General features: G+C 39.5%; 2 protein-coding genes across 2 annotated transcripts in view; both read left to right on the forward strand.

The window, feature by feature from the left end:
* Window positions 1-21,339: 21,339 nt before the first annotated feature.
* LOC127969179 (guanylate-binding protein 1-like) lies at window positions 21,340-44,220 on the forward strand. Its single transcript, XM_052570961.1, has 10 exons — window positions 21,340-21,456; window positions 24,097-24,288; window positions 25,271-25,398; window positions 32,627-32,736; window positions 33,939-34,123; window positions 35,039-35,281; window positions 35,746-36,026; window positions 38,972-39,184; window positions 41,590-41,692; window positions 43,597-44,220. Exons 2-10 carry the CDS (start codon window positions 24,114-24,116, stop codon window positions 44,118-44,120), a joined length of 1,962 nt encoding a protein of 653 aa, XP_052426921.1. The 5' UTR covers window positions 21,340-21,456; window positions 24,097-24,113; the 3' UTR covers window positions 44,121-44,220.
* Window positions 44,221-69,830: 25,610 nt separating this feature from the next.
* LOC127969208 (uncharacterized) overlaps window positions 69,831-71,827 on the forward strand; it is a 2,367-nt gene continuing 370 nt past the window's right edge. The window contains exon 1 of the mRNA XM_052571018.1: window positions 69,831-71,710. Within this exon, the coding sequence (XP_052426978.1) occupies window positions 69,834-71,462 (1,629 nt within the window). The 5' untranslated portion in view covers window positions 69,831-69,833 and the 3' untranslated portion in view covers window positions 71,463-71,710. The remainder of the gene's footprint in view (window positions 71,711-71,827) is intronic.

A 71,827-nucleotide genomic window follows, 5' to 3' on the forward strand; every position in this document is an offset into this window, starting at 1 on the left:
TCCGCTGTGGACTTGGGGGCCATGTACTACTCTGCAGCCCTCCACAATTTTGGCTACGTCCGCTTAGGGAGGACCCCTCAGGCTCCACCTCCTTCCCTGGTTTCTCCAACTCATCCTCTGGCCTCCAGATCCTAACCTAAATCTTTGGCGACTGTTGCTGCAGCTGTCTGGATCCTTTGCATCGCTCCGCCTCCTCTGCTTCCTGTCTGCACCATGGGCTCCACCTCCATCACTGTTGTCACCTCCAGTCATCCCCATGGCAGTGTGTTTTCTGATCACGCCTTGGCCCCTCCCTCCAGCAACACCACCATGGAGCACAGTCCTGGCTGTTGCCTGGGTTTTCATCTGCCCTGTCCTGCTCAAGGTCATCTCCTCCACCTGCACCTCCCTGATTTTTGTTTGTCGTCCTATTCCCGGTTATCTGGTCTCATCCAGAATCACCTCCTGTATATCTCTGCCTGTTTGCATACCTTTGCCAGCCCCTTTCAACATCAATTCACCCTCTCCACATCCTCCTCACCACCTCATACTTCACTCTATGACGTGAGTTTGTGCCTTCAGGGAAGGTGCGTACTGTCACAATTTCTGTAAGTTTGGACTCTGTTTTCATTGATCCTGCCCTGGTTCATTTGTTTTCATGGTTATTCATTTGATTTTGTTTAGGCATGTCTTATCAGGTGTAAACTAGTTTGTGTTTCCTTTGTCCAGTCTTGTTAACGTTGCCCCGTGTGTTGGATTAAATCATTTTTAAACCTTCATCTTCATCTTTGTGCGTTTATTGACAGCATAGCATGACAAATATTAGTTGTATTTACAGTTTATTTTTATGTCTCAAGATGATTTCAAATCTGTAATAAAAACCCTTAATGTGCCACAATCCGTTTACTGGCTTTACATTCTTATAAGTTGTTATTAGTACAGGAAGTGTTGTTATTTTTATACATTTTGTAATTGACTTTTATCTCTTTACCATCAAATTCTAAAATGTCTTTACATTTTTGTATGCCTGCACTCACTTGCATTGTGACTTGCATTTTAGTTTGCTATGGTTTACACGTTGGGACGTGCAGAGAATGTTGCTTTTCAGAGGCAGAGAAAATTATGTTTGTCAGAGAAAATACGGGAAGAATTAACATTTCCTGAAATGCTATATTTATAGTTATTAAAATACTTTATGTTTACCTCTACAACAACACGTATTTCTGAAAATACGTTTTTATTTGTCCTGTCACCAAATTTAATTGTTGGCTTTTTTGGTTTTGTAGTGACTTTGGTATTGGGTCAGGGCTGAGCACAGACATTTGAAGGGGCAATGGCCGAAACCAAGAAAAAAGGCACCAAACAACCCCCATACAGTTCCATCTTTGTTTGACCAATCAGAAGGATGTTTTATTCACTTATTTACGTAACAAACACGTAGTCTACACATCAAATGTGCACATAATTTACCTGTACATACAAAACTGTGTATTGGAATATACCTGCATATACAAATGTAAATTTAATATATTGTTATTCCTTATTTACTTGTCCTTTCTCTCTCTCTCTCTCTTTCTCTCTTGGTTTTCTCAAACAGCATTACTTATCATATTAGCAGAAACTATTAGCAAACTGCTTCAGAGTGTCTGCAGACAGTTTCCATGTAATAATGCCCCCTATTGACAATTTGTGTCAAAAACTCTATAACAGAGTCATTCAAAGAAATAAGCAGCATTTCTAATCTATTTCATTAACACACTAGTTCACTGTAAGTGTTGAACATCAGAACTGGGAAACAGTGGCAACTCGCAGGTTTTAAAACAGAGGAGGCACAGTAGTTGTATTGGTCTGGGAATCCCTGCCGATTATTATTATCATTATTAATATAATTTTTTTTGCTTAACCACTTTAAAATGACTCTTTGGTTGCTTTTAGACAAAAAAAAAAACATAAAGAAAACGGCAAGATGATATAATTTTCCTTACCTGGCCTATCACTTATTGCAAACATCCATCTCTTCTTAAAAGTCTGTGTTAAAAGAGCTGCCTGCTGTAACATTAGCCTATATCCAGCTTAGCCGTGTTCTTTCTTTTATTTTTCATTTGTAGAAATACTGTTTGAATGACAGCTTTGTAAATATGTTGTCGATAAAATATTTATTATCGGCGCAGTGCAGCATTTTTCAACTTCAGTAACATGTTATGGTATTATAGCTGTGAAATTACATACAATAAAATAAACACACAAGTACTAGCAAAACAATACATTTAGAGTTTGTAAAATACACATGTTTGTGAAAGCAACAATAACAGTCCATTCAAAATTTAATTTGTCTATGAGTCATACATATCAGATACACAGTGCAAGTAATTATATAATTCACTCTGATCGTAATATCAGATTGTGCATGACATGGTATGCAAGTTTGTGAATATTTTAAATAAAAGAGGTCTTGTGGCTGTGGTGTGTTACGTGACAAGCATGACGTGTTGACATTGAAACAGTAAGGGGAAACGATCTAAAATAACAGTCACCTTAAAAATAAAATCACTCTTGGGGACACTGCACAAGATGGCCACCAACCCCGAGCCACTGCACAAGATGGCAGCCAGAGTCAACCTTTGAGAAACGAGTCAGGTCCACATTGACTTTCCAGAGTCGAGTCATGTCCCCGTGGACTTTCCAGAGTCAAGTCAGGTCCCCGTGGACCTTCCAGAGATGAATCAGGTCCCCGTGGACTCTCCAGAGTCGAGTCAGATCACCGTTGACCGTTCAGAATCAGGTCAAGTCACCACTGACTGTCCAGAGTCAAGTCACCATTTACCGTCCAGAGTCAGGTCAAGTCACCATTAACACCCATGAGTCAAGTAAAACCACAGTTAAGCCTCATGAGTCAGGTCACCGTTGATCTCCGTGGACAGGGTCAAGTCACGTTTGGTCTTCATGAGCCGAGTCAGATCACTATCGTTCTTCCAGAACTTCATAACGCCTCAGTAGATCTTCCAGAGTTCTGTCATATCACTACAGATCATCCAGAGCCTGGCGGCAGGTCCTTATGAACTCATTGCCTGTCCTGTAATGGCCATGGAGGCCATCTATGAACTCACTGCCTGTCCTGTCATGGCAATGGAGGCCATCAACCATCTCATCATGGCCACGGAGGCCACCATTAACCTGTTCATGTTCTCTGTTTCAGTCCTACCAGACAAGACTTGCTCTCCTGTGCCATCGACTCCACTGTGGTGGTCCTCTGCTCCGTCCTTGTGGGTTTCTTTCTCATCTGCTCGGCTGTGGTGGTCCTCTGCTCCGCCCTGGTGGGCTTCTGTCTCATCTGCTCGGCTGTGGTGGTCCTCTGCTCCGCCCTTGTGGACTTCTGTCTCATCTGCTCAGCTCTGGTGGTCCTCTGCTCCACCCTCGTGGGCTTTGGTCCCATCTGCTCGGCTGTGGTGGGCTCCAGTTCCGCCTGTGCGGCCCCAGTGGGCTCCAGTTCCACCTGTTCCTCCATGGATTCCTGCTGTCAGTACTGCCCTGGGCCCCTGAACTTTCTGATCCGCCCTGGCCTTCTGAACTGTCTGGCTACCTGCTAAGACATCACTTCCTGTCCCTGTTACCCTCTATGGACCTGTCTCTCAGTCCCTCCGCCTGATCCTCCACCATTCCACCTCCCTCCTGGTCTTTTTGTTTTGTTTTTGTTGTTTTTTGGCTGTCCCTGTTCCCAACCATAGACCTGGCCCCCCATCCCTCCCCCTAATCCTCCACCATTCCACCTCCCTCCTGGTCTCTTTGGTTTGTTTTTTTGTGTTTTCAGAGGAACTGCTGGAAGCTGCTCCTTAGAGGTGAGGTAATGTCACAGTGTCTGGTCTGTGTATCCCTGGGTGTCCACTAGAGGTCTCACTTCCCCATATCGTCACCCCACTTCAGTACTGCATTTCTATACTGTTACTTTGTGACATACGGTCACCACTTCTGTTAGTTTGAACAGTGTGTTTATTTCATCATTCCTGCCCCTAGTGTATGGTTTGTTATGGTTATTAGTTTAATTATGTTCAGGTTTGTTGTTCTCATATGTATATTAGTTTAGTTCTGTTTGTTTTATAGACTTTATAAACCTTCATCTTTAAGTGTGAGAGAAGATAAAACCTTAAAGTAAACATAAGGCAGTGTTTATTTTATTTTTGTTTTATGCAGTGTGTTCTTTTGCTAGCTTTTTCCTGCCATGGACCTCTCTGCCATACTCCTCTGTCTTAAGCTGGGAGATCACTCCCTCATGGAGCACATGTATTAATTCCTGCCCCTCAGACCATCTTCATGGATGACTGCCTTTGCTCGTTCCTGCATGCTTGCCTAAAGAAAGTTGTTTGGGGAGGGTCCTGGAGGGAGCTTCGTCGCTTTTGTGGAGTGGGTGCTGAGCTCCTGAAGATATGCCTTCAACATTGGCCTCATGGATGAAGATGCAAAATCCCCTCCCAATACAGTGCCAAGCCAGTCACCACCCAGCTGCGAGGAGAGACAGCCTGAGCCCACCATAGACGTAGAGAGTGCATCAGCCTCAACATCATGTCCATTTCCAGGAGGAGCGACCAGGCCTGACACCATCAGCGAGCCAGAGGGGACAGCATCTGAACAGTTGTATGTGCCGACTGTCTCATCCATTGCCAAGGGAATACTCATTGAATTTGTGGATATGAATGCCCATCCACCCTCCTCCCTCTGAGAGTGAGCGCGTGCTGGCATGAACATTGTTATTATGGTGGAGAGTTAAAGACTGCCAGCCTGATTCCTCCTCGACCCACTGTTCCCACCCAGCCTCTCTCTCCCACATTCTCTCCAAATTGTTTTGCCTCCTAAGCACTGTCCAGTTACCTTCATCCCCCGTCAGTCCCTGTTTCACCTTCTCTCTGTAGTGGGGCTGCATCTCGGGCTTGCTGGGAGTCTTTATCTGGTGTACCTGAGGAGCCCCCTTCAAAGACACTGTGCTCCTCCCACCCTTGATTGTAGCGTGGACCATTGACCATTGACCATCATTCAGCTCCGCCTAGGTGGGACTTTGCACGCCTCCGCTGTGGACTTGGGGGCCATTTACTACTCTCCAGCCTTCCACAATTTTGGTTAAGTCCGCTTAGGGTGGACCCCTCAGGCTCCACCTCCTTCCCTGGTTTCTCCAACTCATCCTCTGGCCTTCGGATCCTAACCTTAATCTCGGGTGATGGTCGCAGTAGCTGTCTGGATCCTTGGCTCTGCCTCCTCTGCTTCCTGTCTGCACCATGGGCTCCATCTCCATCGCTGTTGTCACCTCCAGTTATCCCCATAGCAGTGTGTTTTCTGATCCCGGCTTGGCCCCTCCCTCCAGTAACACCACCATGGAGCGCGCAGTCCTGGCTGTTGCCTGGGTTTTCATCTGCCCTCCCCTGCTCAAGGTCATCTCCTCCACCTGCATCTCCCTGGATTTTGTTTGTCGTCCTATTCCCAGTTATCTGGTCTCCTCTAGAACCACCTCCTGCATATCTTTGCCTGTTTGCCATCCTTTTGCCAGCCCCTTTCACATCCTTTCACCCTCTCCTCATCCTCCTCGCCACCTCATCCTTCACTCTATGACGCAAGGTCGTGCCTTCCAGGAAGGTCACAGTTTCTGTTAGTTTGCACTCTGTTTGGGTTTTCATCGTTCCTGCCCTATGCTATTGGTTGTCATGGTTATGATCATGCATGTCTTATCAGGTGTAAATTAGTTTGTGTTTCCTTTGTCCAGTCTGTTAAAGACTTTATAAACCTTCATCTTCATCTTTGTGCATTTATTGACAGCGTAGCATGACAAGTATTAGTTGTATTTACAATTTATTTATGTAACCGAGTGTTAAAAAGTATAGTAGTTTATTTCTCCCTTTGCATTGTTAAACTTATTTTATTTTTATTTACTGTTTTCTGTAAATTACCAAGTCAGAAGAAACAGTGAATACCTGCATTTTTCCTTGAGTCATCATCAGGTGGTGCTGTGTGCATTATGCATGGGAAATGCGCATGTGCTGTTTTCAGACCTTTTTGGGTTATGTGCAGGGAGCAACGTTGGGGAGATGTGCACTCTCTGTAATTAGTGACATATTTAAGACCATCCAAGGTACAGCATTTTGTTGAGGATTTCAGGCCTCATAAAGTGAATGTGAATTGTAAAATAGGAGCTCATCATTTTTATTCCCACTGCCGTATTGTGCCGTGTAATACTGCATGTGATTTTAGTGTGGTAGTTTCTCTGTAGCGTCTCACAACATTTTGTTGTTGTGGTATTTCTTTTGTATTTCATTATTTACCTTTTGTATTTTTGTGTGGCGGCTGTATTTTTGTTGGGCCGTGTTTGCGATGGTTAAGAGTTAGTTTTTGCTTACAGCAGCTGGACTGTGAAACAAAAGCTGTAGAACATCAGGAATATAATTATACACTGAGAAATATAGAGCTGTGAGATTTAAATTGCATTCCCAACTCTTTTTATCCTTCTCTGTTTTGTTTTGTTCTGTCTATTTTCAAAAATAGATATTTAACTTTTTTTTCTTTGTTTCCGGTCTATTTTGTGAGCCGGAACTGTTTCTTGTACACTCTTGTTAAACATTTCAGAACATATCATTCTTTTGAAAATACTAAATTAATAAACTACAAAGTAAGTGAACCTGCTAAAAGTGTTTCTGGTGGTCAATAAAACTCCCCGGTCACATTTAATTGTCTCAAGATGATTTCACATCTGTAATAAAACCCTTTGCATGCCACAATCTGTTTACTGGCTTTACATTCTCACAAGTTTTTATTAGTACATGAAGTTTTGTTATTTTAATACATTTTTTAATTGCCTTTTACTCTTTACCATCACCTTCTAAAATGTCGTTTACATTTTTTGTATGCCTGCACTCACTTGCATTGTGACTTGCTTTTTAATTTACTATGGTTTACACCAAGGATCCTCAAATCTGGCCCACAAGATCCACTTTCCTGCAGAGTTTAGCTCTAACCCTAATCAAACAAAAAATCTAAACTCTGCAGCGCATTGACCCTCCAGGTCAAGATTTGAAGAACCCTGGTTTACACGTTGGGACGTGCAGAGAATGTTGCTTTTCAGAGGCAGAGAAAATTATCGTTGTCAGAGAAAATACAGGAAGAATGAACAATTCAAGAAATGCTATATTTATAGTTATTAAAACACTTTATTCTTACCTATACCACAACACCTGTTTCTGAAAATACCTTTTTATTTGTCCTGTCACCACATGTAATTGTTGGCTTTTTTGGTTTTGCAGTGACTTTGGTGTTGGTTCTGGGCTGAGAACAGACATTTGAAGGGGCAATGGCCGAAACCAAGAAGAAAAGCACTAAACAATCCCCCACAGTTTCATCTTCACTTGACCAATCAGCAGGATGTTTTATTTAGTTATTTAGGTAACAAATACTTAGTCTACACTTCAAATTTGCACATCATTTACCTGTACATACAAAACGTGTATTGGAATATACCTGCACATACGATTGTAAATTTGTATATTGTTATTCCTTATTCTCTCTCTCTCTGTGTGTGTTTTCTCAAACAGCATTTCTTATCATATTAGCAGAAACTATTAGCGAACAGCTTCAGATTGTCTCCAGACAGTTTCCATGTAATAATGCCCCCTAGTGACAATGTGTGTCGAAAACTCTATAACAGAGTCATTCAAAGAAATAAGCAGCATTTCTAATCTATTTCATTAACACACTAGTTCACTGTAAGAGTTGAACATCAGAACTGAGAAACAGTGGCGACTCGCAGGTTTTAAAATAGAGGAGGCACACTAATTGTATTGGTCTGGGGATCCCTGCCGATTACTATTATCATTATCATTATTATCATTATTATTATTATTATTTGCTTAACCACGTTAAAATGACTCTCTGGTTGCTTTTAGACAAACTGTAAAGAAAACGACAAGATAATATAACTTCCCTTACCTTGCCTATCACCTAAAGCAAACATCCATCCCTTCTTTAAAGTCTGTGTTAAAAGATCTGGCTGCTGTAATGTTAGCCTATATCCAGCTTAGCCGTGTTCTACCTTTATTTTTTATTTGTACATATACTGTTTGAATGACAGCTTGTAAATCTGTTGACGATCAAATATTCAATGTCGCTACTCATAAGTACTTCGTACATTATCAGCACAGCGGGGTATGTTCAAACTAATATCACATAATTATATCTCTATGATAATTGGTTGATATACCAGAAGGGAGGTTAGCCTCCCTTACGAGGTTTCTCCTCAACACTCCTCAGTGCTTAAATTATTTACATGAAATCATCCTCCTCCCATTTTCTCAGAATTTTGAGGAAGCTGTGCCTCCCCTGGTTAGTCTCCACTGGAAACAGTTGTTCTGTGCTAGCTCACGACACATAAGTGTTGTTGTGCTCCTGCAGGTTTGAGTCTGACCTGCATCATGTCCCAGTCCCACCTCTGACTCTCTGTTCACTCTCCTGTCAGTTAAACAGAGCTGGGTCAAGTAACCTCTCCAGTACTTAAAGGTCCCCTTCTTTATGATCCCATGTTTTAAACATTAGTGTATAATGTGGTTGTTAGAGTATAAATAATATCTGTAAAATTCTAAAGCTCAAAGTTCAATGCCAAGCAAGATATTTTATTTAACAGAATTTGCCTACAAAAAACGACCCGTTTGGACTACAGCCCTCTAGTTCCTGTAGTAACGACGTCACTAAAACAGTTTTTTGACTAACCTCTGCCCAAATGAATTCACAAAAAGGGGAGTGTGTTCTTGTTGTGCTCCAACGGAGAAGAGGAAGAGCTGCCTTTGTGTCCGACATGTCGTTGAAACGCTGTTATTTTCATCTCGGAGTCCAATCATCTTTGTTTGGGCTTCCGAGGGATGCTGTACTTGGAGATTAATGGTTACAATTTATGTTTAACTTGGTTCCCGAAAATTATAATCCACATGTAAAACTATGTGCAGCACATTTTGCTGAGGACAGCTTGCTGAGGACAACTTCCTCAATCTCAATCAGTTTAAAGCCGGATTTGCAGAAAGATTATTTCTGAAAGATGGAGCAGTTCCCTCTTTGTCTGGAGAAGGTGTTCTCTATGGACCACAACCGGTAAGTGTATTTTATTATTTAACCGTTTCTGTAACTTACTACACAAAGGGCAACACTGTTTAGCTTTGTTAACTAAATGTTAGGGCTGTGTAAAAAAAAAAAAGAATGCTATTTTCATGCGCATCTTGTTAGTAAAAACGCTCCTGTGATTATAAGTACATCTCCAGCACATGCTCGTGCCCACTTGCTCCTCAAAACTAGTCCAATCGCGTTACCAGGAGGGTAGCGCGCGCTAAGCTGGTGTCAAATCACAACACAGGAACCGCTGACCCAATCAGAACTCGTTATGTGTTTCTGAAGGAGGGACTTTATAAAACAAGGAAGTCATCAGCCCGTTTTTGTGACATTGAAAACAGCGGTATACAGATAGGTGAATTGTGTGAAAAATACTGTTTTTTTACACGCGAAACATGAACACATGTTATATTGCACACTGTAAACACAATCAAAGCTCCAAAAAACGCGAAAAACAGGACCTTTAAACTGCTTTTATTTCTCATTTATATAACTGAAAATAATAACCAGATTGTTTTCTTTTTGCATAATGTAGAAATTATAAATAAAACCCAAATTACACTTAGATTAATATTTTGAAATGTCTATCGTTGAAATCATCCTTCATGATGTGAAAATGGCTGGCCTTGAGCAAAAGCGCTTCAAGTGCGCCCCCTGTAACCCTGTAGTCAAGGCTTCAAAAAGACAATCAAAATGATTTATATTATCAGGCTAGAATTAGGCAATCCAATTTAATATTACGTATTATTTGTTTAATAATATTTCTTTTTACACATTTTTATAGTGTTGCATCTTATAACCATTAACCAGTGTTAGGTAAATTACTTTCAAAAGTGATAATTACCTTTACTAATTACATCATCAATATTTTATTTAAATAATTTATTAATTATTCTGTCTGAAAAGGAACTCAAGTAACTTTATTATTCAAATAGCTAATTTGGCTACATCTTAAAATCCCTTTAAACCTTCAAAAAAAAATGTAACTCTTTATTCTTTCAATTTAAGTCAAAAATAGAATAGTTTAGTCTTTTACAGTAGTTTACGACTTTAATACTTAAACATTTTTTAAAAAAATGTAATCTTTTTTGGTTAAACAATAGAAATACTCTGAATAACAACAAAAAGGTTTAAGAAAAGTTAAAGAAAACATTTAAAATTGGCAAGAAAATCACAACTAGTAAAATCTGTACAGGTTTATGTAAAATAACACTTTAACTAATGCAGGTGAGAATAAATTACATAAATGCCCATTGCATTCCTAAGGCCTGGTTCACACGGGACGATTTTAAAATTGTCGGCAGATTTTCCAAACCTGAGAGACCCCACACACGGCGATAAAAAATCACGGGTCTAACAGTTTTGGTCGCTCCGTGTGTGGTGTGCAGCCACACGGCAATATCAACACATCACACACGAACCGATTTGACTCCCGAGCATTCCCAGGTCAGACGGGAAATCTCACAAAATCCCTCGAGATCAAACGTGACTTTAGAGTAAACAATCATGGCGGACAAAGAGGATGCAGTGGCCATAGTTTGTGCTTTGTTTTTAACGGGGAAAAAAACATAAGAAAAATAAGAAAAGGCGATGGTCAAAGAGGTGGAGACGACGCGAGCATGGACTATACTTGCTATATCATGATATGGAGATAAGTTGTTGTTTTATCTCATAGAAATGTTGTTACGTACTACACAGATTAATAACCGTTGAAATAAACCTTCATATATTAGTTTCCATGTACTCTGGTGGACTGCAGTTGTGGATGTAGTTATGCCCATCGACTTTATTTGTATTTGTTATATTATATACGCCGGCTGTTTTGATTTTGTTTCCCGGTACTATCACTGCCTCGTCACCTCGCTTTCTGATTGGCTACACGCCACAGTCCACAGGCTGCGTGATTGTTTGTCCTCGGGGGACACCACACACGAGAAGAAATCGGGCAAAATAAATCCAACATGTTGGATATCCCCGATTTGAGATCGGAGCGGTCCCGACATTCTTCCGAGCAGAGGAGATTAGTCTTAACACACCACACACGGCAGGAATATTTGATCAGATTATTTTACGATAATCGGAGCATCCTAAGATTGTCGGAAGGGCTGAATCGGGGCTAAAATCGGCCCAATTATCCTGCCGTGTGAACCAGCCTTAAGATCGACAGAATCGTGTGTGATTTCTTATAAGGCAGCAACGCTGTACAAACACGTCTATCTCTGGCTCTGAAGAGTACGGGGAGTACGGGGAGGCCGGTATAGGCACTGAATGATCTTAAAATGTATTTGTTTAATCAACACTATGTAACGCAATGCCAGCAGAGAGAGCCCTCACCCGAGTACTGACTGTTCACTGCGCCCTCTGCTTCTTCATTAATTTCCTGTTTGGGACTATATAACACAAGTCAGCGTGTTCATGCTTTGCAAAGTATTGTATTTACTGCGTAATTGGACTGATGTTAGTTTTTGACCTACTCGCCTGCCTTATCGTCTCTGCCTTTTGGATTGCCCCTTTGCATGTTGAAAGATCGGATTGCCCTTACGGTGCTGAATATCTTCCTGGTTTTCCTACACTGTCTAAACTGTCTTTCCCTTATAAACTTCTGCAAATAGATTCTAATATTGCTTCAGCCTCCTCGTTTCAGACTATCACTAATTTACATTGTTAATTTGTCCGTTTTGTTTTCTACAGTAGGTAGACATCCAAAACACCCCTTTTACCACCACACGTACCACCACCGCAGCATCTGTAAAGTGCATTTGCAGCTTTTGACCGCTGAGTGGCAAGTTATCAAACAAGCCCATCAAAGCACATTTTCGCTAATAGACGTCAGTTGTGCCTCTCTATTGTGTTACATTTGACGGCTGCAGTCAGAGAAAATGAAATAAAAACACTATAGTTAAAATATGTAAAATATTTAATGTATTTAATATATAATATTCACAGATGAATGTTTGGTACTTATGAAGTTATGTGCATTTCTTAGAACGAATTCAAGCAGGATAAATATCAATCCTGTGCCTGTGCTTATATTTTCTCTAAGCTACATGGTATTAAACCATATTTTAGATTTGATACATTTAAAAAGTGTGCAGTATTATTTATATGATTTATGTGTTATATTATTCAAAAGAAATTGTGGTTTACTTTGCATCAGAGCATTAAAAGTGGTAGCCTAGGGGGGTAGGGTACATGGATTAATATGCAAAATGTCAACATTTTCATTTATTATGCCTATATTTTAATTTATATTTTACAATTCCTTTAATAAAACATTCATTACCTGTCCTTTATTTTGACAGATAACTTCTTGGGAAAAAGACATTTGTCTGTAAACTGATTAAGAAATTGTTGCATGTTTAAACGTGAAGCACTGTATAATTTTTTCCCCATTATTTAGGCCTAGTTAGCCTAAAACAAGAAACAAATAAATTAAACCTGCACAATTTGGCTAAATCTTTGAAACTCTAAACAATGGACGGATTAATAAAACGTCCTCGCTATTAAACTCAAGTTCTCTCATTATACTCAACAAATGCACACAACGTAAAAAAAGAATATGAATATGCAGTTATATTATAGGCTGTTTGCATTAATTGTACTTGTGATGGAGGCTCTTCGAGTGAGTGAAAACCACGATGCTCAGACTCTTAATATCCTCTCCTCGCTCCAGTCAGAATCACTCGCTCATCCTCTGCTCGGCAGCATGTTTCTGTGTCAGACTCGCGGGGAGGGTTGAGCCCTGAGTGGAGCGTCGGTGGATGTTAAAAAGAAACATTTCTCTCGTCGGAAAGAGCCAGCAGTGTGAATTTCATCTTGCAGCCGACAATAAAACATTGATAACTAATAATTATTTTATGAAATGCATTGTTATTTATGATTTTGGGTGTTTGGGGAAGACTTTAAGACCAAGCGGAATCCTTTGCAGCTGCTTCCCTCACAGCATGCGGGACTCCACTCACTGACGCTGCTTCATCGTGAGCGGTTTGACTTTACTAAATCAGATTGAGGCGAGTACAACTTATTGATCATGAGCCCAACATTTAGCAAGGCAGGAAAACATTCAGTCTGAGAGAGAGAAAGAGAGAGAGAACCTAGTCGGGCTATTCTTAAACTTGGAGCTCATTATATTGAAGTACAAATCCGAAATGTTATGCATTTTATGAATAATGAAATGTTATGAAAAGTATGCATTTTATTTATTCACATGCTGTATGGTTGAAATAATATTTTTGTTCACAACTTTAAGTTCCATTGTTTAAAAAAAAAAATGCTTTATTGGCTAACGTTTCATAAACCTTCAGTTGTTATGCTCTAAAATCCAATGGCATTTGTAATTTTACAGTATTTTTCACCTCCTAAATCACTAACCTTTAAATTCACAATTCTATAATGGTTAAATTTAATTTGATTGGAGACCAACAGCCAATCACAGTTGACCTTTATTTTTCCGATTGGTTGATTTTGTGGCACACTTGTAACACTGCTGTTGAGCGAGCGTGTTTCAAGAGTTGAGCGTGCACAGTATTAAGAGGTTGAGAGAGAGAGAGGGGGACCTGACAGGAGCGCAGAGAATACGTTTTTGAGAGAGCACCCGAGTAAAACTGCGTGAGATGGGTTATTACTGCACGTTAAAATGGATAATAGCAAACAAGCAAATACATTTATTGAGAACGGAATCGTTTTTTCTTTGCTCAAGCAAATTTAGTTTTTCGCGATTGTTAATTTCTGTTAAAAATATAATGTAATGTGCTTGCAAAATATAGTTCTCTGTGCTCAAAATTTACAATTACTCGCTCAGGATTGAGGCACAAAACTAACGCCATAGAATTCAGGAAACCTAAAATAAGGCTGGCTGCACAAAATTGTTCGGTTACCTCTTAATAGTGGGGTTTGAAGGAATGCAGGCACAATAAATAACCAAAATAAAGAATGGATGCTGACTTTTATCAGAAGTGTCAAATCATCAGTTCGATGTGACCTCATGGGTATTCCCTTAAATCAACAGCTTTATAAATATATCCCTTTTATGTGGCCATGCTACAAGGATAGAGCAGACTCTTTACCCCATACTGGAGCTGGAGTGAACTCATGATCGAACACTGAGACTGGGCTGAACTCAGGGACTGGAGCCATCTCTGTACTCCACTGTGGGCATGGTCTCAGTGACAAAAACTGGAGTGAATTATTGGACTGGAATAACCTATTAAGATGGGGAAGTCGTGGCCTAATGGTTAGAGGGTTGGACTCCCAATCGAAGGGTTGTGAGTTCTAGTCTCGGGCCGGACGGAATTGTGGGTGGGGGTAGTGCATGAACAGCTCTCTCTCCACCTTCAATACCACGACTTAGGTGCCCTTGAGCAAGGCATCGAACCCCCAACTGCTCCCCGGGCGCCGCAGCATAAATGGCTGCCCACTGCTTCGGGTGTGTGTGCTCACAGTTTGCGTGCGTGCGTGTTTCGGATGGGTTAAATTCAGAGCACAAATTCTGTATGGGTAACCATACTTGGCTGAATTGTCACTTCACTTCACTTCACTATTAAGAGATAGTCCAGATGTCCAGGGCAAAAGATGGTTTGGTGGCAAGCTTGGGGTGAGTTAGAGTGCCCATGCACTTTCGAGATGGAACAGGATGAGGGCAATTCTTAACTTCATCAACGAAATCAGAACCATTAAGTCATAGAATGTAATCTAATTTTCTAAGGGTAAATAAACTGCTGGAGACTGAAAATAAAAATCACATCCTCATCCAATGCCATCTGAAAACAATTATAGAGTCCAACTCACTTCTCTACAGAAAAGTAGCATGCAAATACGGTTTTATTTTAATAGTTTTATTTGAACAACACTGATGGAGAGCAGACAAGATTCTGGTTAGCAGATCGTGACTAACTTGGCACAAGTTCTTGAAGAGCAGTTGTTAAATGACCGGTCTTGGGATAGGCATAGTGAAAGGTGCTGGTGAAAATGTTAAATTATGCTATAATATACTACTTGCTTTATATGATTAAAGTTAACAAATTATTACTGTGGTTGTTACTAAAAGTTTGACATGATTATTTCAGAAATGAGGTACGAATATCCAGTAAGGTTTGACAGTCATAGATCAGCAGTTCATGACAATTTCAAGATGGAAGATTGATCAAAACAAATAGACAAGGATAGAGCAACAGACAGGTATTTATTGGCTGCTGTCTTTTTAAGACCAAATGCATGGACCTACTGACACACATCCAGTTTCTTTCTCAGCTGTTTACGTTTACTTAGGACATAACTGACTGTGTTTAGTAGAATACTTGCCAAAACGGGTATTTTAAGATAACTGTGTATGTGAAAGAGGAATCAATACGCCGTCCACATGGTGTCTCTCTCTTTCTCTCTGCATGCGCACTTCAGGTTTGTGCTACAGCAGCTGAGTGCACAGAAAACAATGTGCAAGTTAAAATTGCTTAAATGGGTAAACTGGTAAGACAAATGATAGAGTGGAAGTTTATGATGGTTAAACTTTGAGTCGGCTCACAATTGCCTAAATGAGTCGACAGGATACAAATCTTATTCTGTAACGGCTCTAGGTCACAAAGTAACACATTTGCTTAATGTCTGTTCTACGTTGCCAACAAAAAGCTACATTTCTGTGTGATTAACATCATGTCAAGAAGATGCTGTTCCTACGCTGTGAGAATAAATTTGTTTTATCACATTGTAACGCTCAGCCCACTTATTTTGTCCTTAACCTAAAAACAGTCCAAGAATCCCCATGTGTTGTTGAGTCCCAATGTGAGTGAAATCCAAGTGTCTGGAAAGGTAAGTCCAATAAAAGTAACTCCACAGTCCAGGTGTGAATGGAAGCTGTTAATGGCCTCCTGGTTTGTTTTTCTTCATTGGATTTTTACGGCAGTTGGCATCCATAGTGTTGCATTACTGCCATCTGTTGTCTCACTCTAGCTTACTAATTTTTTTATAAACTCGTCTTTCCAGTCCAGCTCTCCTTAGAAAATAAAAAAAAATCTCTCCGTCCCTAGTCATTATTTCCATATGTTACTATATTTTTAACATTATATTCTAATATACCTACTTCCCGTAGCTGATTCTTGAACTCTTGCCTTTGTAGTATACATTTCTTGCATGATATAAAGATGTCACCCAAGGCAAATTAACCTTGGGTGATAAGACTGAAGTTTAAAACTATTTCCTCTTCCTTCTTTCACAAATGGACCATTAACTATGTTTCCTTGTTGAACCATACTCTATCATCCCACATACCGTACATCATCATTATTTATCATACCTGCAATAGAGGTTTCATTGAGCTTCATCCGGCACTGCTTGTTCAGTTCCTCCGTCCACACTCAGCCCCCATGGCAGGTTGAACATTTAAAGTATATCATATTCTAAATCCCAAACCTGAATCATATATAAACGTAATTAGTGCTCTATATATCTGTCTATCCATTAAACCTTTTCGTAAAATATCTTCATTCTTCATTCTATCCTCTCAATTCTTTAGATGACTGAACAATACATCGCGGAAAATATTATACTTACTACAAATAAATAATACATGACATACATTTTCAGATACACAACACACATCACATAATCCATTTTCATGTAACCCCATTATTGCCAGTGTTGAGTTTAACCCTGTATGTCCCAATCTTAACCTAGACAGCAATACTTCTTTCCTATTTCTTCCCGGACAATGTATCCTCCCTACTGTCTGTGTGATACTATAACACCATCTCCCTGTGCTAATACTGTCCCATCTAATTTGCCACTTATTCATAAACTTTCCTTAAAAATCGATTTTGCTTCCTTTTCCCCCATAGGTACTTTAACATCCACCTCCCTCTTGTCTAGTGCTTTTTTTCTAGTTTATCAGCAACTTCATTACCAGATACCCCAATGTGTGCTGGTACCCAAAAGAAATACACCACTATTCCAGCCTCTTTCAGTCTGTATAGTGATAAATATACTTCCATTAATAAATCATCTCTGTCTGATCTTGCATGTACTATACTAATTAAAGCTGAAAAAGAATCTGAACATATTACCACTTTATTTGGTCTGATTTGTTCGACCCACTGTAGTCCTATTATTATAACTTAACTCTGCAGTGTACACAGACATCTCATCAGTCAACCTCAAACGAATCTGTTTTTTAAATTGTGGAATATATAGACCTAATCCAACCTTTTGACTGATAGGTTCCTTAGAACCATCTGTAAATATGTGTAATACTGAATAAAATGTGTTATTTTAAAAAAAGCATTAACCTCATTTCCAGTGTACTCTTCTTTGGGCTTGTCTAGTAAACTCCAATCTACAAGTGGTTCAGGGACTTTCCATGGTGGAGTATCAGTAAGCGGTATACTGGGACAGAAGATCTTATTGTCCATGCAACATTCCTTAGCCCATACTCTTCCATCCAAAACTGTGTCCTCCATAATATGAATATTCCCAGCACTCCTCCAATACTTTGTGAGTAAGGTGATTATTTGCTGATTGCTGAAGATTTCTCCTGGTTTGTTTGCCCATGCTGCTCTTCTTATAGTGCTCCTGCTTCCTGTCAGGTGACTGATCACCTAAACATGCTAACCATATAGATCTTGAAGGGGGGGTGAAATGCTCGTTTTCACTCAATATCCTGTTAATCTTGGGTACCTATAGAGTAGTACTGCATCCTTCATAACTCCAAAAAGTCTTTAGTTTTATTATATGTATAAGAGAAAGATAGTCTGTACTAGACTCACTGATAGTGGTTTACCCATTTCTAGCACATACCAACTTACATGGTATATTAATAATGCCCTATTCCCCTAAACATGTGTACTTGCTGATGTATGCTCATGACAGAATTGACTATTTTATTTATTTTTTCATTACAATTTATTCACTTTAAATAAATTATAATATAAAATTTTAGGATTAAAATTAATTGTAGTTGCTCAACACCACAGGAACAGTTAAAAAAGTCTAAACTCACAACTCCAGAGGTACACGGAACGAGAAGGGGGAGAAATGATGGAGAACTTGCATGCTAGTAAAGGCAGGCGCATGAAAAAAAAAACAGTTTGAAACAGGACACACCTTCTCTTTTTTAATTGATGATGGCGGTGCCTCACTTTCTCCATTTTTCTAATTGGAAAGCATGCATCTAAAAGTTCCTTCCCAGTGTGTCTGGTATACACGTGCGTGCGCTGTCATAACAACAACGAAAAAGTTGACAACAACCTAGTCAGCAGTTCAACTGAGGGGTGGGTGTGGCTACAGTAGCGTGTTGAACTGTCAATAATGTTCGTTTGGCTGTCTGGTGCTCGAGGATATAGAGCAACCAACTTTTTTTTGAGCAAGCATTGATTATGCGTGACACAGTCTGAATTTGTGGTATGCATGAATTGGGCTTCAAGCGCTCTGCGCGCACGCGCTACGCGGGACGTATGGTCACCCTATCTGTACCGTTTTTTCCCGGAAAAACACGAGTACCTGGAGGCGTGACGTCTGGGCGGAGCTAAAGAATCACGAGCGCGAGTAGGCTTTTCCGTTGAGAGCGTTTGGAAGCTGTGACATTACCGTGAGGAAAAAAACATCATCCAAAACAAACCATGGCTAACAGTCAGATTCAGCTGTATATTTATGATCCAGAATCAGATCCAGAGGCTGAAGTTTAACAAGAGCAGCAGCAGCAACAACGTCTGTATGTGGTATGTACTGAAACTGTATATATTGTATACTGTATATATACTGTATAACTGTATATATTTGCTTAGCGGTTTTGGAAAATGACTAAGTTCCACTTTATGTCGTCTTTTTTTTAAGGTGTACATGTGGAAAGTGCAGTTTGATGCCAACATCGCATGTTGTTTACTTGATCTGCTTACGCGCCGATAGCTAAGTTAACAAAACAGAGATATTTGAAGCAGTTTTACTCACCGCCTGCGGTTCCAACACACGATCGTGACCCTTTTTTGTTGGGACTGCATTATCCTTAAGAAATAAACGATATGCAAATCCGGCGTCAAACTGGGCCTTGTTTGTAAAACAAGCATCTTCGAAATGCGGGGAACAAACAAAAACAGTTGCACAACTCCGTCGATGCTCTGTTAAAATAAACTCCATCCACTGGTCCCTTAATGCAGTTTTTTTTTTTTTAATCTGTGCAGGGTTGTCTTGCCCTGGCAACCAAAAACACACTTCTTTTGTGACATTTCAGTCTCTCGCTCTGATCAGTGAATGTCTTGGCTCTGCTCTACGGGAGCGCGTGCTCTTCCGGGAGAAGTGCCCTTAGGACCCATATAAGGAAATTCCGCTCCATCTAACGTCACACAGAAACTTTCCGAAACTTGTGACAAACCGGAAGAGGTATTTTTGGAACAAAAATACTCCTTCAAACGTACAACTTAACACCAGACAGGCCTTTCAGATAGTGAGAACACTTAAGTCCCTTTCACACTGCATGTCGGACCCGCAATATTCCCGGAACATTGCTGGGTCGCCTTCTGTGTGAAAGCAACCACATCCCGGAATTGATTACCGAATTGAACCCGGGTCGGGGACCTAGTAACATTGCGGGATTCGACCTGGGACAAGCGCTGTGTGAACAAAAGCCAGATCTAATTCCATGTCAAAGTGATGACGGGCGACTCTTTTACCGGCTGTTTTGAAGGAATATCAACATTCGTGACGAAAACATATGTGCAAACTGTAATGAAGCAGAGATCAGTTAGTTCCTCACTTCCCGCGCTGACGCAGAGATCGTTTGCTTGCTTCATTGAAAGTATAACGTGTCTAGCGTTTTCGACTCGTACATTACACGTCACGCACTGATGTCATGTGTCCTTACGGGATCTTCAAGGGTTGTGTGTGAAAGCACGCACATATACCGGGTCATCTCTGGCAGTGTGAAAGTGCACAATCTAGCGACCCGGGAACAATTGCAGGAACACTTTACCTGTGTATTTGCCGGAATGGCAGTGTGAAAGGGGCTTTACTGGAACCACTTCAAAATCCAAGGCTCCTACACCTACTGACTCCCACTCGTTTACCAGAGACCTGAATAACTTTTATGCCAGGTTGGACACCCTGAATAACACCACTGAGTGTGAAAGATTGCTCGGGAGCCTACTTACCCCTGTGCATTCAAACTCCACACCCTTCACAGTGAAAGACGTTTACCAGCAACTCAGGAGGTGTAAAACTGGCAAGGCCAGATGGGATCACTGGAAGGCTGCTCATGAACTGTACCCTGGACTCTCTCTTGTTCTTCTCAAAGAGTCACTACAGACAGCAACTGTCCCCATGTTTTGGAAAACAGATTCTATATGTTCCCAAGAAGCCCCATCCTTCGGAAATAAAACAAAATAGGCCAGTAATGCTCTCTTCCATAATAGCAAAATGTTTTGAGAAACTGGTACTGAACATCATTCTCCCAGGCATCTGTCCATAGTTGAATCAGAACAGAGAATGCTGTTGCATGCCTCCTCCACACTCTTACCCAATATCTGGATGTCCCTGGCAATCATGCCAGGATTCTTTTCATAGACTTTAGCTCAGTCTTTATTACAATTCAACGTCACATAATGATAAAAAAAAAAATGGGTTAACTAACAAGGGTTAACGTGTCAACAAACAAGCCACAAGGCACACAGGTAATCTTCACAGGAAGTGAACATAGGAAACGATAAGGAGAAGTAACATGCTTAGCAGTAAAATTCAAAGACAATCACAAGGAATCTGTACATTTGACAGAAAAACTTGAACTGTGTGTGAATGTCTAATGCATTGGTTGTTGGGCATTTCTCAGTAAATAAGCAAATGTGATACTCTCGATAATGAGGAAGAAGAAAAATCTCCCATGTAGTCTTTCTCAGGAATGTTGCTGCACAACTTCTCTCATGTTCTGCAGAAAGCCAACGCTGATGATGAACAGTGGCTTGTCTACACTTTAGAATGCATGCACTATTGTAGAACTGAATTCACTGCCATAGGACGTTTTTTAAATATAACTCTGGTTTTATCTTTCTGAAAGCAGAAATCCCTATACACCTACGATGGCTTGAGGGTGAGTAAAAACATGGGGTTAATTAAATTTTTTGGTGAAGTATCCCATAAGTGTGCTGTGCACATGTGGTTTCATTTTTACCAGCTGTGAACTCGCAACGAATTCATAAAAGGCACTTTACTTCCTCATTGCTCCGTGTTTGCTCTCTGCTCATTTTGTTTCGGATAAACCAGCTGTTATGCATCATCAGCATTCCAAAAAGCAGGTTATGTCACATTCCTGGGTATGTTTGAGGATAAGCGAGTGGATAAACTAAGCTTTCAGTTCCAAAATAAGAGTTTTCTTTCAGGGTATGTAAGTACCCATAATAACTTCAGAGCAAGTTATGTTCCAGGGTAAAGGCCCGTTCACACCAAGCACGGTAAATATAAAGATAATAATAAAAATATAGTTCTAAAAATTTTTGTCAATCATAAAGAATAGCAGAGTCCACACTACAACTATAATGATAAAAGCACAGAGAAATGGTCTCGTTGGAATCATTTTCAGAAAGATGAATCATTTTTTTCAGCTGATGAATGATACAAACATTGACAGCCAATCAGAATCCATCCTGCTATAAACACTTATAGACACATGTGTGCTTAGAATAAACAAACAATATCGTTCCCTGATGTGGACACTAATATCGTTAGCTTAATAGTTTTCTTTGTATTTATTGTTCTTGGTGTGAACGGGGCTTTAATTCACTTCAGTGCACTTGTGATCTACTGACGAGACATCAGTGGGCATTACAGATAACACATAACATTATATAATATTGTAATAAGAAATATATAATATATATTTGTGCAATATATTAATGATGAAGCACTAATATAAATAATTAATAAGGTAATATATTATTCTAATATTGTTGTTATTTATTAACAGTTATTTGTATAACTCATAAAATACTTTGAAAAGGTCATATTTAATTTATTAAATTATATTTATTTATTACATATTATATTATCATCTCACACGTGGATCTATATTTTCTGTAATGTCTAAATTCTAAATCTAAATACATATCTGATATGACTTAATATATAATTAGCATTTAACAAACAATATACAATGATTGCAATACCATCAATTAGGTGGCGATATACATGTAAACAACCATTGGACAAAGGAAGAAGAAAGAAACAGCATTTTCTTAGTGTCCGTTTCCATAGTGACTTAGTGATTCCTCACTTTTTTGAGAATGTCTTGAGTCTTATGCTCTGAGTTGAATCAACTTAATCCCAGACGCTTTTTTGGAACCACATACCTTGACTAAGCAAGGTTTGGGGTTAATCAACTGAAAGTTCAGGGTTTAGCTGACGGGAAGTTGACTGTGCTTTCTGGAATACACACCAGATTTTGTCACATAACATCGCATGTCATCACATCTTGTTTTTGGTTCGTTTTGAGGATATTTGGACTGTGTTGCATTCACATGACATTTAAACTGCTCCAGAGATAATTTGAAAGCAGACCGAGACCCATCTTTTTAGCCATCTCAGTTGGCTTTTTTTGGTGTGACGTTTGAGGTTTGAGGTCGGTAGAGTCAGCAAAGTCAAAGTTTGAGTTGTCTGAAGGTTCCAAAGCATAATCAAAGAGAAACCTTGCATATTTTCCTCCAGTTCTTTTCTTAATAATATCTACTGTATTATAAATCACAACTGAGCTGTTTTTATTTGATCTTTTTTTATTAAAAATAAGATAAAAAGATGCAAATAAGCTGTTGTTTAATCAAGATTAGCAAATTATTTAGTCTTTTCTTTTGTTTGATTCACATTAAATCAGATCAATATTGTGACCTATTATATCTAAACATATTGTGATGTTACATATCAGATTTTCCCCCAACCATTAACTAAACATTCATGTAAGTCATAACCGATTATGTTTGTTTGAATCTTGCCAAGACAAATTTCGCAATAATGTACTTTATAGGGAGATCACGCGCTGTCGAAGAGACAGGTGTATCGTTTTGTTTTCATCACCATGGTTTTGAAAATAATATTTTACTGGTTCAGACTCTTGTCATACAGAATTTGTTATGAATATTTATAAAGCCGGAATGCTGCGATTTGCAATGATATATCCTACTTGTGTTAAGAACTTGTGGTGAGAAGTAGTATCGATCGTTCAGAGGTGAGAAAAATGTACTCTTCTTAGAAAACGATCACTAGAAGTGGGCTTAATGAACTCATTTTTGTGAAATCCTCAGATTCATATTTTTCACTTCTTTTGCCTGTAGCTCAAAAGACCTTGCACATTCCAACTCATTTTGCCAGCACGGGTCACAAAGTCTCAGTCTGTCAGTAAGAAATGTTAACATGTTTATCTAGTGCAAAAGATAGATACATGCATATGTCAAAAACTTGAATACAAAAATAAATATTTGAGATTGTTCTCACAGAAGGAACATAAGTTTAAGAAAGAAAAGGCATTTTCGATAAGAAACTATAAGAAATAAGAAGGTTGTTAAAAAAGAAAACAAACAATTTTTGGCAATGAAAGTATAATTCCATTGCCACCCAATAAGAAGAAACTGACTGGTTTCATGGGTGTGGTCTTTACCATGAAGGAACTGTTTTAAAACTGTTTACTTCAGTACTAAAGATAAATCACAGAGAAAGCAGGTAAGCTTTTAGCAAGCTTTAAATACAGACAGCTCCAGTAATTTACTAGGGCTCATTCTTATACCACTCAGGTCTCACTAAGTTTCTGTACTGTGTTGTAACCTTATATGTAAACAAAGAATGCTTCGAAGAGTGATCTGTGTCTATAAATAAGTGTATGTTATATATTGAATCAGATCTGTGTTTGTGTTTGTGTGAACATTGCTGTGATATACTTTTGAGGTAAAAATGGCCTCATGTTTACGTTATGAGAACATCTCGACAGTATTAACTTGTGACTGTGTGTGTGTGTGTGTGTGTGTGTGTGTGTTTAAGCTATAACTCCAGTGACCATGCAGAGTCCAGTGTGTTTGATAGACAATGATGTGGATGGGAAGATGTGTGTCAAGGAGTCAGCACTGCAGATCCTGCAGAAGATCGAGCAGCCAGTGGTGGTGGTGGCTGTGGTGGGACTCTACCGCACCGGGAAGTCCTACCTGATGAACCGCCTCGCAGGGAAACAAACAGGTTAGACATAAACAGGCAGCAACATTCAAAGAGCAATTGAATGACAGTTACTACTGATTAGAATTAAAACAGATCTAGACAGCAGCCTCAAACTTTTTACAGGGGGTCATTAGAGAAACGTGTTTCACAGACATACTTGGTGATTTTAATTCCGTCCGAATCTGTTACGTTAGTTTTTCTCCCACAACCTCTGTGATAATTCCAGAGCAAATTACCTACTGTTTTTCAGCAAACTCATTGATCCTCTGAGAAAACTAATCCCGTCTGAATGCGAATGTCTGTGATTGCCGGTGATGTTTTATTTCACAACGCTTGTGTGTTTTGGCCAACTTGAATTAATGTAGATGCTCTTACCGTGCGCATGTTTGATACATTTGCTTACCGGCAAAGAAATAATAATAAAAATAACAAAAAATAATAAAATCAAGAGCAAGATCATGTAAACTGTTAATACTGTCTATTGTTATATCAGCATCAGGTAAGATTACTCACATTCATTTATTCACTCAGTTACATGATGTTTAAATTACATATGTACCTTTATGAAAATTAAACATACGGTAGGTTTAGCCTAATACACACAAAAAAAGGAAAACAAGTTAAATTAAAGGAACCACACATTAACATGGTTTTGCTATACTAGCCATTTAGTATTTATTGTGTAATAATACTAATGGCAATCATTCTGAATGAATGCAATGCACACATACGGAGCGCGTGATCTCTGTGACGCCCAGATTCACAAATCAGACCCTCCCACCTCTGTAATAAACACGGAGCTGTTAGTCCCATACAAATTGGTACATGAAAATCATAGACGTCAGGTGGTAAGAATCGAAACTCAAACGTAGTTTAGAAAGCTAGTCCAGTCCGAATAGGGCTGTAGTCTAAATAATTAACTACTCTGCACTAAAATTTTCAAAGAAGGTTAATGGAACTATGCATGTTTTCAGTGTTCCATGTTTCTTTGCTCTTTCTTTAGGATTTGAATTGGGCAGCACTATTGAATCTAAGACAAAGGGCATCTGGATGTGGTGTTTACCCCACCCCACTAAAGCAGGGACCACTCTGGTGCTGCTGGACACTGAGGGACTCGGAGATGTGGACAAGGTGATGATAATCCACCCCATATTGGTGTAATGTGAAGAATAATTTCAAATCAAAATCATTGCATTCAGAAGGAACAGGATTCTTCATATGTGCCTGTTAACTGACAAACATATAACTTATATAAAAATATTTAACCGAATAAACAGTTAGTTTATTGAAAAGTTTTGGAGGCTAGGCCAACACCATCTCACTGCCAATTCATATGTAATTTGTGGGGAAGTCATGGCCTAATGGTTAGAGAGTTTGACTCCTAACCATAGGGTTGTGGGTTTGAGTCTCGGGTCAACAATACCATGACTTAGGTGCCCTTGAGCAAGGCACTGAACCCCCAACTGCTACCCGGGCACCACAGCATAAATGATGCCCACTGCTCTGGGTGTGTACACTTAAGATGGGTTAAATGGGGAGCATGAATTCGGAGTATGGGTCACCAAACTTGGCTGTACGTCACATCACTTTCATTTTACGAGGTGGTTAATTCGTCCGAATTCATATATAAGCTCACTCATACAATTTTGTACGATATCCTATGAATTTGCCACCTTGTGAAATTTATAAAAAATTTAACGAATCTCATGAATTAATATGGGTGAGGTCATTATTAAAAGGTAGTTGTTAAATTAAAGTATTGGGTAGGATTAGGGATGTACAATATGGTCATGCAGAATGTCAAAGTCAACGTCACCTTTATTTATATAGCGCTTTAAACAAAATACATTGCGTCCAAGCAACTGAACAACATTCATTAGGAAAACAGTGTGTCAATAATGCTAAATGATAGTTAAAGGCAGTTCATCATTGAATTCAGTTATGTCATCTCTGTTCAGTTAAATAGTGTCTGTGCATTTATTTGCAATCAAGTCAACGATATCACTGTAGATGAAGTGACCCCAACTAAGCAAGCCAGAGGTGACAGCGGCAAGGAACCAAAAACTCCATCTGTGACAGAATGGAGAAAAATCCTTGGGAGAAACCAGGCTCAGTTGGGGGACCAGTTCTCCTCTGACCAGACGAAACCAGTAGTTCAATTCCAGGCTGCAGCAATCATCTGTTTTCTGTGGTCTTGTCCTGGTGGTCTTCTGAGACAAGGTCTTTACAGGGGATCTGTATCTGGGGCTCTAGTTGTCCTGGTCTCCACTGTCTTTCAGGGCAATAGAGGTCCTTTCTAAGTGCTGATCCACGGTGACCTCGGAACAAGAGAGAAATAGACAAATATTAGCGTAGATGCCATTCTTCTAATGATGTAGCAAGTACATAGGGTGTTATGGGAAGTGTTTCCGGTTCCGGTTTACCTAAATAATGCAGCCTAAAAATCCTTTAACGGATTTGGATATTAAAAGCATATTAATATGTTATGTGTATGCCAGGTTAAAGAGATGGGTCTTTAATGTAGATTTAAACTGCAAGAGTGTGTCTGCCTCCCGAACAATGCTAGGTAGGTTATTCCAGAGTTTAGGCGCCAAATAGGAAAAGGATCTGCCGCCCGCAGTTGATTTTGATATTCTAGGTATTATCAAATTGGCTGAGTTTTGAGAACGTAGCAGACGTAGAGGATTATAATGTAAAAGGAGTTCATTCAAATACTGAGGTGCTAAACCATTCAGGGCTTTATAAGTAATAAGCAACATTTTAAAATCTATACGATGTTTGATAGGGAGCCAGTGCAGTGTTGACAGGACCAGGCTAATATGGTCATACTTCCTGGTTCTAGTAAGAACTCTTGCTGCTGCATTTTGGACTAGCTGTAGTTTGTTTACGAAGCGTGCAGAACAACCACCCAATAAAGCATTACAATAATCTAACCTTGAGGTCATAAATGCATGGATTAACATTTCTGCATTTGACATTGAGAGCATAGGCCGTAATTTAGATATATTTTTTGAGATGGCAAAATGCAGTTTTACAAATGCTAGAAACGTGGCTTTCTAAGGAAAGATTGCGATCAAATAGCACACCTAGGTTCCTAACTGCTGACGAAGAATTGACAGAGCAACCATCAAGACAGTGTTAGACTTATTACAAGCGGAGTTTTTAGGTCCTATAATTAACACCTCTGTTTTTTCAGAATTTAACAGTAAGAAATTACTTGTCATCCAGTTTTTTATATCGACTATGCATTCCATTAGTTTTTCAAATTGGTGTGTTTCACCGGGCCGCGAAGAAATATAGAGCTGAGTATCATCAGCATAACAGTGAAAGCTAACACCATGTTTCCTGATGATATCTCCCAAGGGTAACATATAAAGCGTGAAGAGTAGTGGCCCTAGTACTGAGCCTTGAGGTACTCCATACTGCACTTGTGATCGATATGATACATCTTCATTCACTGCTATGAACTGATGGCAGTCATATAAGTGCGATTTAAACCATGCTAATGCACTTCCACTAATGCCAACAAAGTGTTCAAGTCTATGCAAAAGAATGTTGTGGTCAATTGTGTCAAATGCAGCACTAAGATCCAATTAAACTAATAGAGAGATACACCCACGATCGGATGATAAGAGCAGATCATTTGTAACTCTAAGGTGAGCAGTCTCTGTACTATAATACGGTCTAAATCCTGACTGGAAATCATCATATATACCATTTTCTCTTAGAAGGAATATAATTGTGAGGATACCACCTTTTCTAGTATCTTGGACAGAAAAGGGAGATTCGAAATTGGTCTATAATTAACTAGTTCTTTGGGGTCAAGTTGTGGTTTTTTGATGAGAGACTTAATAACAGCCAGTTTGAAGGTTTTGGGGACATATTCTAATGACAATGAGGAATTACTAATAGTCAGAAGAGGATCTATGACTTCTGGAAGCACCTCTTTTAGGAGCTTAGATGGTATAGGGGTCTAACATACATGTTGTAGGTTTAGATGATTTAACAAGTTTATACAATTCTTCCTCTCCTATAGTAGAGAATGAGTGAAACTGTTCCTCAGGGGGTCCATAGTGCACTGTCTGATGTGATACTGTAGCTGACGGCTGAATGGTTGCAATTTTACCTCTAATAGTATCGATTTTAGAAGTAAAGTAGTTCATAAAGTCATTACTGCTGTGGTGTTAGGAAATGTCAACACTTGTTGAGGCTTTTTTTTTCGTTAATTAAGGCACTGTATTGAATAAATACCTGGGGTTATGTTAGTTTCCTTCTAAAAGAGAAGAAAAGTAATCAGATCTAGCAGTTTTTAATGCTTTTCTGTAGGATATGTTACTTTCCCGCCAAGCAATACGAAATACCTCTAGTTTTGTTTTGCTCCAGCTGCGCTCCATTTTTCGGCCTACTCTCTTTAGGGTGTGAGTGTGCTCTTTATACCATGGTGTCAAACTGTTTTCCTTAACCTTCCTTAAGTGTAAAGGAGCAACTTTATTTAAAGTGCTAAAAAAGAGAGAGTCCATAGTTTCTGTTACATCATCAAGTTGTTCTGGGGTTTTGGATATGCTAAGGAATTTGGATACATCAGGAAGATAACTTAATAAGCAGTCTTTTGTGTTAGAAGTGATGGTTCTTCCATACTTGTAACAAGAAGTAGAATTTACAATTTTGGCTATATGAAGTTTGCACAGAACTAAATACTGATCTGAGATATCATCACTTGGCTGAATAATTTCAACACTATCAACATCTATTCCATGTGACAGTATCTAGAGTATGATTTTGACAATGAGTAGGTCCTGAAACGTGTTGTCTTACACCAATAGAGTTCAGAATGTCTATAATGCTGATCCCAATGCATCTTTTTCATTATCAACATGGATATTAAAATCACCAACTATTAAAACTTTATCTGCGGCCAGAACTAACTCGGATGTAAAATCACCAAACTCTTTAATAAAGTCTGTATGGTGCCCTGGTGGCCTGTATACAGTAGCCAGTACAAACATAACAGGGGATTTATCATTAACATTTGTTTCTCTGGATAATGTTAAATGAAGCACCATTACTTCAAACGAGTTATACTTGAAGCCTGTCCTCTGAGAAATCCTGAAAATGTTGTTATAAATTGAAGCAACACCTCCACCTTTGCCTTTTAGATGCGGCTCATGTTTATCAACAGTTATCTTGGGGGGGGACTCATTTAAAATAATGTAATCATCAGGTTTTAGCCAGGTTTCTGTCAAACAGAGTACATCTATATTATGATCAGTGATCATATTATTTACAAAAAGTGTTTTCGTAGAAAGGGATCTGATATTCAATAAGCCAAGCTTTATCATTTGTTTATCCATATTGCTTCTGTTTTTTATTTCTTGAACCTCAATTAAATTGTTAATCTTAACTTGGTTTGGACGTTTTTTGTATTTTCTAGTTCGGGGAACAGACACAGTCTCTATAGTATGATATCTAGGTGAAAGAGTCTCTATGTGCTGAGAATTAGCTGACCTCTGTGACGGGAGGCAGCTAGCAGACGGTCGGTTTAGCCAGTCTGTCTGCTTCCTGACCTGGGCCCCAGTTAGTCGAGTATAAATACTAAGACTATTTGCCATATTTCTAGAGAGAAGAGTGGCGCAACCCCAGGAGGGATGAAGACCATCCCTTTTAAACAGGTCAGGTCTGCCCCAAAAGCTTGTCCAATTGTCTATGAAACCTATGTTATTCTGTGGGCACCACTTAGACATCCAGCCATTGAGTAATGACAATCTGCTATGCATCTCGTCACCAAGGTAAGCAGGGAGGGGACCAGAGCATATTACAATTTCTGACATCGTGCTTGCAGGTTCACACACCTCTTTAAAGTTATTTTTTAGTGATCTCCGACTGGCGAAGTCGAACATCATTAGCGCCGGCATGAATAACAATCTTACTGTATTTACGTTTAGCATTAGCCAGCACTTTTAAATTTGCCAAGATGTCAGGCGCTCTGGCTCCCGGTAAACATTTGACTATGGTGGCTGGTGTCTCTATATTCACGTTCCGTACAATAGAATCGCCAATAACTAGAGCACTTTCATCAGGTTTCTCAGTGGGTGCATCACTGAGTGGGGAGAACCTGTTTAATGTTTTGATCAGAACAGAAGAGCGGTGTTTTGACCCACGACTATGCTGCCTCACCGTCACCCAGTTGCCCTGCTGCAGGGGCTTTGTTGCCGGAACCGAACAATATACATGAATCCCTGAGCTAGACGCATCCAAAGCCGGATCTAGAGCCCTAACATTCTTAATGTCCTCAATTAAAGTTTGGATGCATGTCTCTAATTCTGAAATCTTCTCTGTCAGCCTAACGATTTCCCTGCATTTATCATGTGTGAATCCCTCATCAGCGACAGAGATAGATAAACTGTACATGTGGCAGGAGGTGCAAATAACAATAGCAGGCGAAGCCATTACTCACCGTGCTTGATGAAATATTCTTACTGCGGTTGTTTGAACTTGTGAAAAACACTTATGTGCTTTATAAGTACTAATAAACAACCAATATGTTAATTAAGTATTAAATATGACATTTCCTGCTTTCCATGACCTAATCTGTATTTATGGTTAAGATGTTAATAAATAATTTAACTGTACAAATGAGCTAATTAAACAAATTGTTTAATTATGTAGATAATGAGTGAAGAACTAATGTGTTAACTATGGTTTAAAAAAAATGAACTAACTAAACTAATTGTTTGCAAATTAATGGTGTCACCTAGTGACCAACGTTAAATTGACTCCAGTCCCAGCCACAGAAACCTAACAGACAGTCAAAGGTTGAAATACTTTATTAATGGTCCAGTAAGCACTAAATACTAACGTAAAGGAAACTCTTCTAATATAAAGTCTCTATAACCCTTTAAAAAGGTCAAGCTTCAGAGAATGGAGGCTTCTAGGTAAGTCCCAGCACTGGTCCTCCCTCAACAGTTGAGTGGACACACCCAGAGGGTCACGGCAGGCATCAGACCCACAGGAGAACTTTCAATACTCTAGGCATCAAACATTGGAGATTTCAGCATAAAAAAGGCAGTCTTCACAGCAGCACTGGGCCCAGAACCCCAAAATGGATAAGCCAGAGGCTAGAAAAGAGCACAAACAAAGATAGCAGAGGTCACACATTGTAATGCAATAAGGTAGTTACAGCCCTTCAGGCAACATTAGTGAGCATTGAGAGAGGTTTGAGTACAGCACCAGACACTGGAACCACAGGATGGATATTGCTGAGGCTAGAAGCAAGCAACCACAATGAACACCAACACATAGACAATGGCCCTAAGAACCTGACCTTCCTTTGCAGACCGGGACAGTCCTTTGAACACAATGGCAGCAGATCCACCACAAGGCATCTTCTCCTTTTCTCTTTTTATCTCCTTCCACCAAGGCATGGCCAGCTGTTAAACTATTAGTTGCTAATTTCAAATCATCAGCAGCAAGGGGGCAATAATAAAGTAACTCAACGACAGGAAGGATCGCCCAAATATGGGCAGAAAGGTGTTGCATGGTGACAAGTTCTAATAAACAGATTAAGTCACATTAGCAGGGAAGGAATCGCAGTCCAAATATGGGCATAGTATTAAAAAAAGAAGGAGGTTGCCAGGTTTGTCCAGTGAGCTGGTTTCTAAAAAAAGTAGGGAAGATTAAATAATAGCAAAAACAAAACCCACTACAAATTTGATGCACACACACACAGTGAATAACCACTACAATTCAGAGTGCAAATATTCATGCACACAGTAAATACCACCACACATTAAGGCCCTAATGTCTATGGTAATTAAAAAGATTTAAAAAAGTCCAACAGTGACAATTGTACATACTTTATTAGTGTATACATCTTAAAAAAGTGTAACCCATTACATGCAGCTTCATCTTTCAAATCTCAGTGAACTCACTGGTTCTTGGTATTGGTTCTCAGTTCAGTGTGCTGTTGACATTAGAAATGCTGTGGTAGGACAATTGGAAATAAGAGTTAGCAATGGCATACCTCACTAAGTTTTTGAATTATTTACTGATTTTGAGCTGTAGTGTTGGACTTATTTAAAAAAAAAAAAAAAACTAGTTCACAGATTGTGTGGCTTGTGGATCAGTGCCGACTCAGGACATAAATCAGGTCCAGTCAGATTTGGTGAACCGGTTCAAATGAATTTTTCATTCATAAACTGGACTTCACTACAGTCATGTGTTAGGTTTTACATATTATGCCATCAGGGTGTGCATGGTTCCAGAATATGCTTAGAAGTAGAAAATTAGTCTTTTTCACTATGCTGTCAGTGGTTTATGTAATGCCATTCTTTGTCAAATGATTGTATACTTTCTGTTTCAGGGGGATTCAAAGCATGATACCAAGATCTTCTGTCTGGCTGTCCTTCTTAGTAGCACTTTAGTGCTTAACAGCCAAGGTACAATTGACAACAAGGCTATTGAGGAACTGCAGTATCCTTCCATTCCTAGATAATAAAAATGTTGATATTTCATGGTTTCATAAATTATTGTTTATATGCATTCAAAGCAGTAAGACCAAGTTGTAAAGACTAATAAATATTCTGGCAAGTATGGCACACTCTGATACAGCAAATGATCAGTCTTTAAAATTATAGTTCCCCAATTATGCTTTTTCAGATAAGGCATTCAGTGTAGTATGTCAATGTTAAAGGTCTGCATAGTTTCAAAGAAAAAGAAAAACTAATTAGAGGAAAGAAAATCAAAATCCATGAGAAATATAGTTCCAAAAAAAAAAAAAAAAACAATAACCATTTCTACCTGAAATTAGTCATTCGGTTCCAGTTTTACTTCCTGCACAAACTATGTTTTTCTTCATTGGCTGCAATGTGTACTTTAACTCGCCCCGCAAAAAACTAGTTGTAGCTGAGGCCTGGAAGGGTTTGGTTTGTGTTGTTGCACACACACACACACACACACACACACACACACACACACACACACACACACACACACACCCTTATATGTGTGTGGTGGGTGGTTTGCAAAACACTTAATCATTAAAGATGGGACAGTACCCACTTTTTTGGACCATCTTGCTTAAATTTGATTAAGATGAACAAGCCTGGATTATGTTGTTTGAGATTGAGATTGAGATTAACGCAATCTTCTTAAAGGTGATTTGAGTCAACAGATCCTTGAGTGAATCTCTCAAGAACAGAGGTCTCCAACCCTGCTCCAACACACTTGTCTGTACTTATCAAGTTACCCTGAATTCCTTCAGGAGCCAGTTCCGACGTGTTTGATTGGGGTTGGAGCTAACATCTGGTGGACAGCAGCTCTCTAGCAGCAGAGATGGAGACCCGTTTTAGATACTGCAATGTATATTATCAGATTTTTATTTATTTATTTTACTTGGATGCATGCTAGATACAAATTAGGAAACAATACAGTAGCATGATGGGGCACTTTAAGTGCAGTGGGCACTACTTATACAAGTTACCCACCCCAAATAGTGAGGCTGCACCAATAGGAAGGGGCCACCTTACACATGACATATGAAGCTCACCAGGAATTAATCAAAGAATTAATCATTCTTCTGTAAAACACTTTAAAACACCACAGTGTTCCTTTAAATGACCATGCATTAATAAGTTCTCTGTTTGCTGAATGTTCAAACCTAAACTTATCTCCAGATATGTAACAGAGTTGACTGAGTATATCAAGGTCAAATCATCTGATGATGAAGATGACACTGAGTTTGTTAAATTCTTCCCTAGTTTCATCTGGGTTGTGAGGGACTTCACCCTGGAACAAAAAATCAAAGGCAAATCTGTAACCGATGACCAATACTTAGAATTTGCCTTGAAGCTGAAACCAGGTAATATTTACATTGAGCTTTTAAAGGGGGACCTATTATGCAATGTTAACTTTTTGTTTTTGAAGATATTGATGTGTCCACAGTGCCTTTACACAAGTGATTTTATTGTGGTAAAAATTAATTCACAAAGTGTGTCATTCTCTACATGAATCAGTGTCTCAAAACAAGCCATTCAGGAATGCGGTCAGTTGTGATGTCACAATGGAACAGCCCCTGCCTTCAACCGGTAATGGATAGGTGCCCTATTTGTTTAGATCCTCCCCCAAGTTTATCTACTCACTAGAACATTTAAGAGCGGCATTCAAGTAAAAAAGTCTGCATGTATCTTTGGCCTGTTTTCTTTTATTTACTACACATACTGAAGCAAGCATAATGCTTGTGTTGTTTCCAGTGTCTGCCATATGAGGATAGGAACACATGAATATTATCCCCAGAGTTTTACTTCATAAAATGTTACAATTTCATTGGACAAAAACTATTTTCTTATCATATACACACCTAAAAATCTTCATGGCAACCCATCAAAAAACTCCTGTTTTACCAATTTGACTTTGGTCAAGTCTTTCCTATAGAAGCAAACTAACTGTGAGTGGCTTTGAACAGTACTTTGGACAGTGTATTATGGGTGTTGAAACTTTCCTACCTATTTTTCATCACATATTCTCAACAAATTACCACGTAATTAGCCCCAAAACTGCTGATTTAGGTCATCAGCTCATTAGAAGAGATACCAAGATCTAAAATGGATGTATCGGACAAAGGTGATATTCATAATTTGCAGTGTTGGTGGTATTCCAGGATCATGGGTTACCACCTCCTGACAAGGAATTTTGCCCTGAAGCAAAGGACAAATTACCAACAATGCTGTATTTTGCTAATCTCTTTTTACAAAAAGCTGTTTTGTATCTTTTAAAGGCAATTCAAGACCAGTTAAAGAGTTCAACCTTGCAAGAGAATGCATCCGAAATTATTTCCCATCCCGGAATTGTTTTACATTCCCATTTCCAACCACCTCAGAGAAAGTGTCTCGTCTGGAGAGCTTGGATTCTGCTGACCTTTCCTCTGAGTTCCTTGAGGTCACAGATAGTTTCTGCAAGTTTATCTTTGACAAGAGTGAAATGAAAAAGCTGAAAGATGGATACATAGTCACAGGCAGAGGTGATTCAAGAAAATATATGAGATATAAATAAATAAAGAAAAAATACTTTAATACAGAATAAGATAATTTTGACAATATTCATTCAGTGAATGTCTCAACACAGTAGTAGAAATAAGAGCCATGTTTTTTTGCTTTAGTTGTTAGTTGAACCATGTTTAGGTTTGAATACCTAAGCAACTTTTTTTTTAGGTTGTATGCACTTTGCACAATAATGCCAATATAACCCTAGGGAGACATTATGGTTTCTAAATCAAATATTTGTGATCTAATAGCGCTAAACTGAGAAAAGGGAGACACAATGTAAGCTTATAATCTTATGCTTATAAATAAATAATTTTATTGTTAAATGTTAGAAATTCCAGTTAAAAAAAGAGCTACCAATTCAGTAATGACCATGTTTATGGCACTTTCTGAACAACATGTTATTAATATCCCTGTGTTTGACCCTTCTCTTTCCCTGAAGTACTCTGCCAGCTGGTGAAGACATATGTAGAAACAATTTCCAGTGGCCAAATACCATTTCTGGAGAATGCTGTGCTGACTGTGTCAGTGATTGAGAATGAGGCTGCAGTGAAGGAGGGCCTTCAGGTGTACCAGAGTGGAATGGAGAAGCTGAAGGACTCCTTCCCTCTGGAACTGAGTGATGTGTGTGCAGAACACCAACGTCTTAGCAGCATGGCGACACAAACCTTCATGAAGCGTTCCTTTAAGGACAGTGAGGGGACATACATGAAATGTCTAGAGGTGATGCCCAGTAAATAACGTATTTTGATTGTCCCTTTAGCACATACTGTTATCTATGAGTAACGTTGCACCTACATGTCTAATAACTCTTGAGTGTTCGAAGACTATTAGGTGACTGGTAGGATTAGTGTTAGAATAAGTTGATGTACTTGCATAGTTATATATAGTCAGTATAATGTCTGCTGGGAGATCATCACAAGAAAGAGTTAGCAGATATTAGACAGTCTACTAATACTCTTTTGAAAGTTAGTAGACATGTAGGTGCAACGGTCCTTATTTACAACAGAATGTTCAAAAGGGACCATCAAGATAAAGTGTTACTGCAATTTATTGTTTTTCAAGAATTTGTATTTTATATCACAAAATATATAATTTTGTGTGATTTACACATCTAACCACATCACAGTGTGCAACCACCCTCTAGTTAAAATATTGGTCTTGAAGATTGAGATTGGTGAGTTCTATTTAGATGCCAAGTCATTTCCCCGGACAAGCAAGCCTCACTCATTCAAGTTTATATCCAAGATTTTGGCTGGGGCCCAGCATTCAGTAGGTAGTTCAGGGTTGTGGCAGGAAGGACAACCATGATCCTGATCTTTGATTCCAAATCCAGATCATTCTGATCCAGATGAAGCTTTTTGAATAACTGGCCCATGGATCTTCCCAGCTTTGTAATGGCAGTGAATAGTGTCTGAGATTTTGAAGCTCCAAAAAGCCTGTCCTTCCATCCAAAAAGTAATCTATGTGACTCCAGTGGGTTAACGAATGCCTTATGATGCATGACGGTACCCCTCATCTCGGCCAGGTTGAGTTGGAGATGTCATTCCTGGACCACCATGATGGACACTGCCTGGCCCGGGTCCAACACAGTGACATTAGTTGCCCAGAGGCCACAGCCGGTGTGCAAAACATGCATCAATCCTGGCTTAGAACTACCCTTGCAGAATTCTTTCAGTACTTTGGCCTGATGTACCTACAGGATGGCCATTGTATATGCAGGGCAGCCTGTCCAGTGGAACTGTAAGCCTTATTAGTGAATGCTGTTCTCAGCTTACAGGCCTTGGATGCTAGCCATGGGCGATTCCACTGGTAGTGGTGTTTTGCAGACAACCTCTTCAGCCGAGAAACCTCCACGTAGTCTCTGGCCACTCCACCACTCGAGAGTAGTGAAGATAGAAGAGATCATAGATCTGTTTTGGGCAGTAAAATGATCCTTCCAGGATATTGTGGTCTCCTCATGCACCTCTGGGAATAAATGGACTGGGGCAGAGTGTGGCTGTGCACTTTGTCCCGCCTCAGCGACCAATCATCCAGCCACAAAGGCTCAAAGCAAGACAGTGGGTTCATCTCCAGCTCAATTCTCACTGATTCCCGGGCAAGCATGGCTGTTAACTTCAAGTATAACTCCGATTGAGCAACCACCCCAGACGAGGGGAACACAGCAGAGTCATCATTGTCAGAGGACTTTAGGCCATCCCTGATGCAGCCATCAACATCTGTTCCTAAATTAAACACTATGTCCACCATGGAATGCATGCAAATGCCAATCTTCATTTACCATTTTTATATTACTCAGAGGTGATTGGGCCTCCCAAGTTGAGACCTCAAATGTTAATGTCAACATAACATCAACGTGACTGACAGAAAGAGAACATATATACAGTGATGGGAAGGATACTTTGGAAATGTAATATGTTACAGATTACAAGTTACTCTATTTTAAATGTAATAAGTAGTGTTACTATTCCAATTACGTTATTTATTTAACTGATTATATTTTGTAATACTTTTCTTCACTTGAATTAAGATTACAATAATTTAATTTTAAAGCACTGGAATGCATTTTTATCACTTACCATGGTGTCATCTTATCAACGGCAATGTGCATTGATGTGGTTAGCAGATGTGGTGTGCTCCAATGCCATCATGCACATCAAAACAGGCAAAGCAACAAAATAATACTATATAGCATATCCTAGATTTTTTAATAAAGTAACCCTTTTGAAATCTTTAACATTTTCATAAGTAACTGTAGCTTAATTACACATTTTTCTCAGAAACTCTTAACAGATTACAGTTACATTTATTTTGTAGTGCTGTCAATCGATTAAAAAAATAACCAATTAAATTATATAGCCAATATGTGTCCGTGTTTCAAAAATGAAACTAAAATTAAATAATCTTTGAGAGCAAGCTGGGTACCTACTCTTTCGGGGATCTTACTCTACATGGGTACTTTGCGTTTAGGGAGGATCTGCTCTGCTGAAAAGTCTCGTGTTTGATGTGGTCGTAAAGACATTTGGTGTCTAAATAAATGCATTCCTTGTCAAGAATAAAAGAGACAGAAGCAGCAGTTTGTAGGTGGGGTGGCCAAACCCCAGGTCCGCCACTGATTTAACTGCATTAAATATTTTTTACGTGTTAAAGCGAAAAGATTAATTGCATGCATTAATGCATTAATTTTGAGAGCACTATCCTTTTGTAATTAAATTATGTAATGCTGTTAAATATAACTTGTTAAGCCTGTATATGCATCCGCTTGAGCAATCCGGATGCGTACACAGACAGTGCGGACACGGACTACTTGTATTTATATTACCAAAAGTGTACGCTGATGGTTTGCTCTGCAAAACAAAACAAAACATGTGAACAAACAATTGCCCAGAATTATTGCACATCTGGCTGTCTTAATATTGTTTTATTGATGGATTGTAAAGGTTAGAGTAGCAACAGGCTTCTTCACACAGCCTGCACATGTGCAATGGTGTCTCTAAGAAAAGAATTTACAAAGAAAATTAAGAATTTACTGGTGAATGAGACACAGTGTTTTGGCTTTAATCATGTCTCTGATTCTGAATCAAGAGCTACATTTGATGATGCCATTAGATTATATTAAATTGCCATTAAAAAGTTTTCTGTGTCTGCTATTTTGTGTAACGCTACAGGAAGAAATGAATAAACTCTTTGATGGATACCTGCACCAAAATGAGGAGGCTTCAAAGAAAAGATGTGAGAATCTCCTGACAACCTTCTCTGCACCAATGACCGAAAACCTCAAGAAAGGTTTTTATGCCATAGCTGGTGGTTATGTTCTCTTCTCCCAGGATCTCAAAGAAATTGTAAAGAAATACAAAACTCAAGCCAACAAGGGAGTCAAAGTGAGTATCAGTATTTAACAAAATTGCTGCAACACCACACCTGTTTTTTTTTTAAATCTATAAGAGGACTTTCTTGTTTTCCTATAATATTCATAGTGTTTATAGAATGTGGAATACAGTGTATTACGAGTAGAGAAATCAACTTTAAATAGTTTCCTGGTTTGAATCCTGGTTCCTTCTTGCTAAATACTGATGAGTCCTTATTCAAGACATGTGCATCTCAATTTCCATACTTATGCACCATTCTAAGCCATTTTGTTGAAAAAGTGCACTTTAAAGAGTCAGAATTGAGAAAGACTCAAGAAAGGGGCATGGAAATATGGTAGAAAAGTTTAGAGAGTGGGAAGACGGGAGAAAACGACCAGTAAAGAGGCCATGAGGTCAGTGCTGAAGGTTGTTAATCTGGAACACAAAGATAAAAGTACATTGAAATGAAGTTTGGCTCGTCAGAACTTAATCTTGTTACAAATGTCTTTTGCATCGTTGGGCCAGAAACTTATGGTCAGACCGCTTTTGTTTCTCTGGGATAGAGACTTAGAATGTGCTGCACATGTTGTTGTCTAGCTTGATGAAGACTCTGAACGCAGGGTATTGCGTATCTTTGCTCTTTGTGTAAAAGTTTTTATCTGTATTTTGTTATGGTCAGATATGTAAGGAAGAGCAGCAGAAATTGCATCACGTCCCGCCCCATCATCCTGTGATGCGTTTCCTGTGCTCTTCCTTGTACATATCTAATAACTAATAATATTGACATCTTCACCAACAAATTGCCTTTCTGTGTGAGTCATAGCATGAGCACGGAAGAGTAAACACAGAGAGACAGCACAGGGAGTGGCTAAGTTTCATCAGATCGCATAAATCAGTGGAAAATGAATAGAAATTATGATTCTGTCTGAAGAAATATTAAGTGAACGTGTTAATATATCTATATATCTCCATGTATATGCATCTTTTGACTATAAGTCAGTGAATCTATGTGAATACAAATATACTGCTGCAGACGTGACTGACTATGAATACGTTGTGAATTACTAATCCAAAAATTACGCATACAGACTTATTATATTGCACTCCTGACATACATTACTAAATTAATTTTACTGCAAAATGTTTCATTAAAACATTGGTCAAATATTGAAGCTAGAGTCTTTAATCTTTCTACTAATGCAAACTCTGTTAAAGCGATAGTTCACCCAATAATCAAAATTATGTAATTAATAACTTACCCTCATGTCGTACCCTCCATTTATCTTCAGAACACAGTTTAAGATATTTTAGATTTAGTCCGAGAGCTCTCAGTCCCTCCATTGAAGCTGTGTGAACGGTATACTGTCCATGTCCAGAAAGGTAAGAAAAACATCATCAAAGTAGTCCATGTGACATCAGAGGGTCAGTTAGATTATTTTGAAGCATCGAAAATACATTTTGGTCCAAAATAGCAAAAACAACGACTTTATTCAGCATTGTCTTCTCTTCCGTGTCCAGAATCGTTTTAAACCGATCTCCAATATGCATTAATCCACTTGAGAATACTCCATTATCTTGATTACTCGGGGATATTGGTTTGTTTGAACTCAGGGAATGTCAGCCACATTAAAAAAGTTAACAGCTTAAGTCATTTGTGGATTAATGCGTATTGGAGACACGAACCGTTTAAAACGATTCAGTTCGATTTGGTGAACTGGTTCAAAAAGATCCGGATACATCGAATGATTCGTTCACGAACCGGATATGACAAACTGCTTTGATTTGAACTCTCTCACAACAGACACAGAAGAGAAGACAATGATGAATAAAGTCGTAGTTTTTGCTATTTTTGGACCAAAATGTATTTTCGGTGCTTCAAAATATTCTAACTGACCCTCTGATGTCACATGGACTACTTTGATTATGTTTTTCTTACCTTTCTGGACATGGAGAGTAGACCGTACACACAGCTTCAATGGAGGGACTGAGAGCTCTCGGACTAAATCTAAAATATCTCAAACTGTGTTCTGAAGAAGAACGGAGGTCTTATGGGTTTGGAATGACATGAGGGTGAGTTATTAATGACATAATTTAGATTTTTGAATTATCCCTTTAAAGTTAAACATCAATGGAACTCATTTGGATAGTCCAAAAGGCTAGAAAAATGTTTTCAATGTAAAACCAAACTGTGACACTCCTGCCAAAGTGTAATTAGCACTATTTTTGTTTTATTATTATTATTATTATTATTATTATTATTCACTACAATTGTTGAAGTTTTAGTCTTTTTGTGTGTGTGAAGTTTGTAGTGAAAGCATTAGCATTTTCTTCACAATAATCATTCATTTATATTAAAAGTAGTAGTAGTAGTATTAATCATCATGTATCAATAATAATAGTTGTAGCAGTTTTCACAATATCACATGTTTTGTCCATAGGCGGAAGACACACTAGAAGAGTTTCTGAAGCAGAAGTCTGTGGATTCTAACGCCATTCTGCAAGCTGACAAAAAACTGACAGAGAAAGAGAGAAAGATCATGGGTGAGATCCTAGAACAGAACATAATAATAATGCAACTGTATCACCAAATAGTGTAGAAAGCCAGTACATCAGTGAATGGACTCTTTACAGTTTATTAATATTAATCAAACAATATTAATTTCCTTTTATGATCCTCATCTTTCTTGGTCAGCATTAAATATATTTTTTGTGTTAGCTATGAAAATACAATTTCAGCTTTTGGAGTTATGAACGGGGTAATGTACATCCAGGCAGTTATCTCAATACAAACTCGACAGGGTGATCTGGATCCCAACACGAAATCGAGAGTACAACTGGCTGGATGTAAATGATCTTGCTTATCTTGTACAGCTGTTCGAAACTCATCAATAATTGGATAAAAAATATGAATACTAGTTGAAATAAGTTATTGGCTCACTAATCGCAAAAACAGTTTTTAGCAAGCAGTTTTTAGCCTAGACATATGAACAACATCACATGTAGTGCATCACTGCAGTTGATATATTTCTATATATGAAAATAAATAGCAAATTATTTGCAATATAAAATAATTAAAACTGGAATGAAACGAGTTGTCTTAATTGAAAAGAAATACTTACGTGGGGAAACAAATGTGCTTAAGTTTAAACAATTGATTTCAATGCTGATGTCACACTGCATGATTTTTCACTCACCGACCTGTGCTTGTTCATGCGATCAACAATCACGCAGTGTGTATTATCAAACACGCGATCTGAGGGAATCACCGACACATCGCTGATGCCTGCTAAATATTTGGCATGCTAAATATCTGGAGCTGATGGCGATTCACAATCACGCTATGTGAAATGAGTACTGATTGAAAACTACATCCCTGATGACCTGCAGCCAGTGAGAGACTAAGATATGGGCAGAGAGAAGTTCGGGGAAGAGTAATAAACCAGAATATCAGTGTTTTAATAGATATATGAACAATTATATCATACATAAAAAAAGCACAAACATTTGCTTGACCAGCCACAACATCAGCATAAAAATTACTGCTAAATGATTTATCTCCAACTCTCTTTGCAGAACACCCAATCCCTGTTCCCTGCATCTCCCTTCTGCATAATCTGTTTTTCTTTTTTCTCCTTATGGCTGGAAATCAGCTTACAGACAATTTGCGGGCTATTTAATAATTCCAGTCTCGCTTGAGAACTCCGGTCTAATGCACGTTATTTCCTTATCATTTCTTGAATGTGTATTGTTGTGAAAGTTTGCGGACCAGACAGAGCTGTCGGCGAATCTTCCTATTTTGAAGTCATGCAATGTGAAACCCCATGTAGGCAATCCATTATGCAATTTGAACACAGCAACAGCTGAATGCTACCCTAGATAGTCGGGCAGTGTGAAAAAACGGTGATCCGAGGAGTTTGAAAACTTTGCAGAGTGAACTCGACATAAATTAAAATAAAAATTTGACATGGATTTACTTGTTAGAATTACAATATTTGTTGACTGAACTAGGAAGCAATACTTTCAACAACTTTAGTGAATTCATAATTTTGGCTTATTTCACTCTAATGTTAATAATAATTTTAAGGCAGCAGAGCATCGAAGTTATTTTTTTTCCTAATACGAGTTATTTTATTGTTTATTGTCAAGGTAAATTTTAATTTTAAGGCCGCAGAATAACAAGGTTTAAGTAGACTCAACAAGTAGTTTTCTGTACATAGCTTAGAACATGATCTATTTTTTATAATGTGCTGTTAAAGTTATGACTTTATTTAGTATGTGTGTAAACTACATTCAGAGTAAACATATCTTGCATAATATATTCCCAACCTGCCTATGACTTTCAAGTGGTTCTGTAGAGCTGGTTCAGGTGTGTTTGTTTAAGGTTGGAGCTAAACACAGCAGAGTGTAATATTTCATATTGTTTCTTTGTTTTTTTTTTCTCCCAGAGCAACAAGAGAAGGCTGTTCTCCTGGCTCAAGAAATAAACACCAAGGATCAGAAACAGAGACAATTAGTTGAGAAAATGGAAGCAGAGAGACAGAGTAATGAAGAGAGGTTGAGGCAAATGAAGAAGAAGATGGATGAGGAGATGATACTTCAGAGAGAGGAGGCTGAGCGTGGTATTTACAGTAAACTGAGGGAGCAGGCTGCTCTTTTGGAGAAGGGCTTTAAGGAGAAGGCTGACAGGATGACTAAAGAGATAGAAGACTTTAAGAGGAAAAATAAGGAAGCAGAAAAGAAAAGTGACAAGCTTTTTAAAAAGGTGATAGAAAACATGAACAAAAGACATGATGAAACTGTGAATTTGATGATGAGGCAACACAGCGAGCAGATGAATACAATCATGAGCATGCAGAGACCTTCATCAGACTCTTCCGCACTACTCTTAGGTCTGCTACTTGGTGGTCTCACTGGTGGCTCAGACACAAGCACATGCTCATACTCATGCTGTTCACGTCCCTGTTGTTAACCCTTGTGCACTCCTCATTTGGGAGCCACACTCATGGTCTTTACTCATGGACACCTGAAATGTAACTTTCTTTTTCTCAGTAAAATCAATCTAATATGTTTTTGTTCAATCATATTCTTTCTTTTGTATTTTGAGATAATTTAATGGTCCGAATTCATATTAATGCAACAATTCTGATAAATATTTGCTATTGAAAATCGTACCAATTTTGTAAAAAGATTTTGTATAATCCATTAAAATAGACACTAGGCTTTTAAAATGAAGACAAAATAGCACCTCCTGGTGAGAGCAAGAAGAAAAAGTTAATTTCATGGTGTAACCACTAGATTCCTGTATGGCACTCTACAGAGAGGCTTGTGAATTAGTTGTTTTTATGCATAATTGGTTACTTTTATTAGGTTGTGGATTTAAAGCTGCAGTAGGGAACTTTTGACGCTCTAGCGGTTAATAAACAGAACTGCTTGCGTCTTGCGGAAGAACATTGTAGCCGGAGCTATTTCTCTCTGTTTATGTCTATGAAGAATCACAAAGGTACTGGGTTACTCCGCCGCGGTACCCCCGAAGCAATCTAAAATAGTCAGAATATAAAAACTTATTATAGGTGCACCCTAGCGATTCAGGACAAGCTAAAAACACGGTTTGGAAAATGGATTCATGGTGTACTCGCTTATTATGTTCATTTTTCTACATTTTGAACACAAACAAAGTTACGGACCGCAGCTCTGATTGGTTGGTTTTTACCGGGAGCGCATTACTTTCTGCAAATGGCAATAGGACCACTGGGAGGAGCCAGAGGAGCTTGATTTTTTTCACAGATTATCTGTCTCATTTTCTACTGTCAGGACATAATGACAGGTTTAATAAATATGTAAATATGTAAATATCTTTTTACAAAAGTGACCTACAGTACCTTTAATTATATATTAAGGCATTCTAAAAAGGTTTATATTTTTTGTTGCTTTGAAGTGTAGATTTTTGCATTATTATTACTACATTCTAACTTGAACAGAGAAAGCATTTTGTTACACAAAACAAACAATTCTATAAAAATCTAACAAAAACTAACTGGAATGCTTTATCAGAGCTTAATCCTAGGTCTGTTCTGATTTTAATCTCTTTTTTCAGTCTTCCGACTCATTTTGGCTATATGGTTATATCTATATATGTTATGCATGGCACCAATTCATTTGAGTATGTATAATTATGTATGTGTGTTTCTGTGAGTGAAAGTGTGTGTGAATGGATGTAATGTATCTGATTTACACAGTTTTTCATTGTTTGACCAAAGACCGCACAAGGGTTAATGCAGCTGGTGCATTAGCAATCCTAGTTTAAAACCACTAAAGATATGAACAACACACAGGTTCGATTCATTTAACTTAGATATCTTGATATTGATGAAACTCTGATTTTGTGGTCTTGTTGATGAAACAGTTGCCCATTTATTTTTTGATTGTAGTATAACACCACAGGTTACGAATGTAACCATGGTTCCCTCAGTAGGAAACGAGACACTGCGTCCTCTAGGGGCAGCTATGGGGAACACCTTGTTGTGACCCGTGTCTGAAGCATACATTGAATAAACACCAACTTGTTGGCTGGCGTCACTACTGGCACGACTTTAAACAGGCACCGGGAGAACACGTCATTCACTTCTTCGTCTGAAGGTTGCGTCCAAAGCATGGCAGGGAGCTAGAGGATGCAGTGTCTCATTCCCTACTCAGGGAACCATGGTTACATCTGTGACCTGAGACGTTCCCTTTTAAGGAAACTCTGAACTGTGTCCTCTAGGGGGCACTACGGGGAACAGTATACCCACACCACCATGCTGAGGGGATTGCAGGCCAGAATCATGGTGAACACTAAGTACTAACTCTACCATTTACACGGGAGTGGCCCTGGGATGTTTAGATGGCTGTCTGTGACAACTTAATCGTTAGGGCCAAGAACCTAGCATTTTATACAAAGTCTTGCTTGTCACACAGGGGCTACCACGCTTACTTATGCATAAGCTTGCTGAAGGAGCTGTCTCAACACATCCCTAGTAGCAACACCCTGTTTAGATTGGTATCCGAGGATACATAGGTAGAGTGGCGCCCAAGATCAACAGGGATTTTACCAACTCAAGAAAGGGCAAGAAGCAACCGCGCAGTCTTTACCATATAAGATTTTAGAAAGAACGCAGAATACTAGCGTACAAATTTACCTCAATGTGGATTTCAGAAAGTGCGCAAAGACTTCACATGCACACTTACTATGTATTTTCAAATACTGTTCTAAGGAGGGGCTTTCGTGGCACTCTGATAGAGCAGCTCATAGATGGAATGGTGCATCTCAAAACAGTATGTTTGAGAGTCATCAACTCGATCTGTGGAAATAATACTGGAGCGCTCTGGAAAAAAAACTGAGAACTCAGAATTCAGAGTAGCACACTCACTCATAGGCAACACTTCATGGAAAAGGGGAGCACTGCTGAACTACCACGAGAATCGCCAAAATAAATACACACAGGAGAGGCAAGCTAAAATTTTACAAACCTCTGGTGAGGGGAACATCACCTGATACAACAAATACAAGAAGACTTCTGAAACTGCCACCTCCACTTCCTGCTGGATGCGACCTGCAGTGCTGGGCCAGGCCTGATGATCATGGAGGCTCCCGCAGAAACCTGTAATCTCAGCTGCCTAATACCGTAACATTAAGCCAGATGGCTGGTGCTGACGAGTGGTTAGTAAACACTGTAACTGAGCACTGCAAAGGAAACTCACAGAGTTTATTGGTAGACACATAACCACCAGCAATTTAATACACATTAGTATATACAGAAAGGGTTACATACTCACCCACCCTCCTGTGCTGGAGCACCGCTTAAAGGGCGAATCCTTTTAGTCTGGACTATCAGTAAGGTAGAACCAGCCAAAAACATTGAAGGTCCAGCATAGGAGACTGTTATGTGAGAGGTTTTGACCTAACCTCGATCAGGTGGAGAGCTGGTGTTTACTTATATATAGTTGTGCCGGTAGTGATGTCAGACACTGTCGCCGGCCAAAAAGTTTTTTCAATGTATGCTTCATACACGGGTCATGACGAGGTGTTCCCCATAGTGCCCCCTAGAGGACATAGTTCGAAGTTCCCTTGAAAGGGAACCATTACATTTTGGGTTGATTTAAGTTCTTATATTTGGAACCCTACTGTGCCCACTTCTGAAACCAGGCCTTAGTTTATTCAACTTAAAAAAAAATAGCCATTCTAATAATTATTGTAAGTTTTTCACTCAAATGAAACTCAAGTTTATCAAGTAAACATTACTTTATTATTTTAGGCCAACCAATTTCCTCAAAATGTTTCATGTAAACTCAACTCATCCAGGCTTAAACCCTATTCGCACAGGATTAGTATTATCTGGTGACCTCCAGTCATTTGTAATAATTTAGGCAGTTGTCTGTGATCTTAATCCTGTGCAAATCATCCATGTCTGTAACCTGTAAAAAACAAACCAAAAAAAATAATAAATTGCCCAGCAAAAGTCCTACTTTGCCGAACACAGAGGTCCTGTGATAACATTAGTCCTTTGCGCATCGACATCTTTGTGATTTGGCCTGGATTTGGCTGGTCGTATATAATTTTTTGAGGTTTTTCCTGTGCATCTTTTGTGAATAATGGAGCTGCGTTGTTGTGTTTGATAGTATTTTGGGTGCTGTCATCATATTGCTACACCATACAATTTGCAGAAAGGGAAAGCTGAAAAGGTTTTGAGGTTAATGTGTTAAAAATAAAGCTTAAAGATATGATTTTAACCTGGTGAAATGTAAATGACGCCGCTCAAGAAACTACTTTTTTTTATCCATCTGGACCATAGAACAGGACTCTCAAAGCCTTGACATATGGGTATCTGAGAGATAAGTTAGTAAATTTGAGTAAAATCACATGCTTCGCTTATCCCGTGCGAATGCACCACATGAAATTCAGACCCCACAAAGTCCCTAGATGCTCTAAATCCATATTCGCATGGGATTCGTATTATGTTGTTGATTGTTTGAACATGACAGCGCATTTCTCCTTGTTTTCTACTGTTATGGACAGCATATTTCCCATGCATCTTTACAACACTGGGCCAAACACAATGAATCAAACAGTTTGGTGAGGGTTGTTTGAATATGTCCTGATGGCTGAAGCGAAAGACAAGTTTGGAAAATAAAGATCATGATCCAAAAATTATAATTTTTGACCCAAAAGGCTGACAAGCAGCCAAACCTACAGAAAAAACGAGTTGAAGCAAAGTATAAATTTCAAAGTAATTTTCAAGTAAATGATGGAATGATGAGCAACCCTTTTTTTTTTTAAATGTACAGCAGTGATTACCAGCTAATGCTACAAAACATGTACATTAATTAGACATGCCAATGGTAATGGCCATACAGCAGCTTTAAGAAATAAAAAAGCAGAAGCATTCAAAAATGCTATCAAAACTGCTCAGCTGCAGTGAGAAGAGTTGAAGGGATTACTTTCTTGTGTCACAATCCACACAAAAACAGAGGAATAGAAGATCCACTTGCAGTAAGTTTTATTAAGGGAAATACTGTTCCACAAATCCAATCCAGGCAGGGGTCAAAACCAAAATGGCAATCCAACATAAAACAGCCACAAAACAAACTGGCAAGAACAGAACTCAGGAGTGGCATGATAAATACAAGGGCTCGGTAACACATACTAAACAGACAGGGTATATATACACAGGGAAATGATAATGCTAATGGGGAATTGGTTGAGTGATTAGTGACCAGGGACAGCTGAGTGCAAACAAGGATCGTGGGAAATGTAGTTCAAAAGGTGACAGACATTGTGGGGAAGGAGGACCCAGCACCCAGGGAACACAAACCAGACAATGTGACATCTTGCAGAAAATGAACTGACCAATTCTAAATTTTATAATCTTGTGAATTTTTTTAAGGAGATGGAGTATCCTATTTTCTATTTTTATCTGAAGACAGTGTGGAAATTCCAAATACTAATCTGACTTCACCACAGACAATTCAAATAACTACCAGTCGTTAATATAACAACTACAGTCACTAACTCCCCAAATACTTATAATCAAATCCAATACTTCCCTGAAGTATGGTGACAGCATCCTTTCAAGAAGCTACTATAACTACATGATCAAACATAAGCACAAAGGACTTCTATAAACTCTCACCATCCTTTTCAACTGTACGCTGATCTGACGCAGTACTAACTCTGAATATCACAGCCTCGGCCCAAAGACAGCTCTATAGTCTTCCAACACTATCACTGTCTTTGCGGTGATCTTTTCAGCATAGAATCTTTAGTACTTTTATTCCTCAGCTGTGCAGCATATACCAGACACCACTCCCAAGTTGCTCTTTGCAGAAATAAAAGTTAATTTATAGCCGCGAGTTCACTGGTCACAACAACCCATATAGACTCGCTGAAAAGAAAGTTACACTAAGTAGACAGCCTAAAGGCCCTTTTTACCACCGCAACTGCGTCTGTAAAGTGCATTTGCAGCTTTTAACCGCTGAGTGGCGCTTTAACCACAAGTTATCAAACAAGCGCATCACAGCACATTTTCGCAAATAGACGTCAGTTTTGCCTCGCAGATGTGTTACATTTGACGGCTTCAGTCACAGAAAATGAAAGAAAAAGCCTATAGTTAAAATATTTACTATAATTAAAATGTAATATTCACAGATGAAAGTTTGGTACTTATGAAGTTATGTGAATTTATTAGAACGAATTCAAGCAGGATAAATGTCAAGCCTGTGCCTGAACCTGTGATTATATTTTCTCTAAGCTACATGGTATTAAACCATATTTTAGATTTTTGTACATTTAAAAGGTGTGCATTATTATTTATATTATATAAATTATGTGTTATATTATTCAAAATAAATTGTGGTTTACTTTGCATCTGAGCATTAAAAGTTGTAGCCTATTTTAGGGGGGTAGGCTACATGGATTAATATGCAATGTCAATATTTTTATATTATTATGTCTATATTTTAATTTATATTTAAAAATTCCTTTAATAAAACAACATGCATTTTTGTTATTCGTTACCTGTCCTTTATTTTGACAGATAACAAAAGACATTTGTCTGTAAACTGATTAAGAAATTGTTGCATGTTTAAACGTGAAGCACTGTATAATTTCGTTCACATTAATTATACCTAATTAGCCTAAAACAAGAAACGAATGAATTAAACCTGCAAGATTTAGCTAAATCTTTGAAAGTCTAAAGAATGGACAGATTAATAAACCGTCCTCACGATTAAACTCAAATTCTCTCATTATAAAAAAGAGCTTCATTAACTGACAACATAAGTGATTTTAAAGGGAGCCTTCTTTACTTGCTTTTAGTGCTGGGCGATAGCATATGGCCTAAAAAAATTATATATATGATTTATGATTTAAATTTATTTTAAAATCAACATTAAAATGACAAATACATTTTTCAAAACAAGTTTTAATATAGTTATAAACTTATAACTGAGACAAGATGCTAAAAACTGTAATGTTATTACCTTAATGCTGGAAATAACTTTTATTTTATTTTTTATTTTTTTTATTATATATTATTTTTATTATTATTTATTTTTTGTTAATACTAGCCGATCAGCTGTGCAAATTTTGTTTGTGAGGAAAATAACAGTACATTTTTGTCGGTTATTTTATCTAAACAGATCAATTAATTTCTTCAAGATTTCAAAATCAAATAGCCTACTGATAATGTAGTAGCACTATAAGATTAAATTTGTTTGAATGCATTATTGCTAAAGCGATTGCGTGTGAATGTGCTTTATCTGTTTAAATCATGCTTTAACCTGAAAATAATCAGTAAAAGAAACAGACAAACTCATATAGCCTTTAACATCCCGCTCGACTCTTGCAGTCATTATAACCTGATCAAGCCATAGCTAAATATGTTTAACATGAATTCTTGTTGAATATGCAGTTATATTACGGGCTGTTGGCATGAATTCGAATACTCGTGATGGAGGCTCCAGTCAGAATCACCCCGCTCCGCTCATCCTTTGCTCGGCTGCGTGTCTCTGTCAGATGCGCAGTAGAGGGTTGAGCCACTCTGAACTACGGGAGAACTGAGTGGTTCGTTGGTGGATGTTAAAAAGAAAACCAATTTTCATTCAAACAAACCGATGTAAATTACAAATTAGAGTTAATTGATAAAATCGATTTATCAGCCAGCCCTACTTGCTTTCATATTATTTAATGAAAAAAAAAAATGCAGCTGCATTTAAATGCAGGTGTGTAAAATATGTCCAAGATTTGCACTGCACGTGTGATGGTAGATGTGCAGCTTTTATTCTTATTTTTTTTATCTTCATTACAAATCTTGTTTGGTTTCATTTCGGATAATTGCATGTAAAAATAATGTTTGTTGTAATGCAAAATGTGAATTAATATTATAAAGTATAAAGTATAAATGCGCGTTAATGACAGGGCACATTAATATTCAACATTCAACAATCTGTGAATGTTGCATTTCTCTGTCGGTGAGAGCACTGTGAATTTCATCTTGCAGCAGACAAGAAAACATTTGTTTATTAATAAATAATTACAATTTCAAATTTTTCACAATTGTTAGCCTACTTCTGCATGTACTTTGTGGCAAACTTAATGCATGTGCTTGAGCGCGGAATATATTAAGATTTGATTATGTAAATTTAATATAAACCTCTGATTAGTTGAATATAACAAATGAAGGACTATAACTAGAAAAATCTTACGTGGGGAAAGACCATTTTTTAGTCTTTAACCAAAACAAAAGTCCTATATAAACCGGTTCAGCAACTTTGAAAGCCTCATACACTGTCCATATGAAAGAGCAAGAGATTCACACCTTTATATCAACCCCCACAAGCCACACATAACTAACCCCAAAAACCCAACCCCCTACAGCTGAACAGAATTCGGTCTGTGTTTTGGCTCTGAGGAATGGTGCGTTACTGGGCTGAAACATGCCTGCACTCAGCAGCACTACTCTTTGTATTTATTATATTCTTGCAGCCCATATTATTATTTTCACAAGACCATAATGATAATAACAAATAATCAATTAATAATGAATCATTATTTTATGAAAATCATTGTTATTTGTGATCGTGGATGTTTGAGGAAGGCTTTAAGACCAAGCGGAGTCTTCTGTTCCCGCCTCACAGCGCGTGGGACTCCGCTAACTGAAGCAGCTTCACCATCTGCTGTTTGAATTTAATGAATCAGATTGAGGCGAATACAACTTATTGATCATGAGACCAACATTTAGCAAGCAGGAAAACATTCATTCTACCTGAAGGAAGACGTATTTTATTGAGCTAATGATGTTAAATAGAGAGAGCGAGAGAGAGAGAGAAAGAACCAGTCTAGGGCTATTCTCAAACTTGGAACTCATTTGTGACGATTGGGGCGGGGCTGAGAGTCGTGGGAATGGGCCACAGGAATATGAGAGGGATGCTATTACTGCCTTCATGCAGCATTAGTCAGCATGAATGCAGAATTTTGACTTCATTGTATATAAAAGGATGGCACGGGCCTACACGCAATGTCGCTGGATGAGATTCAGGGAATTTACCTGGAACCTCACAGTTTTCCACAAAAGATAATTTCACCTGCCCTGAAGAGGAGCTGTGGCCTTTTGCCCCCAGGAGACACAGGGAAACCCACATGAAACGTGGGAGGCTTGAACTTGCGACCTTCAGATTATAAGACTGACACGCTGCCTAACTGCGCCAAATCTGGGAAACAATTGTCTGTATAAGGAGGGAGAGAGGGAGGAAGAGAAGTGCGAGAGACTCAGGAAATTGTAGGTTCGAATCCACACGCTGTCACATAAAGTTATGCGTGTATTTGTTAAAACTTGTGAATCGATTGTTACGTTTCCAAGTTTGATTTTTAAAGTAATGTATTTGAATTTAATTATTGTTTCGTTTCTAAGATTGTTTGATTATGTAAGGGAAACAGGTCAATTTAGCTCAAAGGGAATCATTTAAGATTTTAAAGGGAATTTGAACAGAATCACTGTTTCACGGCTGGTCACTGGGATGCCCTGCGATTCAGTGAACGAGCCGTTTAACATCAAATCTGTGCTGGATACTAATATCCAAACTATAGTGAAACACTATCAATTAGCACAGTAACAAGATCGGCAGTTTAAGACATTAACTTGTAAGCACAAAACACAAGATACTTCTCTTTTCAATATGAATAGGGCTTTATTAGATAAATCTAAGACATATAAACTAATCTAACACATAAACGCACGCACTCACACATTCACACAAGTTGCAGGAAGATCGAAAGTTAGGAAAAGATGAGTTTAAGAGAATGAAAATATGGAATCCCAAGAATATAGCAATACGTTAAATTGCATAGACATGAACAACCATCAATCACGTAATTAGCCCTCGCATTGAGTTCCTCAATGGGGTTAAAATTATATTAGATACACCAGCAAAGGTCACAGAATGGAGGTAAAGTTACTTGCATCTCCTGTGAAAGAGTCTCAGTGAAAGGGCTATCCCAAGGTCGTTGATTGGCTGGAAGTTCTGTCGCTGAAGTGACGTCTTGGGAAGCCCGTGGTGGGGCGTTGACTGAAGCTGGAGTTGTGTGGCTGGTTGGAGTTGAAATGCGCAGACGAGGTCGACATTACAAAACTTAACTCAGAACACGAAACTCTCAAACGGAAAAGAAAAGAAATAAAGTTTGACGAGACAAGGTTGTGTTCCTTCTCATCGTGGCTAAGTAGCAGCAGGCTTGCAGGCCGAAGCACGCTGGAACCGCGCTCAAAGAACAGTGATGACTAAACAGCATGGCTAGAAGCTACAAGCTAGCAGAAGCATAACTAGAGACTAGAAACAGACATGGCTAATAGCAGCAGCATAGCTGGAGACTAAAAACAGACTAAAAGCTAAAGCTAGGTAGCAAAGCTACAAGCTAAAAGCTAAGAGCAGGCATGACTAATAGCAGAGACTAAAAGCCAGAGACTAAAAGCAAGATTTCATGGTGTCCTCTGTTTTTAAACTGGCCTGTTGGCCACACCTCAAATATTGTCTTGACCAATCAGATATTGTCTTGGCTCGGGGGTATCATAAATCATTTGTTTATCTTACCAAGCATGTGGTCCTTGCAGGGTTTAATTTTGGATATGATTCCTATTACACGAATATGATACATGGGACAAATAAATTATTGTCTGGACAATATCAAGCAAGCAGATTTGATTATATCAATACTAGACATGACTATGTATCCTATAGTTATCAAAAGACATTAAAAAAACATACACAATCAGTGATTATAACATGATAGTCAAATGTGTGGGTTACACATAAATGAATATGGAGTGAAGCGATGGACTGATTCATTTATAAGTCTTTTTGAGTTCATTCTGGTCCATATATCTGTACAAAAGAAGTTTCTTTGCCATTCTCTGACAAAGGGATGTTCTGTGAAGACAGAGGTTTAAAGCCCCCCCCCCCCCCCCCCTTAGGAATTTCAGTCTGGTTCTGCTGGGTGGGTGAAGTCAATGGAAGTGTTTAACTTGATCTCCTGGGTTTACATGTGATGTCCAGCATTGCATTTCCATTACGAACAACACACTTTGCACCAAATTTCTCTTCTTTGAATTGAAATTGTAAATAATTGTTCTAGTGGTGTTAATGTTGAAGCTGTTGTGTGAAGTTGGTTGGTCATCTTGCTTGGTTCTTGTGCAGGTGGGAATTTTCTTGACTCAAAGTTGTCCTGAGGGCAGAAACGTTTGTGATTGGTTCAATCTGACAACCAATCGCAAGAGGGGAGAGAATTGCAGAGGCGGGGCCACCATTTTGAAAATTCCCGCAAATATTATTCACACCGGTGTGTGGGCAGGCAATTAGGAACTGATTATCTGCGGTGAGCAGGCAAGAGGAACGTCAACTGGAACTGGTTATCATTTCAAAGTAAGTTTGTAAAAACAAAACCGTAATTTCCTTGAAAATAGAGCATTGTATGTAACAGTTAGCACTATGTGTGATTTTCTTTCTGCCCTCGAAATCATAGTATAATGGTGCAGCTTGTAGCTTAAGGGTAGGCTAGCCTACTGTTTCAGAAGCAAGTTAGTGTTGTAGCTTGCATTAAAATGTTGCAGTAACAGTTGCCAGCGGTTCTTATCACAAAAATGTAGAAGAACAAGATAATTCAGAAAAACGTCAACTTTTTAGTGTGTGCACATAACTTACATGTAAACCATAAGCGCTAGCTAAGCTAGCTAGTCAAGCTACTCCGGTGAGCTAGAAAGTACATTGCAATAAGCGTTACTGTTCTCCTATTCAAAAAATTAATGACTATTTAGGGAGTTGTAGTCTAATTTATAAATTTGGCTTTTCTTCATGACTGTTTAGTCTCATCTGGTCCCAGGGCAGAGACTATCGTTTCCCACAATTTTGTCTCAGGGCAGGTGAATCCCTCCTGGTCTCAGGGCAGAAGTCAGTCTAATTTATAAATTTGGCTTTTCTTCATATCATCTGGTCCCAAGGCAGAGACTGTTTCCTATGGAATGCCAAAGCTGACTTTATTTTAAATAAATAAATGCATAAAGTACTAGTACTCGATGGCGCCGCGCATGGCTGCTTCGGTGCTTGGCTCTCCAGTGTTTGTACTGTTTTTGTTCGTTTTTCCTGTTTTTTGTTTAACAAACACCATCAGTTTCACCAGGGATGAACTGCTGAACATTCGGCAGAACACACCACAAGATCTTTTACCAGATTTAAATTATTCAGACGTTTTACTGAACGTTGTTATCGGAGGAGCGGCGGCGCTGATCAAGCGCTTCAGGACGCGCAGACGGGGGAAGCGAGCGGGAGCGCTCGTCAGACTCAGGAAGCGCGGATTTCGAACGCCGTTGCCTAGCATCCATCTGGCAAATCTCCGCTCTCTACCTAACAAAACAGACGAACTCCTTTTGCTCTCTCGGACAAATAAGAATTTCTCTCACTCTGCTGCTCTGTGTTTCACGGAAACCTGGCTGAATGACGCCATACCGGACAGCGCGCTCCATCTGCCGGGCTTTCAGCTGTTCAGAGCGGATCGCGAATCAGAGTCTACTCGGAAATCGCGCGGCGGCGGGACATGCTTTTACATCAATGAGCGGTGGTGTAGAGATGTAACTGTGTTAAAGAAGATGTGCTGTCCTGATCTAGAAATGCAGTTTGTCAACTGCAAGCCGTTCTATTCGCCGCGGGAGTTTCATTCGTTCATTCTGGTTAGTGTTTACATCCATCCGCAAGCGCACGTGAGCTCAGCTTTACAGAAACTCGCTGATCAGATCACAGAGACAGAACAACAACACCCGGACTCTGTTTTAATCATTCTCTGGGACTTTAATAAAGCCAATCTTTCCCGTGAACTGCCAAAATACAGACAGCATGTTACATGTCCCACCAGAGACAGTAATATATTGGATCACTGCTACACCACAATAAAGGACGCATATCACTCTGTTCCACGAGCAGCTTTGGGAAATTCTGATCACTGTCTGATTCATCTTATACCATCCTACAAACAGAAACTTAAATCTGCTAAACCTGTAGTAAGGACTGTGAAGAGATGGACCAGCGAAACGGAGCAGGATTTACAGTCTTGTTTTGACCTCACTGATTGGAGTGTTTTTGAAGCTGCTACCACCGATCTGGACGAACTCACAGAGACTGTAACATCCTATATTAGTTTCTGTGAGGATGTTTGCATTCCTACCAGGACTTATTTAACATTCAACAACGATAAGCCATGGTTTACAGTAAAACTCAGACATCTTCGTCAGGCCAAAGAGGATGCCTACAGAAATGGGGACAGGGTCTTGTACAATCAGGCCAGGAACACACTGAACAAAGAGATCAGAGCGGCTAAAAAGACCTACGCTAAAAAGTTGGAAGACCAGTTTTCTTCCAACGACTCAACTTCAGTTTGGAGAGGACTGAGGGCCATCACAAACTACAAGACACCATCCCCTTGCACTGAGGCTAATCAACGGCTTGCTAACGACCTGAATGAGTTTTATTGCAGATTTGAAACCCCCAACACCCATTCTGACCATCTCCCTGCACAACCATTAACACCTCCTGCAATCCCCCGTTCCACACCTACTGCTCTTCAAATCTGTGAAGATGATGTGCGCCAGGTCTTCAAGAAGAACAAAAGAAGAAAAGCACCAGGCCCAGATGGTGTTACACCAGCCTGTCTGAAAATCTGTGCTGACCAGCTGGCCCCCATCTTTTCACAGATCTCCAACAGATCCCTGGAGTTGTGTGAAGTACCCTCCTGCTTCAAACGCTCCACCATCATCCCCATCCCAAAGAAACCCAAGATAACAGGACTTAACGACTACAGGCCTGTGGCTCTAACATCTGTCGTCATGAAGTCGTTTGAAAAACTGGTTCTGGGTTATCTGAAGGACATCACTGGACCCTTACTGGACCCCCTGCAGTTTGCTTACCGAGCAAACAGGTCTGTGGATGATGCAATCAACATAGGATTGCACTTCATCCTGCAACATCTGGACAAAACAGGGACTTATGTGAGGATCCTGTTTGTGGACTTTAGTTCGGCTTTCAACACCATCATCCCAACAACCCTCCAGACCAAACTGACCCAGCTCTCTGTTCCTAGCTCTATCTGTCGGTGGATCACCAGCTTTCTGACAGACAGGCAACAGTTAGTGAGACTGGGGAAATTCACATCAAACAGCTGCTCCACCAACACTGGCGCCCCTCAGGGATGTGTTCTCTCCCCTCTGCTCTTCTCCCTTTACACCAACGACTGCACCTCTAAAGACCCCTCTGTCAAGCTCCTGAAGTTCGCAGATGACACTACAGTCATCGGCCTCATCCAGGACGGTGATGAGTCTGCTTACAGACAAGAGGTTGAGCAGCTGGCTGTCTGGTGCAGTCTTAACAACCTGGAGCTGAACACGCTCAAAACAGTGGAGATGATCGTGGACTTTAGGAGAAACCCACCTGCACTTTCCCCACTCACCATCATGAACAGCCCTGTGACTGCAGTGGAGTCATTCAGATTCCTGGGAACCACCATCTCTCAGGACCTGAAGTGGGACAACCACATTGACTCCATTGTAAAAAAGGCCCAACAAAGGTTGTATTTCCTTCGCCAGCTGAGGAAGTTTAACTTGCCACAGGAGCTGCTGAAACAGTTCTACTCAGCCGTCATTGAGTCTGTACTGTGTACTTCTATAACTGTCTGGTTTGGCTCAGCAACAAAATCGGACATCAGAAGACTACAGAGAACTGTTCGGACTGCTGAAAGGATTATTGGTGCTCCCCTGCCCACCCTTCAAGAACTGTATACATCCAGAGTGAGGAAAAGGGCTCATAAAATCACTCTGGATCCCTCACATCCAAGTCACCCCATTTTTGAACTTTTGCCATCTGGCCGGCGTCTCAGAGCCGCAAATACCAGAACAGCAAGGCACAAAAACAGTTTCTTCCCCCAGGCAATCTACCTCATGAACAGTTAAATGTTCCCCACTTATGCTTATGCAAACAAAATTACAACATCCTTATATTTATTTGTTACCCCTCCATCCTAGTACATCCCTGCATCTTTTTCAATCCTATCCCATTATCATTTATAGCACAATTGTTTATACACTTATTTATTTGGCTACTTTTTTTTTTTTTTTTTGTCTGTGTGTTGGTGTCTCTGTGTACTGGAAGCTTATGTCACTAAAACAAATTCCTTGTATGCGCAAACATACTTGGCAATAAAGCTCTTTCTGATTCTGATTCTGAAATATACGAAGAAATGTAAAAGAGCAAAAATACGTAAATATACAAAGAAATGTAAAAAAAAGTACAAATATAACATTTCTTATTCCTATATAAAATTGTTTTTTTTTCACACATTTATTTATTTCAACTTATTTATTTCCACAAGATTTATTTATACAGGGTGTCACTGTGGCCTCAAAGCTTCAGCACTGCCACTCTGAGCTCGATTGATGATGTCTGAGGTAAAACATGCCCCCCTCATTAGCATACGGACAGAGAAATGTGGAAATAAATATATGTGGAAATAAACAAATGTATAAATAAATAAAAGTGTGAAAAATACAATTATACATAAATAAGGTAATAAAAGTATAAATATTTATTTGTACTTTTTTTAATTTCTTCTTATATTTATGTATTTTTTTATATATAATAAAGTCAGCTTTGGCATTCCATAGGTTTCCCACAATTTTGTCCCAGGGCAGATGAATCTCTCCTGGTCTCAGGGCAGAAGTGGTCTGAGGGCAGGACGGTGAATCCCTCCTGGTCTCAGGGCAGAAGTGGTGTGAGGGCAGGACGGTGAATCTCTCCTGATCTCAGGGCAGAAGTGGTCTCTGAGGGCAGGACGGTGAATCCCTCCTGGTCTCAGGGCAGAAGTGGTCTGAGGGCAGGACGGTGAATCCCTCCTGGTCTCAGGGCAGAAGTGGTCTGAGGGCAGGACGGCGAATCTCTCTTGGTCTCAGGGCAGAAGTGGTTCTGAGGGCAGGATGGTGAAACTCTCCTGGTCTCAGGGCAGAAGTCATTTTTCTGTTCTCAGGGCAACATAGTTGGACAAAAGGGAGTCAGCTGTCTTCTCTGGTCTCAGGGCAGAAGTCATATTTTTTATGTATTATTTAGTATATTAGTAGTTTGTATAATATGCAGCGCTGCCTGGAAAACTTTATTGAGGGCTCAAATTTCCATCAAGCGAAAAAGTCAGGGGAGAGATGAATGCAGCCAAGACTTGTAAAATAGAAAAGAGAAGATGAAAAAACTTCTTCTTCTTCTTCGACTATGTTAGTTAAATATTTATCAGGACCGATCAGTTTGATGTTTAGCCTGTGTTTCTCCAAAAATGTTCAAGTATAGTGTCTTGTCTAAATTCAGAATATGGCGACACATTGGGTGAATGGTGTTAAAAAACGGTTGAAGAAGCCACATGACTCCAGGGTCAACCAAGATGTTGTTATTAGGGGGGATGCCAAGGAGTTCATGGAGGGTTACATTAAAGAAGTGCAGGAGAAGGAGCATTGCTACTTCAGACCCCCAGTCTGCCGCCGGCAGGACTATTATTACTATGGCTGTGACCGTGGGAATCACGCTGCAGGCAAAAGTAATGGAGAAGCCACACAAACTCGGGCCAATTCTTGCAAGGCATACATCTCTTTCAAAGTCATCACAGATGCCGGAATATCAGGTGCCATAATCCAAAAGATGCTACAGCACACTGGCCATGACGAGGCTAATTCTAAAGAGAAAAACCACATCCACCCAGACCTGCATTCCCTCATTGAAATATGGTTTCAACAGGGTTGTTCTACTTCTGAGATCTTAATAAAAAGCTATGATTGGGCTCAACAAAATGGGCATGTGGACAAAAAAGACAGCCGGTTTTACTTAACCCCTAATGACATTAGGCTTTTAAAGAAAAACCTCAGAGGTGTGGGTGACAGTGATTCTGTCAGTGTGGACCATTTGGTTTCCATGGAACTCAGAGACAACATCTGTTTTTATCAGCCACTTCACAATGAACAACCATTCATTTTAGTTGTACAAACACCATTTCAAAAACAACTTTTGGAAGAGAACCCTCATCCAATGGTTTTCATGGATGCTTCATACAAAGGCATAACAGCCTACGGGTATGCATTTTATGCACTGTTAATGATAAACAAGACTGGAAGAGGCGTGCCATTTGCCTATTTTATCCTGAGCAAGGAAAGTACTGCAACAGTAAGCCTCTGCCTACAGAAGCTTCAATTGAGTAACCCAAGCTTCTATCCAAGGTCAGTCAAATGTTGGCATTATTTATGTTATACTGTATTTATTCTTTTCTTTGTAATTGGAACAACAGGAAATATGCATGTTTGACTTTGAATCTGAAAATACTACTGCACTGAGCTACAGCTTTTGAATTTTGGATCTCACTAGGTTCTTAACTCACGATTCTAAATTTTCTTGATACAATGTTTACACTGTATACAATACACTTTGTCTAATGTATGCTTTTGGGTGTGGTGCAACTTTTTCCTCTTTTGTTTCTTTTTCAATGTTACAGGTCAGTGATGGACCGTGACTTGAGAGTGCTTAATGCTATTAAAAGCATTTTCCCAAATGCAAAGCTTCTCCTTTGTTGGTTCCATGTGCTTCAGGTAAGTCGATGAATATACAATATCACTATTTGTGACATTTAAATCTACAATGTTGTGCAGTTGACATTGTGGTGGGTGTGTAAACAAGTGTAATCTTTAACTGTACTGTATATTTAAAGGGGGGGTGAAATGCTCGTTTTCACTCAATATCCTGTTAATCTTGAGTACCTATAGAGTAGTACTGCATCCTTCATAACTCCAAAAAGCGGGGCTCGAACCCGGGTCTCCGGCATGGGAGGGGACGCACTAACAAGGAGGCAGAGATATTTTAAGCAGTTTTACTCACCGACTGCGGTTCCAACACACAATCGTGACTTTTTCGTTGGGATTGCATCATCCTTAAGAAATAAACGATACGCAAATCCGTCTTCAAACTGGGCCTTGTTTGTAAAACAAGCATCTTCGAAATGCAGGGAACAAACAAAAACACTTGCACAACTCCGTTGATGCTCTGTAAAAATAAACTCCATCCACTGGTCCCTTAATGCGTTTTTTTTTTTTTTTTTTGGTGATCTGTGCAGGGTTGTCTTACCCTGGCAAACAGAAACACACTTCTTTTGTGACTTTTCGCGACGCTCTCGCTCTGATCAGTGAATCGCTCTGATCAGTGAAATGTCTGTGCTCAGCCTCGCTATACGGGAGCGCGCTCTTCCGCCAGAAGTGCCTCAGGACCCATATAAGGAAATTCTGCTCCATCTAACGTCACACAGAGCCATACTCGAAAAAAACTTTCCGAAACTTGTGACAAACCGGAAGAAGTATTTTTGGAACAAAAATACTCCTTCAAACATACAACTTAATTTTTGAAACTTTGTCCATGTTTAGCATGGGAATCCAACTCTTTTAACAGTGTAAAAAAACTCAGTATGCATGAAATAGCATTTCCACCCCCCCCCCCTCTTTAAGGGCAATCACCTAGTGGTCTGCAGTGTAATTGCAGGTGGTTGTGACATAAATACTTACAGTTTGCAGTACATGCTTATTTCAAATCCTGAATTCTACTTGCATGAAACATGAAAATTTGGGATATATACAGAGTTACATTGCAGTACAATAACATAAACTCCCTTTTGGCCAAGCAATGGAAATTAACTGCCACGTGACTGGGTGAAATAACATACCCTAATGTGCATCTGAAGCAATTTATGCTGTTACAGGCTGTTAACCGGTGGCTTGTGAAGACAGATGGAGGTCACCTGACAAAGAAATGTGGTCATTCATGCCATGGCATCAATGAAAGCATGTCTGACGGTACTATATTTTCTTACATTCATAACCCCAGTGCAACTAAGTGGTCCTGACCAAATTATGCATTCTGTAGTGTACATACTAGTGAGTTTACAATTATTTATGCTTTTTCTTTTTAAGGTTTGTATATAAGCATCTCAGATTAAATGTGTTTTCCCCTAAGGAGGAAGAGTTTCTCAATGTATCTGCCAAGAAATGCAGTGAGATCGACACCTTTTTGGATAGTCCCCATGTAACAACCTATCTGAAGACAAATTGGTTTACCTATGCGGAGCTGTGGGTAAACTTTGGCAGAACGTTCTATCACTGCAGCAGTGAGACAAACAACAAGGCTGAAAGGTATTTTACTTAAATTTGCCAATAATATTTAAAATTTGTTTTCATATTGGGATCAGAGTATTTGCCAGGCAAACCGAAGAGTCGACCAACTTCTGCTTTTGCTATGTGGAGATGTAGAAAAGTATTACAGGTTAGTAATCTCTCTAACAGGGAATGTCAATTTTGCCAAATGGCTATTTCAGCCTGTTATAGAATAAAATAAAATGAGACGCAGCTACTTTCATGAAGCTTGCCACCCTCTCACAGTCTTAACAGTGAATTAATTTTTTTTATGGAGCTGTTGCACTAGAAAACCATCACCATGGCAATGACTACACAATGAAACTTGCATTTAGCTAAAATCTATCCAACAATAAGGGCCAATATACTGTATGGTTATGAGTTTATGGTATTGCATAAGTTATTGGCCATCCAGTCAGAATATGCAAAATGTGTGCCATTTAAAAGTTTGTGATGGTGCCCTTACCTGTGTTGCAGCTAGCTAGGGCACACTCTCACACACTGGTGTCCTGTCGCTCCCCACTGTCCTATCTGAGGCAAAAGGCTACTATTTTACTGTAATTCCAAATTTGTGTCTTGTTTTTCATTACTGCAGCTACATGGATGGCCTCAGCGAAGCAGGACGACTGACATTATCCAGCTCTACTGCTCACCAGGCTGCTGCGCTGCTATTTAAAAATGGTGTTGGCAAAGATTTGGACATAGAAGCGGGGCAGTGCTTTGTGCCGTCACAGTCGACCAACACAGCCTACAAAGTTAACTTGTTACACTTCACGTGTGAATGCACCAATTTCCGGATGGGAAACATATGCAAACATCTTCTCTTGGTGAAGATGGAGGTAGGCAGGAGAGGTATTGACATTGAAAAAATGCGGAATAAAAAAAGCGCTAGAAATCATCAGCCTCCGTCTCTATCAGCAGACTGAAGATGAAATAACCATCTTCAATAGTGATGGGACTATGAGTATTGTGAATAGGAAAACTCCGACTTTGTGCACATGCATTGCTAATAGTTTTGGAGAAAGATGTGTTTGCATACATGTCACGCATGTCCTCAAGCCTCAAGACATTCTCACAGACCCCAAAGAAAATGCACCAGTGTCTGAAGCCTCCCATGGGAATCCTCCCATACAGTCCATGTTATCAGACCTACTAGAGTGGAGCAAGTCCGAAGCATTTGAACATACCCCTGAACTGTACAATACCATCCAAAGAGCACACAAGCTGGCTTTTGGAAAAGTCACTGCTGTGTCCAGAAAAAGGAAAATTACCCCTTTACATGGTTACCGTAAAAAAATTAAAAAAGCTAGACTGCAGAGAGCAGTAGTTGAGAACTTTAAAAACAAAAGAAGAGCAAGAAGAACTTAATTCTGTTATTCTGGAGGTCTCATTGTTTGCATGTGAAAGCGCCCATCTTGATTGGTTGATGAATTTTCTTGGTAGTTGATCAGGTAAATAAAATACTGATAATTAAATCAAAGTTTTATGAAGTTTTGGGAAATGTATAGACTTCTTACATTTAATGGCAGAAGCAATAGTAGTGTTTTACCAATATGAAATGTAAATTATACCAGCAGAGTGGTGAAGTACACAGGTCCCGTAATTCAGTAAAAGTATTGATCCCCAAGAAAAATGTACTCACAATTACAAATAAAGAAAATTGCTTTATAACTTTGATGCTTTGATACATTCTCAGTCCAAAACCAAGACTTTCCATACATTCAAATGGTTTAACTTAACATGTATTTAGCAAACTATGTTTTCTCCCTTGTGTTGTATTCTCGTCAACCTTGAGAAAAAAAACACTTTCTTCAACGTTTGACGCCATTTTTTCACAGTTTGTTCTGGCTTTTTCCAACGTTTTAAATTATTTCTTTTACACATTTTCAGTGTTTATTTTTACGTCCCATATTTTCTGATATAAAAAAAAATTAAAACGAGTCAATTTCACCCTAAGTCAACACAAGGGTTAAATCACATCTATATTGTGCAAAGTGGTTTACTCAGTAAACCATAAAGACTATTACTTTGTCAAGGCTACCCATAAATGCTGATACCACTTTAAAATTGACATGCTTTATTTACTTCTGGAGGCAGTGGAGGTTCTCTGCCTCGACCAGGCACGCATCAATTAAAGAAAACGCACCCTTCAACATTTCTGGCCCAAGGCCATGTGTTAGGTGCTGCCCCTTTAAGAACGTTGTTTCAGTGGCTCATGTGATAGCTGACGGAAAGGGCAGAGGCAGTTGAAAAAGAGACAGACAGAAAAGCATGTTGTTCTCATGTTGAAGCTTGTTGAACTTCTATAATGATTGCAGATTGAAACTATAATTTGAACTGTATATTCCCAGCGTGGTGAGTAATTCTTGTGCTGTTTAAGTAATCTGAGGTTTCTAGAGTTATCTCTATGTAGATCGATATTTGCGATTAGCGCCATAGCGCCTAAAGGGTTAATATCATATACTGTTTGCTGTTTATGTAGACATATGTTGTTTATCATGTTATTTGTTGAAATATTCATGCAATATGTTGCATTTAGTTTGTAAACAAAGTTGAATGCAAGTCTGTGACACGAGAGATTGTTCCAGAAATTCATATTGCATCACATGTGATAATGTTTAATTTAATGTGATATGTGGAACATTGCTAAATAGTAATTGTGAACTGTTTTGTGTTTACAGTTTGACCGCACTTGTATGCATGTACAAACATGAGAAATTTCTAAACTACAAGTAAACAACAACAACCAATCAACAAATGTGTACGGTGTGAGTTCTGCACTAGTGGAATAAATAACAAAATCAAGTTCCAAGTTAATGTTATCATTTCACGGGTAACATTAAAGTCAAACACGAGGAAGAAAGAAAATTAATAACAACATGGACCAAGAAACAGAAGAAAGTTCTACCCCAGATCAACAACAAAAGGGTTTCAAGCGTCAACGTGGAGGTGCAAAGGCTGCTGTGACACGCTTGATGACACAGATTACAAGCGCTATGAACTGTAATCAGCCTAAAGAGGTAGAGATGAAACTTGCTGCTTTGGATCAGGCTGTTATGCGGTTTCATGAGGTCCATGACATGTATCATAAAACATTAGAAGATGATGATGACCTAGATGCTTCTAAAGGCTATTTAACATCAGTCCTGCGGGATGTGCAAGACTTACAGCACACAGTGGTAAGCTGGTTTGAAGACTTTAAGCAATCAATGGAATCTCATGATGCATCAAACTTCCAAGAGGAACAGCAAATGCTTGATGATGCTGTTAAACCGCAAATGTCTCCTGTAGACCAACTATCTACCCAGTTTCAAGAGCTACAGAATCTAAGACAGAAAGAAAATGAAGAGTTCTCTGTGCTTTTAGCTCAACAAGAAGAACGTCTGCGTGCACAGTTTAAACTACAACTTCAGCAAGCTGAATTTGAAATGGATGGACTAAAAGGCTTACTGAAACTCAAAGATGCTGAGATGGAAGAAAATAGACGAAAGGCTGAGTTAACGACAATAAACAAAGATTTCTCAACTCCTGTCTCAGGTAACCCATCCTTTAACTTTCATCCATCATTCTCAGCAGTAAACGAGAATTCTTTATGTCAACTACTGGAGCTGTCAAGGCAACAGTATCAGTCACACATTGATTCCATGCACTTACCACCTGTTGACATAATCAAATTCGATGGTGAACCCTTAAAGTACTGGCAGTTCATCAGATTGTTTTCCTCAGTGATTGACAAAGAGACAGTGCCAGATCAAGAAAAACTCACTCGTCTGCATCAGTACACTGTCGGTCAAGCTAGAGATGCTATCTCGCACTGTTTGTACAATCCTGATTCTAGCCTGGGCTATGCAGAAGCCATGACTATTCTGAGAAGACGTTTTGGCAATTCATATGCAATATCACAAGCATGGGTCGACAAGGTGCTCAATCACAAAGAGGTTAAAGACAACAAGCAGTTGCAAAGCTTTGCAGACATTTTGCGTAGCTGCCGAGATACTCTAAAAGCAATGAAGTGTGAGGATGAGCTCAATGGTGGACGCACTTTGCTACAGATTGTAGAAAAGCTGCCTGAAGACATAAAAAAAATATGGCTCACAATAAATTATGAGATAATCAAATCTGGACGTTTACCAAAGTTGGACGATGTAGTCAGTCTTGTTGAATCTGAAGCCACTAAGAGAGCTGATCCTATCTTTGGGAATCTTCTTACACCTGCCAGTCGAAATTCTCCCGCGAGTTACAAATCAAATGCTAAGTCAAGCTTCAATAAGAAAAGGCAGACATTTGCAACCGTGTCAGTTACTAATGAATCCACCATATCATCTACACCAAAGATAACTTCAAGATTTAAATGTCCAAAGTGCGCTGACGGACATTTCCTGAACCAGTGTCAAGCTTTCAGAGCTTTGTCTGTTCAAGAACGTTTGGCCTTTGTTCAGCGAAAGCAACTCTGCCTGAACTGCTTTATGAAGGGTCATCGGAGCACAATCTGTTCTCGCAGCTGGGTATGCAAAGTGCCTGGATGTGGGAAAAAACACAACAGTTGGCTACACTCTGCCATCGTAGCTTCTGACAACGACAAAAGCCAATCTACTAATCAAGCTACGGAAGATGAACCAGCTGTTGACCCGCCACAAGCCATTCAAGCACATGCTACCAGAAAATGCAGTGAAGTCAGTCAAAAGAAGATTGCTCTTCCCATTTTGCCTGTAGTAGTTTCAGACAGACATAAACGATTCTCTATGAATGTCTTTGCTTTGCTTGATAGTGGCTCAAATGGGACCTTCGTGTCTAAGAAGCTAGTTAATGCTCTTAAACTGGAATCACGCAAAATGAACATAAAGCTGAACACTATGGAGACCAAAAACCTCAATGTAGTCACCTTAGCAGTGGATCTACGAGTTGAAGATGCTCAACAAAGGAACTCTTTCCTGATGAAAGGAGTGCTCTGTCGAGATCACTTGAACATAAGTCTCGACAGCCTAGTCACACAGCAGGAGCTGTTTAAGTGGCCGCATCTGCGGGAAATTGCGGATGAAATCAGTCTACCTGATGCTGATTTAGCTGATGAGGTTCACCTGTTAATAGGTCTAGATCAACCAGACATACTTGCTCCTCGTGACACATGCTGTGGTGAGTCTGGCGAACCATATGCAATTCTTACTGGCTTGGGATGGACACTCCATGGACCAGTAGCTGATGGCTCTACATCTGTTTCTGCCAATTTTATTCGAACTGACCATTCTCTACAACAAGCAGTTGAAAGATTTTGGAAATTGGATGATCCAGTCCATGTGAACCATGATTCGCAGTCAGTAGTTGATGAGCAGGTTGTGGCCCTATGGAACAAACAAGCAGTCAAAGAGGAAGGTCATTACACACTTCCTATCCCGTTCAAAGAACATCCACCACAACTGCCCAATAACTACACGATGGCCAAGCATCGATTAGACCTTCTAGGAAAGAGGCTAAAAAAGGACCCAACTTTGCTTCAGAAGTATAAAGAGGGTATTGGAGACTCTTTGCGCAAAAAATATGCAGAAGAAGTCGTCGATATTAACAGAAAAGATGGCTGCGTGTGGTACCTGCCACATCATCCAGTGCTACATCCACATAAGCCAGAGAAAGTTCGTATTGTCTTTGATTGTGCAGCACGTTACCAGGGTACTTCATTAAATGACCATATTCATCAAGGCCCAGACTTTACCAATAAGCTGCTAGGAGTCCTTCTCAAGTTCAGACAAGAACCCATTGCCTTGAATGCGGACATTGAAAGCATGTTCTATCAGGTCCGGGTGCCATCTGAGGAAAGAGATGTGCTTCGCTTCCTGTGGTGGGAAGATAACGACCCGAACAAACCACCTAAGCATTATCGTATGACAGCTCATCTGTTTGGAGGTGTCTGGAGTCCTAGTGCTGCCAATTATGCCTTGCAACGAGTGGCGGAGGACAATCATGGAAACTTCTCTGATGACACAGTGGAAACGGTTAAGCGAAATTTCTATGTTGACGATTGCCTTAAGTCAGTACCAGCAGAGGAGGCTGCCATTAAACTCGCTTCCGAACTCCGGGAACTGCTCACCTGCGGAGGCTTTAGGTTAACCAAGTGGTTAAGCAATTCTAAGGAAGTGATGAAGTCAATACCAGCTGATGACTGGGCAAAATCATTACATGAGGTAAACCTTGACCAAGAGGATTTGCCATTTGAACGAACACTGGGCGTCCTTTGGGATGTAGAACGAGATTGCTTCACATTCGATGTCAAGTCAGTGGACAAGCCTCTAACAAAGAGAGGAGTATTGAGCACTACCAGTTCCATCTATGATCCTTTAGGATTCGCAAGCCCTTTCGTGCTTAAAGCTAAAGCAATCTTTCAAGAGTTGTGCCGTATGAAAGTTGAGTGGGATGAGGAGTTACCAGTGAACATAGCAGCACAATGGCACAGATGGTTGAACGACTTGCCTCTGTTGTCAGCACTGACAATTCCAAGATGCCTTAGACCGACATCTACAAGTTGTTTGTTATCAGCCCAGCTCCATCACTTTTCTGATGCTTCAGAACTGGCTTACAGTGCTGTTTCTTACATCAGGATTGGTGACACCTGCAGGCTGGTGATGTCAAAGGCCAGACTTGCTCCAATCAAGCCAGTAAGCATACCACGACTGGAGCTACTAGCAGCTGTTGTTGCTACGGAGCTGGATCAGCATATCAAGCAACACTTAGAGATCCCAATTGAAAGGACTTTCTTTTGGACGGACAGTACTATTGTACTTCAGTACATCAAAAACAAGCATTGTCGTTTCCAGACATTTGTCGCCAACCGTATATCAAAAATACATGAACGCTCAGAATCATGCCAGTGGAGACATATTGATTCTGCCTCTAACCCTGCGGATGATGTCTCTAGAGGAATGACTATGAGAGAGATTTTGGCAAGTGAACGATGGAAATCTGGTCCACACTTTCTTAGATACGATGAGGAACATTGGCCTGCTCAACCTATTATAAATGACTTGCCGGATGAAGCAGAGATCAAACGAGGCAAAGAAGTCTATGCAGCTAGCATAACACCAAACCAAGCAATGAAAAATGCAGTAGACAGACTACTGGAACGATACTCCAGTTGGCATCGTTTGAAAAGAGCTACTGCTATCTTGTTGCGTCTCAAGGCTTTGTTACGCAAGAAACTAAGTGTTCATCTTTCTGACCCCATCACTGTTGGTGAGCTCCAGCAAGCAGAGTTAGCCATTCTCAATTACGTACAAGCTGCAACTTTCAGATCTACTGAAGCCAAGCCTAGTTCTCTTCTCAAACTTAAACCCTTTAAAGATGAAACTGATCAACTCCTTCGTGTCGGAGGCAGACTAATGAATGCCCCAATTCCTTACGAGGCTAAACATCCAGTGATCCTACCTAACAATCATCACGTCACCCAGCTAATTATTCGTCACTATCATCTTCGCTTGGGTCATGCAGGGCCAGAACGAGTTCTTACAGAAATTCGTCAACGTTTCTGGATTCTAAAGGGACGTGCTGTCATTACACAAACTCTGAAGTCATGCCTACAGTGTCGCAAGTTAAGAGCTAAGCCACAAGCCCAGCAAATGGCAAACTTACCTGACTCTAGAGTGACACCGTGTGAGCCTCCATTCACTCGAGTGGGCATAGACTACTTCGGGCCATTCTTGATTAAGAAGGCACGCAGTGAACAAAAGAGGTATGGATGTTTGTTTACATGTCTCACTACGAGAGCTATTCATCTCGAAGTCGCTCACACCCTAGATACTGATTCCTTTATCAACGCACTACAGCGATTCATTGCCAGGAGAGGTTCCCCTTCTGAAATACGGTCAGATAACGGGACTAATTTCGTTGGTGGATTAAGAGAGTTACGGAAAGCCATCAGTGAATGGAATCAACAAAAGATTTCTGATTACCTGCTGCAGAACAATGTAAAATGGATCTTCAATCCACCTGCTGCCTCCCACATGGGTGGTGTTTGGGAGCGACAAATTCGCACTGTTCGTTCCATTCTAAACACTGTCCTATTGCAGCAGGCACCAGATGACGAGGGTCTGACAACACTGTTTTGTTGCGTTGAGGCTATTGTCAATGGTAGACCAATCACTAAACTCTCAGATGACCCATCAGATCCTCTACCACTAACCCCAAATCATCTGTTGTTACTCCGTTCGGGTCCAACTCTACCTCCAGGAGCTTTCGTAAAACAAGATGTTTACCGACGCAGATGGCGCCAGGTCCAGTATCTGGCAGATATATTCTGGTCGAGATGGATTAAAGAATATTTGCCTGCACTGCAGCAGCGCCAAAAATGGCTACAACCAAAGCGTAATCTTCAAGTAGGAGATCTTGTGATCATTCTGCATGAAAATACACCACGCAATCACTGGCCACTAGGTCTGATTACTCAAGTTTACCCTGGTACAGATGGACTTGTGCGTACTGTGGAAGTGAAAACACAGGCAGGAGTCTTCAGCCGTCCTGTGGATAAAATCTGCCTCCTAGAAGCCAGTTTTATCAGTTGAACTAGTTTAGTTGAGGCATCACCTTTACTTTCTTTGAATGACCTGTTTGGGTCATTGGGGGCCGGGATGTTAGGTGCTGCCCCTTTAAGAACGTTGTTTCAGTGGCTCATGTGATAGCTGACGGAAAGGGCAGAGGCAGTTGAAAAAGAGACAGACAGAAAAGCATGTTGTTCTCATGTTGAAGCTTGTTGAACTTCTATAATGATTGCAGATTGAAACTATAATTTGAACTGTATATTCCCAGCGTGGTGAGTAATTCTTGTGCTGTTTAAGTAATCTGAGGTTTCTAGAGTTATCTCTATGTAGATCGATATTTGCGATTAGCGCCATAGCGCCTAAAGGGTTAATATCATATACTGTTTGCT

This window comes from Carassius gibelio, chromosome A4 (genome assembly GCF_023724105.1).
Source record: "Carassius gibelio isolate Cgi1373 ecotype wild population from Czech Republic chromosome A4, carGib1.2-hapl.c, whole genome shotgun sequence".
Lineage (NCBI taxonomy): Eukaryota > Metazoa > Chordata > Actinopteri > Cypriniformes > Cyprinidae > Carassius > Carassius gibelio.

Bases quoted from the DNA above. Each gene is read 5' to 3' on its own strand.
- LOC127969179 (XM_052570961.1), top strand. From the start codon at position 24,114: ATGCAGAGTCCAGTGTGTTTGATAGACAATGATGTGGATGGGAAGATG. The intron at 25,399-32,626 runs GTGATGATAATC...TTTCTGTTTCAG, and splicing joins GACTCGGAGATGTGGACAAG to GGGGATTCAAAGCATGATAC. The intron at 35,282-35,745 runs GTGATTCAAGAA...CTTTCCCTGAAG, and splicing joins ATACATAGTCACAGGCAGAG to TACTCTGCCAGCTGGTGAAG.